Source organism: Bufo gargarizans, chromosome 2, assembly GCF_014858855.1.
Source record: "Bufo gargarizans isolate SCDJY-AF-19 chromosome 2, ASM1485885v1, whole genome shotgun sequence".
NCBI classification, from domain to species: domain Eukaryota; kingdom Metazoa; phylum Chordata; class Amphibia; order Anura; family Bufonidae; genus Bufo; species Bufo gargarizans.
Window position 1 is genome coordinate 485,343,393 of NC_058081.1, and position 60,948 is coordinate 485,404,340.

General features: G+C 45.0%; 1 protein-coding gene across 1 annotated transcript; it reads right to left on the reverse strand.

Moving 5' to 3' along the window:
• Window positions 1–31,000: 31,000 nt before the first annotated feature.
• Window positions 31,001–56,121, reverse strand: LOC122926490 (platelet-derived growth factor receptor-like protein). Its single transcript, XM_044277876.1, has 6 exons — window positions 56,008–56,121; window positions 51,110–51,440; window positions 49,288–49,439; window positions 36,502–36,795; window positions 33,431–33,570; window positions 31,001–31,394 (listed from the first exon to the last, which is right to left on the reverse strand). The coding sequence occupies exons 1-6, from the start codon at window positions 56,054–56,056 to the stop codon at window positions 31,173–31,175; spliced, it is 1,188 nt and encodes a 395-aa protein (XP_044133811.1). The 5' UTR covers window positions 56,057–56,121; the 3' UTR covers window positions 31,001–31,172.
• Window positions 56,122–60,948: the final 4,827 nt, after the last annotated feature.

Consider the following 60,948-nt stretch of genomic DNA (forward strand, 5'->3'; position numbering starts at 1 on the left):
ATGGTCACACCTGGGGATGGATTTCATTGTGGACCTCCCTGCATCCCGAGGCCATACGGTCATTCTCATGATTGTGGATCGGTTTTCCAAAATGTGCCACTGTGTTCCTCTCAAGAAGTTACCCTCTGCACAAGAGTTGGCCACGATTTTTGCCAGGGAGGTCTTCCGGTTGCACGGTTTGCCCAAGGAGATTGTGTCGGATCGGGGGAGTCAGTTTGTGTCCAGGTTCTGGCGCGCCTTTTGCTCCCAGTTGGGGATTCATCTCTCTTTCTCCTCGGCCTACCACCCTCAGTCCAATGGGGCCGCAGAACGATCCAATCAGGCCTTGGAGCAATTCCTTCGTTGCTATGTCTCCGATCACCAAGACAATTGAGTTGACCTCCTGCCTTGGGCTGAGTTTGCCAGGAACACGGCGGTGAACTCTTCCTCTGGGACGTCTCCCTTCATGGCCAATTATGGGTTCCAACCTGCCGTGTTACCGGAGGTATTCTCTCCCCAGGATATTCCGGCTGTGGAGGATCACCTTTCCGTCCTACGTGCTTCTTGGGTACAGATCCAGAGGTCCCTTGAGGTCTCTGCGCAGCGCCAGAGACTCCAGGCTGATCGCAGACGAGCGCCCGCTCCTTCCTACCAGGTCGGAGACCACGTATGGTTGTCCACCCGCAACCTCAACCTTCGAGTGCCCACTCCCAAGCTGGCGCCTCGCTTTGTTGGTCCCTTCCGAGTGCTTCGCAGGGTAAACCCGGTAGCCTATGCCCTTGCGCTTCCTCCTGGCATGCGGATCTCCAACGTGTTTCATGTCTCCCTGTTGAAGCCTCTGGTGTGTAATCGTTTCACTTCCTCGGTTCCTCGGCCTCGTCCGGTCCAAGTGGGCAATCGTGAGGAGTATGAGGTGAGCAATATCCTGGACTCACGCCTGGTCCGCGGTCGGGTGCAGTTTTTGGTCCATTGGCCAGAGGAGCGTTCCTGGGTTCCCTCCGCAGATGTCCATGCTCCTGCCTTGCTCCGAGCCTTCCACGCACGCTTCCCTCAGAAACCGTTCTTTACTCCGCGGAGGAGGGGCCCTTGAGGGGGAGGTACTGTCATGGTCTTACCTTCTTGCTGTCCTCCTTCGTTTGACATGTGCTGGCGGCCATCTTGGTTTCTGGGTTTCTTGTAGCCTCCCACCCTGCGGCTTCTCCTTCCCACTGGGAGGAGCTGGATGCCTAGCTCATATATATAGGAGGTCTGTGGCTTCAGTTCCTTGCTTGGTCCTCCTGTGTTCACATGCTTCTAAGACTGCTGCTGCTTCTGGTTCCTGATCCTGGCTTCGTCTGACTACCCCGCTGGTTCCTGATCCTGGCTTCGTCTGACTACCCTGCTGGTTCCTGATCCTGGCTTCGTCTGACTACCCTTCTGGTTCCTGACCTCTGGCTTCGCAAGACCCTGCTTTGGTTTAGACATCCGTTTGGACTTTTGCTTACAGCTTGATTTTCATTAAAGCCTTCTATTTCCACTCATCTCTGGTTGTACGTCTGGTTCATGGTTCCATGACACTTGCAAAGAACATTGTACCTGCCATTGTTGTGAAAGCCTGCTTATAATTGCTGCTGCCATGTGGAACTGAACCTAGACTGTACAAAGTTAACTGTTTCCAGTAAAGGAAGTTTTGGTTCACCACAACATGTTCCTTCATTTTTCCTATCTTCAAATCGGTGTGCCACCGTTACAGGCACTGGCGTCATGAATCTTAAAGGGACCTTGCCCCCGGCACATTAAACACCTGCAACATCCAGGGCACCTTATCCACCATCAGGCCTGGTCCCTATACACTGAGAGTGCCCCAGAGGTCTCTGAAAAAATATTATCCTTCTCTATGCACCTTGATTCCTTCCTTTGTCCCCGAAGACAGGCCCGGAGAACGTGTCGGTGACATATGCGGTATGATGTCGGAAACAGTTCTATTTATTGCTTGTCATACAGGGTCTTATATACTTTCAAGCATACATACAAGAATAGCTGCAGCTCTCATTACAATAATAGAAGTTCCTTATACAGACAGGCAGCTCTTGTTATAATACTGCTGACAAGAAACTTTTCCTTTATACAGTAAATGTATATATAGTCACCCTTCAATATGATGTCACCCAAACTCTTGTCCTTCATACAGATTATACAGCTAATTCTGTTTAACCCTTCAGTCTCCTGTGCCAGCCTCTCCATCACTGCTTTACGCCTGCCCAGGGTCTTCCAAGAAACTGTGAGTAACCCAGAGCAACCCTCGATTGCCTAAGTAACCGTGACCTCACAATCGCAATACCCTGCAGGGCTGCGTACTGCATTAACTTCCTACCTTCTCCTCTGTTCTCCCCTCAACAGCCAACAACCAACTAACCACCTTTATTAACAAACCCCATGCTATATTTATAAGTGGTGCCAGCACCACCTAGGGTCGAATAAATGAAATGACGCTGCCAGCCTGTTAAGGGTTAAGGGCATTATAAATACATTCAATACAGTTGCAAAAGTTTAAAGTGTCTCCTTTTCACGCAGTGGGACACTGCACATACACCTACAAATTGAGGGGCTGTGGCTTAAAATTGAAGATTATGCTAGCTTTAGTGTACTAATAATCTTAATTTTAATAAAGACAGGAGGCGAGTATTTTGCATTAACTCTCTTTACTAACTCCACAGCAGTAAAGAAAAATGTAAAGAGTAACAAGTAGATCACTGCGCAGCATAGTATATAAGGGTCATGCTGCCTGTACACTTCCTCTTTCTAAAAGCGACATCAAAGTCCAGGTTGAGCTCGAACATCCAGAAATTCAACGAAAACTGTAACAGCGGTTTCTGGCGAGCAGAACTTGAGGAGACTTCTGGTAAACGAGGTTGGAGGTAAGACCGAACAAAGCTCTCATCTCATCCTATGGGGTCGTAAGATTAACAAACCAGCGACCAGTGGAGGACCTGAAGAGGGTTACACTGAAAGGAGAGTATAAAATAGGTTAGGTATAGAATCGTAACTATTCACTCTTATGGGCTTTAACGGAATAGTGTAAAGTTAAATCATTACAAATAGCGTGCAAATTATCTAGTGGCTAAATGTATGGTAGGTGTAAGTATGTAATACAACTAAGAACTGTCCGTCAGGGAGGCAATACTTAGGGTGAGAAATTCCGAATATGTCCCAAAACAGAGAGATTATTAAAATCAAGCCCCATATCCGACACCTTGAGATTCACTCCCCCAAAGAGTCAGGGTAGGGAATAGAAGGGAGGGAAAATACTCGCCTCCTGTCTTTATTAAAATTAAGATTATTAGTACACTAAAGCTAGCATAATCTTCAATTTTAAAACATGACAGGAGGCTTCCTATTTTGCAATTTTAACGCTGAAGAAGAGATGTCCCAGCAGAAGGGGGAGTGCGAAAATAAAAGGTACGGAAAGTAGATTCCCTAGACCAGTCCGCCGTTCGGAGAATATCCGAAAGGGATGCCCCTGCCATTAGGGCTGATGAAGCCGCCGCTCCGCGAACGGAGTGGGCGCCGAAAGCGGGGTCTATACCTGTGAGGGAAAGGATCCAGCGGATCCAACGGGCCAGCGTGGTGACAGAGACTGGGGCGTAAGGGCGCACGTAGGAAACTAGGAGTTGACCTGACGTAGAGGAACGGAGTGAGGAGGTAACCGAAACATAACTGCGAAGGGTGGACACAACACAGAGCTGCGGGTCGTCTGGAAAAAAGGGATAAGAGACCGACGTCGAACCTGATTTAGTGCGACGAGAGATATGGAATGTGACTCCTTCAGGGGTCACCTCAAAGGCATCGACATCGAAGGCCCGAACGTCCGACACCCGTCGGAAAGACACAAGACAAAGGAGAAAAGCGCACTTAGCGGATAGTTGGCGAAGGGAGAGGCGGTCATTCGGAGGCCAATCCCTGAAAAAACGGAGAACCAGTCCCACGTCCCATAGGTGATGGTATTTGGGGGCTGGGGGGCGGCGGAGCCGCATGCCGCGGAGTAGGCGACAGACCAGAGGATCTTTGCCGACCGGGAGGTCCCCGACGGGAGTATGGGCTGCCGAAATCGCGGAGCGAACTACGTTGATAGAGCGATAAGAGCGGCCAGAAGAAAACAAGGAGGAAAGAAAATTGAGAATCATGGGAACAGGTGCCGTAAATGGATCGGAGTCCCGTTCCATGCACCAAGTAGACCAGGAGGCCCAAGCTGAAAGGTAGCAGCGTCTAGTTCCCGGGGCCCATGAGTCCCATAAGAGGTCCCTAGCAGTCTGCGATAGTCCGCTGACTCGCCAGGAACCCCGGAAAGAGACCAAGCCACCAGGGGTAGTCGATCTTCCAGGATGAGCGGGTGGAGACATCCTTTGGGATCCGTGAGCAGGTCCTGGAAGGATGGAAGGAGGAGAGGATCCATGTAGGAGGAGGCCAGGAGGTCCGGGAACCATGGTTGACTCTGCCACAAGGGTGTTATGAGAACCAGTTTGATTTGCTGTGTCCGCATCTGGTGTAATGTTCTCGCAATCATGGAGAATGGGGGAAAAGCGTAGGCTCCTGTCGCCGGCCATTGTTGGAGAAATGCGTCTGTCGCCTTGCTCTCCGGGTCCGGGAGCCAGCTGAAGAACTCCGGGGTCTGGTGATTGTTGCGAGAGGCGAACAGATCCAGGTGAAAGGGACCCCTCCGGGCTGCCAGGGCCCTGAAGATTCTCGTGTTCAGCTTCCAGTCGCTGACGTCTCTCCAGTGGCGAGAGAACCAGTCGGCTGCGAGGTTGATTTCTCCCGGCAAGTATTCCGCTTGTAACGTGATGTTGCGAGGGAGGCAGTAGTCGAAGATGTCCCTCGTGATATCCGACAGTAGGCGTGAGCGAGCGCCTCCTAGGCGGTTGATGTACTGGACTGCGGAGATGTTGTCCATGCGAAGGAGGATGCAACAATTCGAGCTCTCCCGAGCCAGGCTGCGAATCGCGAAGGATCCTGCTAGGAGTTCGAGGCAATTGATGTGCATGGAGAGCTCCTGCGTCGTCCATGCTCCTCCCGTGGAGATGGTTCCGTTGGTGGCACCCCATCCCCACAAGCTGGCGTCTGATTCTAAAACGAAATCTGGAGTGTCTCCGAATATGGCCTTGCCGTTCCAGGCTTGCATGCTGTCCAGCCACCATGACAGCTCTTCGCGAACTTCTGTCGTCACCGGGACGGGTTGATCGTAGGTAGGTCTGTGGCGAAGGTATTTTGCCTTGAGTCGTTGCATGGCCCTGTAGTGGAGAGGACCTGGAAATATGGCTTGAATGGAAGCTGAGAGGAGTCCCACAATCCTGGCCAGGTTGCGTAGAGGGATGGAATCGAGTCGGAGAACTCTGCGAATCTCCTTGCGAATGGTTGCAATCTTTGAGGTTGGTAGCCTCAGAGTGCACGTCGTCGAGTCGATCTCGAAGCCGAGGAATTGTATCGTCTGGGTAGGGGTCAGCTCCGATTTCTGTTGGTTCACCACGAAGCCCAGAGATTCCAGTAGGGATACTGCCAGGTGAGTGTGTTGGCGTAGTCTGCGTTCGTCGGAGCAGAACAGGAGGAGGTCGTCCAAGTAGATGATGCATCGAATGCCCCTGGACCTCAGGTGGGCCACCACCGGTTTTAGGAGTTTGGTGAAACACCATGGGGCTGAGCTGAGCCCGAAAGGGAGGCAAGTGAATTGCCAAGGGCGACCATGCCAGAGGAAACGTAGGAGTGCTCGACAGTCCGGGTGCACCAGGGACTGACAGGTATGCATCTTTTAGATCGAGCCTGGCGAACCAGTCGTTGCTCCGAAGAAGGTCCCGCAGAAGGTGGATGCCCTCCATCTTGAAGTGGCGGTAGACCACGTACGCGTTGAGGGCGCGAAGATTGATAACTGGGCGGTATTCTCCCGACTTCTTCCGCACGAGGAAGATGTTGCTGAAGTAACCTCCCTGTTCGTGGACTGGTTGAATAGCCCCTTTGTCCTGAAGCTCGCATAGCTCCGCGTTGACGAGGTTGTGGTCGAAAGACGACATGTGGATGGGGTGAGGGGGCTGAACCTGAAAGGGGGTTCCCACTAGGTCTATGATATAACCCTGCACTGTTTGTAGAATCCATGCGTCTGAGCAAAGGGCGGCCCAATTGTGGAAAGAAAGGGAAATACGGCCCGCAGTGTGGGTACATGGTAACAACGGAGGAATATGGGTCCTTACCTGCAGTAAAGCGGGAACGTCCGCGTCCGCGGATTCCACAGCCTCTATCCGAGCCTCTGGAAAAGGGTCGTTGCTGATAGTCCCTTGTCGGATAAAATGGTGTTGGTTGAGTACGGGGGCCTGAAGGCCAAAATCGGCTGGCGGCACGGCCCCGTTGCCGGCCAGCCCTTCCAAAAACCCCTCTGGTAGGGTTGCTCCTGAAGACACTGCGCATTGAGGATTGCGCCTTATTAAGGGAGGTGAACACGTTGACATGTTTGTTTAATTCCTTGAGGAATGGTTCACCGAAAAGTTTTCCTTGTGCCTGGGGCCCAATCTCTTTTGTGCCAAGGTCTGCCAATTTACCGTTAATACGGAATAACGCTGCTTTTCGTCTCTCCGAAGAGAGCGTAACATTGGCGTTTCCGATGAAACAAAAACAACGTTGTGCCCACTCACGAATGTCATGTGCCCATTCCCTGAAGTCCTCGGTGGAGAAGGAATCGGCTTTGGCGTAGGCATCATCCGCCAGATACATAATGCGAGCCAGGGGGCCTACGGAATCCAGTAGGTTATCTTGGGCGCCCCATAGGCCTTTCTCTACCCCCCGTCGAGGGTCTCTGCCACTGCGCATCATAAAGGTCGTCATAACTTTGTCAAATTCTGGGGTCTGAGCGATCTTATCCGGCAGGGAAGGGCGTGGGCATTCAGACCTGAGTCGGTTGCGGACCTCTTTCTCCAGAGGTTTGCGGAGCCACAGGTGCATGAACCTGGAAAGGTGTTCTGGAGGCGACCATTCACCCGATCTAGGGTGTCGTATGTTGCGAGGATCGAACATCGCCTGACCTGAGGGGTCCATAATGGTGTCTGAGTCAAGAGGAGGTTCTGCGTCAGCAGTGTCTTCTATACCTCTTGCCTGGGCTGCACCCAGGAGGGTCTCCTGCATGAAAGCGGAAACAGACTTCTCGTCCGAGCCCCATGCGTCGTAATCCGACTCTGAAGCGTCAGCTTGCCACTCATCTAGCACTGACATTGAGTGGGTAGGGTCCTGTTCTTCTTCTGAAGAGTACTCCTGACGCGGGGCCGGAGTGTGAAGTTTGGCAGGTTTACGCTTGGCAGGTGCCTTACCCTTGGGTGTTTTGGGTGTATAGTCCTCGCCTTTGTCATGGCGTTTCGTAGGGCGGGATTCATCCCCTGTCTGATAGTCAGACAGGTCGGAGTCCGACTCGTGCCGTGGACGTCTGCGAGTTTTAGGTACGTCAGGAGCCGAAGCTCGGGCCTTGGAGAGTGCCTTTTCCACAGAGGCAGCGACAGCTGCATTAATCATAGCCTGGAAGTCTACAGGGACATACTGGGAATTCTCCATGATAAGGGTCGGCTGGTATGTCACTGAAAGGTACAGTAATAAACGGGCACCCAGGTCTTGAGAACAGGCGTATGGTCAGTTTTAATAGTATGGGAACAAAGCCCAGTATAAACCCCAACAGGGTAAAGTAGTGACCTTATAAACTGGGGCTCACCCAGTTAGAGAGAACTGCAACAGCTAGTCTCCCAATAAGCAGCGTATTAATAGTGGGGGCTCACCCCGGTTGCACAGGGTTGAAACCCTTAAATGCAGGTCACAATAATAAACAGGCAGCAGCACTGACCTGACTGACCCAGCCACATGAGGCACAGAGAGAACTGAATTGTAGACCTCAGCCGTGTTAGCCCCCCCATATCAAAATTTTTGAACAAAATATGTGCAGTTGGTTAGATCTTTGTTAGATCAGGTTAGATCAATTGTTCTTTGCGTTAGATCTCATACAGAAGTAGAGATATTAACAGTTATTTGCAGGGGGGGCTAACCCGTCATCAGCCCCCCCTTATCAAAAAATTGACCAAACAATTAGCTATTTTGGAAGATATTTGTTAGATCAGGTATGATCAACTAGTTGTTTTGTTAGATCTCACATAATTGCAGACTTATTAAGTGATTAATGAGGGGGGGCTAGCCCCCCCACATGCAATTTTCAGGTAAAATTTGATGCAGACGAATAGGCCTTCATTAGATCCGGTAAGATCAAGTGGTTTCAACGTTAGATCTCATATAATTACAGAGATATCATGGATATTTGGTATTACGTCAGGGGGGGCTAGCCCCCCCACATGCAATTTTCAGGTAAAATTTGATGCAGACTAATAGGCCTTCGTTAGATCCGGTAAGATCAAGTGGTTTCAACGTTAGATCTCATTTAATTACAGAGATATTTCACATAAAAATACAGATATTAGGTAGTATTAAATAGGGGGGCTAGCCCCCCCACATGCAATTTTCTGGTAAAATTTGATGCAGACTAATAGGCCTTCGTTAGATCCGGTAAGATCAAGTGGTTTCAACGTTAGATCTCATATAATTACAGAGATATCATGGATATTTGGTATTACGTCAGGGGGGGCTAGCCCCCCCACATGCAATTTTCAGGTAAAATTTGATGCAGACTAATAGGCCTTCGTTAGATCCGGTAAGATCAAGTGGTTTCAACGTTAGATCTCATTTAATTACAGAGATATTTCACATAAAAATACAGATATTAGGTAGTATTAAATAGGGGGGCTAGCCCCCCCACATGCAATTTTCTGGTAAAATTTGATGCAGACTAATAGGCCTTCGTTAGATCCGGTAAGATCAAGTGGTTTCAACGTTAGATCTCATATAATTACAGAGATATTTCACATAAAAATACAGATATTAGGTAGTATTAAATAGGGGGGCTAGCCCCCCCCACATGCAATTTTCTGGTAAAATTTGATGCATACTAATAGGCCTTCATTAGATCCGGTAAGATCAAGTGGTTTCAACGTTAGATCTCATATAATTTCAGAGATATTATGGATATTTGGTATTACGTCAGGGGGGGCTAGCCCCCCCACATGCAATTTTCAGGTAAAATTTGATGCAGACTAATAGGCCTTCGTTAGATCCGGTAAGATCAAGTGGTTTCAACGTTAGATCTCATTTAATTACAGAGATATTTCACATAAAAATACAGATATTAGGTAGTATTAAATAGGGGGGGGCTAGCCCCCCCACATGTAATTTTCTGGTAAAATTTGATGCAGACTAATAGGCCTTCGTTAGATCCGGTAAGATCAAGTGGTTTCAACGTTAGATCTCATATAATTACAGAGATATCATGGATATTTGGTATTACGTCAGGGGGGGGCTAGCCCCCCCACATGCAATTTTCTGGTAAAATATGATGCAGACTAATAGGCCTTCGTTAGATCCGGTAAGATCAAGTGGTTTCAAAGTTAGATCTCATTTAATTACAGAGATATTTCACATAAAAATACAGATATTAGGTAGTATTAAATAGGGGGGCTAGCCCCCCCACATGCAATTTTCTGGTAAAATTTGATGCAGACTAATAGGCCTTCATTAGATCCGGTAAGATCAAGTGGTTTCAATGTTAGATCTCATATAATTACAGAGATATCATGGATATTTGGTATTACGTCAGGGGGGGGCTAGCCCCCCCACATGCAATTTTCTGGTAAAATATGATGCAGACTAATAGGCCTTCGTTAGATCCGGTAAGATCAAGTGGTTTCAACGTTAGATCTCATTTAATTACAGAGATATTTCACATAAAAATACAGATATTAGGTAGTATTAAATAGGGGGGCTAGCCCCCCCACATGCAATTTTCTGGTAAAATTTGATGCAGACTAATAGGCCTTCATTAGATCCAGTAAGATCAAGTGGTTTCAACGTTAGATCTCATTTAATTATAGAGATATAATGGATTTTGTTATTACATAAGGGGGGGCGTGCAATTTTCTGGTAAGATTTCATTCAGGCTAATAGGCCTTCGTTAGATCCAATAAGATCAAGTAGTTTCAATGTTAGATCTCATATAATTACAGAGATATTTTACATGAAAACACAAATATTAGGCAGTATTAAATAGGGGGCTAACCCCCCCCCCCCCCCCCCACATGCAATTTTCTGGTAAAATTTGATTCAGACTAATAGATCTGCATTAGATCCGCTAAGATCAAGTGGTTTCAACGTTAGATCTCATATAATTACAGAGATATAATGGATATTTGGTATTACGTTAGGGGGGCTAGCCCCCCATAATGCAATTTTCTGGTAAAATTTGATGCAGGCTAATAGGCCTTCGTTAGATCCGGTAAGATCAAGTGGTTTCAACGTTAGATCTCATTTAATTACAGAGATATTTCACATAAAAAAACAGATATGAGGTAGTATTAAATAGGGGGGCAAGCCCCCCCACATGCAATTTTCTGGTAAAATTTGATTCAAGCTAATAGGCCTTTGTTAGATCCGGTAAGATCAAGTAGTTTCAACGTTAGATCTCATATAATTACAGAGATATTATGGATATTTGGTATTACATAAGGGAGGGGGCTAGCCCCCCCCCCCACATGCAATTTTGTGGTAAAATTAGATTCAGACTAATAGATCTGCATTAGATCCGGTAAGATCAAGTGGTTTCAACGTTAGATGTCATATAATTACAGAGATATTATAAATATTTGGTATTACATAAGGGGGGCTGGCCCCCCACATACAATTTTCTGGTAAAATTTCATTCAGGCTAATAGGCCTTCGTTAGATCCGGTTAGATCAAGTGGTTTCAACGTTAGATCTTTACAGAGATAATTAATAATTACAGAGATTTTTCAAATGAAAACACAGATATTAGGAAGTATTAAATAGGTGGGCTAGCTCCCCCTTATGTAATTCCTAATATCCATAATATTTCTGTAATCATATGAGATCTAACATTAAAACCACTTGATCTTACCGGATCTAACAAAGGCCTATTAGCCTAAATCAAATTTTACCATTAAATTGCATGTGTGGGGGGGGGGGGGGGCTAGCCCCCCTATTTAATACTACCTAATATCTGTGTTTTTATGTGAAATATCTCTGTAATTAAATGAAATCTAACGTTGAAACCACTTGATCTTACCGGATATAACGAAGGCCTATTAGTCTGCCTCAAATTTTACCAGAAAATTGCATGTGGGGGGCTAGCCCCCCCTGACGTAATACCAAATATCCAAAATATCTCTGTAATTATATCAGATCTATCGTTGAAACCACTTGATCTTACCATATCTAATGAAGGCCTATTAGCCTGAATTAAATTTTACCCAAAAATTGCATGTGGGGGAGGGGGCTAGCCCCCCTATTTAATACTACCTTATATCTGTGTTTTTATGTGAAATATCTCTGTAATTAAATTAGATCTAACCTTGAAACCACTTGATCTTACCGGATCTAACGAAGGCCTATTAATCTGCATCAAATTTTACCTGAAAATCGCATGTGGGGGGGCTAGCCCCCCCTGACGTAATACTAAATATCCATAATATCTCTGTAATTAAATGAGATCTAACGTTGAAACCACTTGATCTTACCGGATCTAACGAAGGCCTATTAGTCTGCATCAAATTTTACCTGAAAATTGCATGTGTGTGTGGGGGGGGGGGGGGGGGCTAGCCCCCTCCCTTATGTAATAACAAATATCCATAATATCTCTGTAATTATATGAGATCTAACGTTGAAACCACTTGATCTTACCGGATCTAACGAAGGCCTATTAGTATGCATCAAATTTTACCAGAAAATTGCATGTGGGGGGGCTAGCCCCCCCTGACGTAATACCAAATATCCATGATATCTCTGTAATTATATGAGATCTAACGTTGAAACCACTTGATCTTACCGGATCTAACGAAGGCCTATTAGTATGCATCAAATTTTACCAGAAAATTACATGTGGGGGGGCTAGTCCCCCTATTTAATACTACCTAATATCTGTATTTTTATGTGAAATATCTCTGTAATTAAATGAGATCTAACGTTGAAACCACTTGATCTTACCGGATCTAACGAAGGCCTATTAGTCTGCATCAAATTTTACTTGAAAATTGCATGTGGGGGGGCTAGCCCCCCCTGACGTAATACCAAATATCCATAATATCTCTGAAATTATATGAGATCTAACGTTGAAACCACTTGATCTTACCGGATCTAACGAAGGCCTATTAGTATGCATCAAATTTTACCAGAAAATTGCATGTGGGGGGGCTAGCCCCCCCTGACGTAATACCAAATATCCATGATATCTCTGTAATTATATGAGATCTAACGTTGAAACCACTTGATCTTACCGGATCTAACGAAGGCCTATTAGTATGCATCAAATTTTACCAGAAAATTACATGTGGGGGGGCTAGCCCCCCTATTTAATACTACCTAATATCTGTATTTTTATGTGAAATATCTCTGTAATTAAATGAGATCTAACGTTGAAACCACTTGATCTTACCGGATCTAACGAAGGCCTATTAGTCTGCATCAAATTTTACTTGAAAATTGCATGTGGGGGGGCTAGCCCCCCCTGACGTAATACCAAATATCCATAATATCTCTGAAATTATATGAGATCTAACGTTGAAACCACTTGATCTTACCGGATCTAACGAAGGCCTATTAGTATGCATCAAATTTTACCAGAAAATTACATGTGGGGGGGCTAGTCCCCCTATTTAATACTACCTAATATCTGTATTTTTATGTGAAATATCTCTGTAATTAAATGAGATCTAACGTTGAAACCACTTGATCTTACCGGATCTAACGAAGGCCTATTAGTCTGCATCAAATTTTACTTGAAAATTGCATGTGGGGGGGCTAGCCCCCCCTGACGTAATACCAAATATCCATAATATCTCTGAAATTATATGAGATCTAACGTTGAAACCACTTGATCTTACCGGATCTAACGAAGGCCTATTAGTATGCATCAAATTTTACCAGAAAATTGCATGTGGGGGGCTAGCCCCCCCTGACGTAATACCAAATATCCATGATATCTCTGTAATTATATGAGATCTAACGTTGAAACCACTTGATCTTACCGGATCTAACGAAGGCCTATTAGTATGCATCAAATTTTACCAGAAAATTACATGTGGGGGGGCTAGCCCCCCTATTTAATACTACCTAATATCTGTATTTTTATGTGAAATATCTCTGTAATTAAATGAGATCTAACGTTGAAACCACTTGATCTTACCGGATCTAACGAAGGCCTATTAGTCTGCATCAAATTTTACTTGAAAATTGCATGTGGGGGGGCTAGCCCCCCCTGACGTAATACCAAATATCCATAATATCTCTGAAATTATATGAGATCTAACGTTGAAACCACTTGATCTTACCGGATCTAACGAAGGCCTATTAGTATGCATCAAATTTTACCAGAAAATTGCATGTGGGGGGGCTAGCCCCCCCTGACGTAATACCAAATATCCATGATATCTCTGTAATTATATGAGATCTAACGTTGAAACCACTTGATCTTACCGGATCTAACGAAGGCCTATTAGTATGCATCAAATTTTACCAGAAAATTACATGTGGGGGGGCTAGCCCCCCTATTTAATACTACCTAATATCTGTATTTTTATGTGAAATATCTCTGTAATTAAATGAGATCTAACGTTGAAACCACTTGATCTTAACGGATCTAACGAAGGCCTATTAGTCTGCATCAAATTTTACTTGAAAATTGCATGTGGGGGGGCTAGCCCCCCCTGACGTAATACCAAATATCCATAATATCTCTGAAATTATATGAGATCTAACGTTGAAACCACTTGATCTTACCGGATCTAACGAAGGCCTATTAGTATGCATCAAATTTTACCAGAAAATTACATGTGGGGGGGCTAGCCCCCCTATTTAATACTACCTAATATCTGTATTTTTATGTGAAATATCTCTGTAATTAAATGAGATCTAACGTTGAAACCACTTGATCTTACCGGATCTAACGAAGGCCTATTAGTATGCATCAAATTTTACCTGAAAATTGCATGTGGGGGGGCTAGCCCCCCCTCATTAATCACTTAATAAGTCTGCAATTATGTGAGATCTAACAAAACAACTAGTTGATCATACCTGATCTAACAAATATCTTCCAAAATAGCTAATTGTTTGGTCAATTTTTTGATAAGGGGGGGCTGATGACGGGTTAGCCCCCCGTGCAAATAACTGTTAATATCTCTACTTCTGTATGAGATCTAACGCAAAGAACAATTGATCTAACCTGATCTAACAAAGATCTAACCAACTGCACATATTTTGTTCAAAAATTTTGATATGGGGGGGCTAACACGGCTGAGGTGAATAGTAGTCTGAGATAGGCACAGGGGTGAAAACCAGTAATGAGGGAGTACAGCTAATTAGTACAGTCACACTGAATCCCCAATGAGATGTTATGAGGTAAAATTAAGATGGCCGTAAGCCGGGGACTAAATTTTTGAGGCCAGCCGTGATTTGGAAGTGGGCCGGCACGAAAAACGGCCGCGAAAACGGCGGGAAAACGGCCGCAAAAATGGCGCTAAAATGGCGCGAAAACAGGCCGCGAAAATGGCGCTAAAAGGAGGAAGCCAGGAGGCACTCCAGGCTAGAGGGGGACCTGAGGAACCCGAGGTAAATGATAATAATACGATATAGTAAGAATAAATGTACAAGAAGTAATATAGCTCCAGGGGAGCAAAAAGTCTGACCTGTCTGTGATGGAGCAGTAAAGAAAGAGGAAGTGTACAGGCAGCATGACCCTTATATACTATGCTGCGCAGTGATCTACTTGTTACTCTTTACATTTTTCTTTACTGCTGTGGAGTTAGTAAAGAGAGTTAATGCAAAATAGGAAGCCTCCTGTCATGTTTTAAAATTACAGAAGATAAGAGGTTCACCTAAAACAACTGTACCGGAATGAGTGGATGAGACTTCTAATACCTTCCAAAGCAACTTTTTACCGGTTTCTATTTGAAATTACAGTTACTTAACATTAAAACCCCAGCAAACTCCCGTCTTACTCATCAGATGCATTGCTTACTGTTAACATCAGTCCTAGCAGCTATCCCACCTTCACTAGCAGCATGTAAGTACACCCACTCACAAGAAAAAATTTATCTTTTTGCTATACATTACTGTTGACCCTGTTGTGGTGGTTACTCCACTTAGTTGAACCAGGGGCGGACTGGGCCGGGGGCAGGGGGGCAATTGCCCCCCGGGCCTCTGTTGCCTCACTGTCCCGGCCTGCCCAGTCACTAAGGGCACTGCCCCCGCCGCCGCTGTTACTGATACTACTTACCTACTGCTGCGGAGGGAGAAGGGGAGGTGTGCTGCCGGCAGCCTATCAGAGAGGCCGCCGGACCGGCGCAGGCGGCGCGATTACGTCATCGCGTCCGCCTGACTAAGCCGCTGCGCTGCCGTAAAGACATCAGCAGAACTGGAGGCGGGACGGGGGGTCGATTCAGTGAAGGTGCGGTAAGTATAAGTCTGACTGAGACTATTTATTATTTTTTTGTTGTCATTTCTGTCACTGATAGGGGCCCTATCTGGCTACTGGCACATTATAGGGGGGTTCCTATCTGGCTACTGACACATTATAGGGGGGTTCCTATCTGGCTACTGACACATTATAGGGGGGGTTCCTATCTGGCTACTGGCACATTATAGGGGGGGTTCCGATCTGGCTACTGGCACATTATAGGGGGGGTTCCTATCTGGCTACTGGCATATTATAGGGGGGGTTCCTATCTGGCTACTGGCACATTATAGGGGGGGTTCCTATCTGGCTACTGGCACATTATAGGGGGGGTTCCTATCTGGCTACTGGCACATTATAGGGGGGTTCCTATCTGGCTACTGGCACATTATAGGGGGGGTTCCTATCTGGCTACTGGCACATTATAGGGGGGGGGGTTCCTATCTAGCTACTGGCACATTATAGGGGGGGTTCCTATCTGGCTACTGGCACATTATAGGGGGGTTCCTATCTGGCTACTGGCACATTATAGGGGGGGCCCTATCTGGCTACTGGTACATTATAGGGTGGGCCTATGGCTACTGGCACATTATAGGGTGGGCCTATGGCTACTGGCACATTATAGGGTGGGCCTATGGCTACTGGCACATTATAGGGGGGCCTATGGCTACTGGCACATTATAGGGGGGCCCAAGGCTACTGGCACATTATAGGGGGGCCTATGGCTACTGGCACATTATAGGGGGGCTTATGGCTACTGGCACATTATAGCGGGGCTATTGGCTACTGGCACATTATAGGGTGGGCCTATGGCTACTGGCACATTATAGGGTGGGCCTATGGCTACTGGCACATTATAGGGGGGCTATTGGCTACTGGCACATTATAGGGGGCACTATGGGGACATTAGCTCAATTGGGGACATTACAAGGGGGTATTTTTTGCACTATTATAAGGAGAATTATTTCTACTGGGGGGGGGGGCATTACGGTGGATTTTATTACTCCCCCATGGTATGAGCCCCCTAGTGGCAGCATCAGTCTCTCCCTGCTCTGCTATCCCTCTGCCCCTTCTCCAAATCCTTATTATGAAGTTTTTCTCATTAGGATAAAACACATCAGCTCCGCCGAGCCCCCGGCCAAAGTGTGGAGGTGTCCGAGATTCCCAAGGGCCAAGCCAAGTAACTGTAAGTTTTCATATGAAATATGTTTGTTATACACATATAGCATATACCGTGCCACACAATGTACAGTTTCTTCTGCAAAAGTCATCAAGTGTCATGGGGGGGGACACAGAGCGGCGCCCAGCGGGGTGGAGAGAATACACGGATGCAACACTGTATCAGCCAGAAAATGACACTTTCGGCATTATACCAAAAATTCCATTTTCGGGCTGATGTGTTTCGGCGGACGATATATCGGAGCATACCTAGTTTATTTTGTTTTCCTGTGTTGTAATTTACATGGCTGACGAAAGTGGCAAGGGGGGGGGGGGTCAGGAGGAGGCAGGGGAAATGGGAAAGCAGGAGGGGGGCTCAGTGGGCCTCTGGGTGTTACTTGCCCCCTGGGCCAAAAGTTGCCAGTCAGCCCCTGAGTTGAACTGTTGAAATTTTACTTGACTGCTGCTACACCTTTAAAGGGGTTATTCGACTATTCGGAACTGATGATCAGCATGTAAACTGTGTGGGGGTTCAACACCCAGGACCCCTGCCAATTAGCTGTTTGTGAAGGACCGGTGATCCTCTGAGCACAACAGCCTTCTCGCTGCTTACCCTAGTGACTATCAGTCACTTGGCATGGGCGCAGCTCAGTCCTATTCCCGTGGATGGGGCTAAGCTGCACCCAGGGCTATAGGTATAGATGACCTATTTACATTCAAGTGAATAGGAGCGGAAGCTGCAATTGTGTATAGGGTACAGTCTAAAGGGTTATCCTGTGATAGATAATGATGACCTATCCTCAGTCAATCAGCTGGTTTCAGGGAGCCACCACACTTCCCAGAGCTCTGGGGAGCGCAGCTGGCTCCCAACAACTTTCCAAGCACAGAGCCATATATTGAATAGTGACTGGGCTTGGTATTGTAGCTCAGCCCCATTCACTTCAAGGGGACTGAATGGTAATTGGGCCATGTGACCGATGTATGGTGACATCACATGGCCTAGGAAGATGCCACCGTGTTCATAGAGCACCCACCCTCTTTAAAAAGCTGATCGGTGTGGGGCCCAGGTGTTGGACCTTTAGTGCAATACTTCCAAGTATAATGAGGCAGGTTGGTTTGTGTCGACTCAGCACTTAGGTGATACTGGCCTAGTGGTTGTTTGGTGATTGGTGTCTTAGATGTAATTCCTCATGCAGCATCCCACTAGTGTATGTGGGCACTGCAAAAGCTTATTGTATCACATGCTATATCATTCTGTATTTCATCCTTATGTGAAATTCCTGTTACCAGGCTGTCAGGTGCACTACACACATTCCACCACTAGATGGGGATAGCACCACAGTATATATAGCACAGTTCAGGCCTAGTTAGGGTGTTCAGAGTGTGGGAGTTGAAGAAGGAGATGGAGTGAGGAGCTAGGGGTAAAGAGAGGTACCCTCTCCTCTCAGCTTTCTCTTGGGTTCCACGGCCCAGAGGAGCCAACTTATCTCAGTGTCAAGCCAGGAAGATAGGCAGAGGTGAAGTCTGTATTCCACCATTCACTCTTCTGGAGTAGCAAGTGGATTTTGTCAAGTTTATTGTGGATGAAGACAAAGGATGGACAAAACCATTATATTAGGCTCTAGGTGCCTTTGTACCTAGGTGAAGGATTTATTAGCTTCCGGCAGCCTCACCATTATTCTAAGGACAGATAAGATTTCTGTTGCATCACTTGTGTGTAGAAGACTAAGACTTGAACTACCTCTACTGAGACTGAAGTGAGGCAAAGAGCTCAATATCAGCGAGTACACAATTACCTACTATAGCCTGAGGCATAACTACATGTACAGCCTGTTACTGGGATTCATCACATCTAACTTGCATGTGTATCAGAGACTGTTATATAACTGGATGCAAATTGTTATCAAGAACCTGGTTATAGTAAAGTTTTCAGTTGGATTCAAACCTGCCTCGTTCTTCTAACTCCATACTACTACCACTCTCAACATTTTGCACCATCAAGGTGCTGGTGTCACAACATTACTTAATTCAGGGGCCCAGCCACACAAGCACTCAGAAACCCAATCACCATCAAGGGCACCTCAATCACCACCTGGCCAGTGTCCCCTGTAACCGAGTGTGGCCCGGAGTATCCAGTGCTGTTCTCCCCTTCACTGCACTGCTGGCCCAGGGAGGCGTCTGCTAAACTGTGAGTAACCGATGAACTGTTTGTACACTTCGGCCCACCGTGAACCTCACGTGTTGTACCCCTGTGGACTGGCAGGTTGCACTCATTTCACAGAAAAGTCTATAGAAGCTGAATATGGCAATTCACTCTGCTGTCTTTATCTTCTCAAAGCTTTACTTCAGGCAATGTAGTAATTGTTCTCTCAGGAGAAATCTGTGTAGTAGAAGGAGCACTGCAGTCTCTGCCCTCTCCACTCTGTCTCTAGGCAGGAACTCCTCCTCCGGGCAGAAAGCAGGACAAGCCCAATGCTACCAAGAGGTTAGGAAAAGGGTGGTTAACCCTGCTCCTGACAACCTTTCAGATGTATAGATGAATGAGCCCTTAGAGCGAGATAATCTCTCTATGGGTAAAAGAGGGGAGAGAAGTAAAGAAGATGAAGGTGAAGTAAGGAAAGGATCCGACAGGGTGAACAGGCTGTCGGATCCGTCCTGTCGCAAGTGTGAAAGTACCCTTAGGCTGAGTTCACACCAGTTATTTGGTCAGTTTCCAGTTATTGTGAGCCACAACCAGGGGTGAGTCAAAAACACAGAACAGGTGTTCTTTCCAATACACCTGATCTCTGTGTAGGCTTCAGTACTGGTTTTGGATCACAATAACTGATGGAAATAACTGACCAAATAAATGAAGTGTGAACTCAGACTAAGGGCTTAACCCCTTCAGGACCTTGGGCGAGTATACCCGTCCTGGAGCAACGGTACTTAGCGCACCAGGACGAGTATACTCGTCCTGGCATTAAACTGTCACCATGTCTGCAGACATGGTGACAGAGCTGAGTGCCGGCTGTTACACACAGCCAGGCACCCAGGGTCAATGCCGAGGGGGGTCCTGTGACCCCCCCCCATATTGGCGATCGCTGCAAACCACAGGTCAATTCAGACCGCAGGAATCAGAAACTTGAAAATGGCCAAAGTATAATTTTGGGCGGTTTGTGGGCGGTGCGGCAGTTGCGGGAGGCGGGCGGTCGCGATCCCCCGCCCGCCTCCCTCTGAATATTCATTGGTGTCCAGTGGTACCAGAGTGTCAGCACATTGCTGACACTCTGGTATAAACGGCTGACATCGCTGCGATGTCAGCCGTTTAGCGTTAAGTCAGGGAGCTCCCTCCCTCTGCTATTGGGGGCTGCTGTGCCTTTGCAGATGGAGGGAGCTCCCCACCTTCCCCTTCCCTGTCTGCTCAGTTGTGGCAGACTGGGAAGGTTCCCATGGCAACAGGACGCCTTCTCAGGCATCCTGCTGTCCATGGTGCTGAACAGATCTATGCTAAAAGCATAGATCTGTTCAGTGTAAGTAAAATACAGTACAGTACCCTATAGGGTACTGTACTGTATTATACAGACATCAGAACCACTGGATCTTCAAGAACCAAGTGGGTCTGGGTCCAAAAAATGTAAAAAAAAAGTGTAAAAGAAAAGATAATAAAAACACATTTATCACTGAATAAAAAAATAATAAAAATAAATACACTACACATATTAGGTATCGCCGCGTCCATAACGACCTGATATATAAACCGGTCATGTCACTTTCCCCGCACGGAGAACGCCATAAAAATTAAAAAATTAAAACTATCAGGAAATTGAAATTTTGCCCACCTTACTTCCCAAAAAAGGTAATAAAAGTGATCAAAAGAGTCGCATGTACGCCGAAATAGTACTAATCAAACCGTCACCTAATCCCGCAAAAAATGAGCCCCTACATGAGACAATGGCCCAAAAAAAAAAAAAAACTATGGGGACACTATAACATGATTTTATTTTTTTGTTTCAAAAATGATATTATTGTGTAAAACTTACATAAATAAAAAAGTATACATATTAGGTATTGCCGCGTCCGTATCGACCATCTCTATAATCATATCACATGAGCTAACCCCTCAGATGAACACCGTAAAAAATAAAACATAAAAACTGTGCTAAATAAACAATTTTTTGGCACCTTACATCACAAAAAGTGTAATAGCAAGCGATCAAAAAGTCATATGCACCCCAAAATAGTGCCAATCAAACCGTCATCTCATCCCGCAAAAATCATACCCTACCCAAGATAATCGCCCAAAAACTGAAAAAACTATGGCTCTTAGACTATGGACATTAAAACATAATTTTTTTGTTTAAAAAATGAAATCATTGTGTAAAACTTACATAATTAAAAAAAAGTATACATATTAGGTATCGCCGCGTCCGTATCGACCGGCTGTATAAAAATATCACATGACCTAACCCCTCAAGTGAACACCGTAAAAAAATAAAAATGGTGTAAAAAAAGCCATTTTTTGTCATCTTATGTGACCAAAAATGTAATAGCAAGCGATGAAAAAAGTCATGCACCCCAAAATAGTGCCAATAAAACCGTCATCTCATCCCACAAAAAATGAGACCCTACTTTAGATAATCGCCCAAAAACTGAAAAAACTATGGCTCTCAGACTATGGAGACACTAAAACATATATTTTTTGTTTGAAAAATGAAATCATTGTGTAAAACTTACATAAAGAAAAAAAAGTATTCATATTAGGTATCGCCGCGTCCGTGACAACCTGCTCTATAAAAATACCACATGATCTAACCTGTCAGATGAATGTTGTAAATAACAAAAAAAACGGTGCCAAAAAAGCTATTTCTTGTTACCTTGCCTCACAAAAAGTGTAATATAGAGCAAGCAAAAATCATATGTACCCTAAACTAGTACCAACAAAACTTCCACCCTATCCCGTAGTTTCTAAAATGGGGTCACTTTTTTGGAGTTTCTGCTCTAGGGGTGCAAAAAAAAAATAGTAAAATGGAAAATTTGCCCAAAAATTGAAATTCTGAAATGTCATCTCTATTTGCCAATAACTCTTGTGGAACACCTAAAGGGTTAATGACGTTTGTAAAATCAGTTTTGAATACCTTGAGGGGTGTAGTTTCTTAGATGGAGTCACTTTTATGGAGTTTCTACTCTAGGGGTGCATCAGGGGGGCTTCAAATGGGACATGGTGTCCCAAAAAAACTGTCCAGCAAAATCTGCCTTTCCAAAATCGTATGGCATTCCTTTCCTTCTGTGTCCTAGCGTGTGCCCGTACAGTGGTTTACGACCACATATGGGGTGTTTCTGTAAACTACAGAATCAGAGCCATAAATATTGAGTCTTGTTTGGCTGTTAACCCTTGCTTTGTAATTGGAAAAAAATTATTAAAATTGAAAATATGCCAAAAGAGTGAAATTTTGAAATTGTATCTGTATTTTCCATTAATTCTTGTGGAACACCTAAAGGGTTAACAAAGTTTGTAAAATCAGTTTTGAATACCTTGAGGGGTGTAATTTCTAGAATGGTGTCATTTTTGGGTGGTTTCTATTATATAAGCCTCACAAAGTGACTTCAGACCTGAACTGGTCCCTAAAAATTGGGTTTTTGAAAAGTTCAGAACAATTTCAAGATTTGCTTCCAAACTTCTAAGCCTTGTAACATCCCCAAAATATAAAATATAATTCCCAAAATTATGCAAACATGAAGTAGACATATGGGGAATGTAAAGTAATAAATATGTTTGGAGGTATTACTATGTATTATAGAAGTAGCGAAATTGAAACTTTGAAATTTGCAATTTTTAAATTTTTTTGGGTAAATGTGGTATTTTTTTTATAAATAAAGATGTATTTATTTTACTTCATTTTACCAGTGTCATGAAGTACAATATGTGCCGAAAAAACAATCTCAGAATGGCCTGGATAAGTTAAAGCGTTTTAAAGTTATCACCACACAAAGTGACACTGGTCAGATTTGCAAAAAATGGCCTGGTCCTTAAGGTGAAAATTAGCCGGGTCCTTAAGGTGTTAATCACACGAACGTGTGCAGTCCGTGTCCGTGCTGCAGAAATCCCAATGCATGGGCACCAGCCGTGTAGCCACCATTTGCAGATGCATACACATTCACTTGAATGGGCCTGCGATCTGCAAGATTTAGTAAGCACAGCAAAAAAAATAGAACATGTTCTGCGCTCTGTAGTGATTTCGTGGGCCTCCGCGCCTCCGATCTGCACCGGTTCGTATCTTGCTGATTGCGGACCCGTTCAATTCTTAACTCTTCTACATCTGTTGCTCTCTGGATCTGTTGTGCTGACAAGCTTACTGTATAACTTTGCTTCTTTCTTTATGCTGCAACTTATTTCTGTAGTCTGTCTCTAGATTAATACCAGGGAATCTATGCATCCAGGCTTTGGCCTCTGTGTCCAGCACAGCTGAAGGTGCTCTAGCTGGCTTAGGCAGGACACGTCCATGTGGACCTGCTTCCTTCCTCAAGCAGAGAGTACTCTCCACTTACCTCTAACTAACTAAACTTCTCCTTAGAGGGAGAAAAGAGATAGAAGGTTCCATCCTCTGAAAATGTAGCTCTGCCATGCTTGCTGCCACCTTCTGGTAAACCAGGTACAGTACATGAGCATTAACAGTTGCATAGGAATAGCAATGAACATTGTATAGGACCTGCAATAAATGCATAAGATGTGTTAGCCCATAGGAGACAGTAGCGGGGTGCGGAGTGGTAATGGCACTCTGGGTCAATACACCAGGGATGGGAGAGTAGAGGTCAGGAACGCCTTTCCCAAAAGGTTTGATCTCGCAGGATGGATGCAGCTGTAAGGATACAACCACACAGCACAATCGTGATCTGTTCAGCCACGGCCAGCTGTGATCAAGAACCATGCGGCCAATTAGGCCTCAGCTGCCAGATATTTCACTAATGAGTACCGCACTGTATAGGCGGTATGAATACTTAATCGCTGCGCAGTAGTGAAGGTGCCATGTGGCCATTAACGATTCAGACCATTTATACAGTGTAGTCCTCATTAGTTAAATCTCAGACAGCTGCGGCCTGATCAGTCACAAGGTTTTTGGTCACTCCCCAGACTGCTCCGTCTGTTCGTACTGTGCTGTCCCAGCATTTATTTCTTCCATTTAAGATTAATGGCTGTATTTGTGTTATTGAAGTTCCTTTGCTAAAAAGGAGCCTGAAATCACAAAGAGAGCAGAAAAGGAGGCTGAGATCGCAAAGAAAGGAGCAGAACTGGAGGCTGAGATCGCAAAGAAGAGAGCAGAAATGGAGGCAGAAATGGCATAGAAGAAAGCACAAATGGCGCAGATGGAGGCAGAAGCCCAACAAAAAATTCTCCAAACAGAAAGGGAAGAAGCAGCTACCTTAGCTACACTGAAGGTCTTCGAGCAAGCATTAGGCCAAGGTACCGACCTGGACTGTTTCATCCCAGGAGAAGTGGAAGACCCAGTTGACCTCACTGCCAGATATGTGCTAAGGCAATAATCTCCTGCTCCTCCTGCTAAATTGCATGTACCAAAGCCACTTCTATATCACCAACAGGGTGAATCCACAGAGCACCAGATATCGTCACCCACCGATAACAAGGTAATTTATAGCATAGAGCCAGCTGATCCTCCAGAGACTAAACCACAGCTTAATACTTATGCCACATCATTTTGTCCTGATAAATCTCAGCCTTATGTGCCAGAGGCCCTACATGCCCCAGAGACACCACAATGCAATCCAGCAACAAGGAATGGGAGATAAGACATGTCGGACTTTGCCAGATACATGATGCGCAGGGAGCTGATTAACATTAGTCTCTCGAAGTATGATGACCGTGCTAAAAAACTACAGAGCCTGGAAATCGACCTTTGAAGCTGTAATCAGTGATCTTAACCTCACTGACAAGAAGAACTTAACTTGCTTGTCAACTGGTTAGGCCCAGAATCTGCAGAACGCATAAAGACATTAAGAGCAGTTCATGCAGGCCACTCAGAGGAAGGTCTCGCTACAGCATGGGAGAGACTTGAACAGACCTATGGCAGTTCTGAAGCTATAGAAAGCGCCTTATTCAAGAGACTTCAAGCCTTCCCAAAGATAACTAGCAAGGACAATCGCAAGTTCCAGGATCTGAGCAACCTACTAAAGGAATTAGAATTGGCTAAAATGGACCCACATCTGCCAGGACTGAGTTCCCTTGATACTGCCCATGGTGTCAATCCAATTGTTTTGAAACTATCACACGGCATGCAATAAAAATGGTCTGATCAGGGCTCCTGATACAAGAGAGAACACAATGTGTCTTTTCCCTCTTTCACTTATTTTTCCAGATTCATCAGTGACCAAGCTTGGAAGAAGAATGTTCCCAGCTTTGAGTTCACAGAATCCACTCTCATCCACTCTCAAGCATCCTCATGCTCAAGGTATGACAACACAACAAGTAAACGTAGAGACTTAAGAGGAACAGTATCAGTTAGGAAAACAAATGTCTCACTAATTGAGACCTCCACTACTAGGAAGGACACCCCTGTCCTTAAAGAAAAGGACCCTAATCGCATGTGTCCTATCCACAAAATACCTCATCCTTTAAAAGAATGTTGCGGGCTCAGGGCAAAGACTTTGCAAGAACGCGGAGAGACACTCAAAGAGCTTGGAGGGTGTTACAAGTGTTTTGCTTCGTCAAATTATATGGCAAAATACTGTAAAGCTATCATCAGGTGTGCAGAATGCAGCAGTGACAGGCATGTTACATCAATGCATCCTATTTTGCCTCCAGACAACGCAGTATCTCAAGCCGCAACCAACGCCATCGCACTTCATGGCGGGGAGCTAGCTACAAAGACTGTCTCCTCTTCCTGTATGGAAATATGTGGCAAGGAGACTGGTTCCAAGTGCTGTGCAAAAGTTTGTTTGGTCAACGTCTACCCAGAAGGGCAATCTGAAAAGGCCACCAGAATGTATGCCATTATAGATGAACAAAGCAATAGGTCTCTGGCAAAACCTAAATTCTTTGAGATCTTTGGCATAACGGGAGAAGCAACACCATAAATCCTAAACACTTGTTCTGGTCGTGTAGAGACTTATGGCAGAAGAGCAACTGGATACCTTATCTCTTCCCTTAAAGGGAACGTTCATATACCCTTGCCAACTTTAATTGAATGCAAGCAGATACCTGATGAAAGAGATAAAATTCCTACTCCAGAAGCTGCCTACTATCATTCCCACTTGAAACATCTAGCTAGTGAGATTCCTCCTATGGACATAAATGCTGATATCCTACTCTTGCTCGGGAGAGGCATTCTGAGAGTCCACAAGGTGCGGCAACAATGTTACAGTCCTGCCGACGCCCCATATGCACAGAGACTCTACTTAGGCTGGGTGATTGTGGTTGATGTATGTATAAGAGCCACAAACCATATCATGTGAACTCCTTCAAAACTTTTGTGCTCAAAAATGGTTGCACCACTCACATTGAGCCATGTGTTCATCATTACGAGGTAAAGGAAAAGCTTTCTAACCTCCTTGAGGCACCAGAAATCATTCCTACCATTTGGAAGATCAGTGTTTTGTACAACACCATAGGACAACAAATTAGCCTTGTCCATAGATGACAAAGAGTTTATTAAAATAATGGACAATGGATTCTTCAAAGATGCCTCTAACCACTGGTTTGCACCTTTACCTTTACGTGCTGTAAGAGCCAGACTTCCTGACAACCGGGAACAGGCACTATCCAGATTCATCTCCGTGCAACGTACGTTAAAAACAAGCCTGAAATGAAAAATCATTTCACAATGACCATGCAGAGCCGGCTCCACCTCTGCAAGAGCATAAAGAATGCTGGTACCTTCCTTCCTTTGGAGTATAGTCACCTACGTAAACCAAACCAGATAAGAGTGGTATACAACTCAAGTGCCAAACATAATCGCGTATTTACGAACAACGTCCTTATTATCGGTCCAAACCTGACAAATAATCTGGTAGGAGTACAAACCGGATTCCCAAAAAGTTGGGACACTAAACAAATTGTGAATAAAAACTGAATGCAATGATGTGGAGATGGCAAATGTCAATATTTTATTTGTAATAGAACGTAGATGACAGATCAAACGTTTAATCCGAGTAAATGTATCATTTTAAAGGAAAAATACGTTGATTCAAATTTTCACGGTGTCAACAAATCCCAAAAAAGTTGGGACAAGTAGCAATAAGAGGCTGGAAAAAGTAAATTTGAGCATAACGAAGAGCTGGAAGACCAATTAACACTAATTAGGTCAATTGGCAACATGATTGGGTTTAAAAAGAGCTTCTCAGAGTGGCAGTGTCTCTCAGAAGCCAAGATGGGTAGAGGATCACCAATTCCCACAATGTTGAGCAGAAAGATAGTGGAGCAATATCAGAAAGGTGTTACCCAGTGAAAAATTGCAAAGACTTTGCATTTATCATCAGCAACTGTGCATAACATCATCCGAAGATTCAGAGAATCTGGAACAATCTCTGTGCGTAAGGGTCAAGGCCGTAAAACCATACTGGATGCCCGTGATCTCCGGGCCCTTAAACGACACTGCACCACAAACAGGAATGCTACTGTAAAGGAAATCACAGAACGGGCTCAGGAATACTTCCAGAAACCATTGTCAGTGAACACAATCCACCGTGCCATCCGCCGTTGCCAGCTGAAACTCTACAGTGCAAAGAAGACATTTCTAAGCAAGATCCACAGGCGTTTTCACTGGGCCAGGGATCATTTAAAATGGAGTGTGGCAAAATGGAAGACTGTTCTGTGGTCAGACGAGTCACGATTCGAAGTTCTTTTTGGAAATCTGGGACGCCATGTCATCCGGACCAAAGAGGACAAGGACAACCCAAGTTGTTATCAACGCTCAGTTCAGAAGCCTGCATCTCTGATGGTATGGGGTTGCATGAGTGCGTGTGGCATGGGCAGCTTGCATGTCTGGAAAGGCACCATCAATGCAGAAAAATATATTCAGGTTCTAGAACAACATATGCTCTCATCCAGACGTCATCTCTTTCAGGGAAGACCCTGCATTTTTCAACAAGATAATGCCAGACCACATTCTGCATCAATCACAACATCATGGCTGCGTAGGAGAAGGATCCGGGTACTGAAATAGCCAGTCTGCAGTCCAGATCTTTCACCTATAGAGAACATTTGGCGCATCATAAAGAGGAAGGTGCAACAAAGAAGGCCCAAGACGATTGAACAGTTAGAGGCCTGTATTAGACAAGAATGGGAGAGCATTCCTATTTCTAAACTTGAGAAACTGGTCTCCTCGGTTCCCAGACATCTGTTGAGTGTTGTAAGAAGAAGGGGAGATGCCACACAGTGGTGAAAATGGCCTTGTCCCAACTTTTTGGGGATTTGTTGACACCATGAAATTCTGATTCAACATATTTTTCCCTTAAAATGGTACATTTTCTCAGTTTAAATTTTGTTCCGTGATTTATGTTCTATTCTGAATAAAATATTAGAAGTTGGCACCTCCACATCATTGCATTCAGTTTTTATTCACGATTTGTATAGTGTCCCAACTTTTTTGGAATCCGGTTTGTACTTATGAGATTCAGAAAGGAGCCAGTTGCCATTACTGCAAACATTGAACAAATGTTACATTGCGTTATGGTATGGCAAGACCACAGAAATTACCTCAAATTTATTTGGTACTGAGACAATGACACCAGCAAGGAAATGTTTGAATGCCGCATGAAGGTGAAAGTGTTCGATAACAGTCCTTCACCGGCTGTTGCTATATATGGCCTACGTAGGGCTGCCTCTGATGGTGAGTCAGAGTTTGGGAAAGATACCCGAAACTTCGTTGAAAGAGACTTCTACGTGGACGACGCACTCAATTCCTTGCCCACAGCGAAGGAAGCCATAGATCTGCTCAAAAGGACACAAGGTCCGGAGTTTTTGCTGAACCAGAGTAAAGAAACTCCTATCCAAGACGTCTTCAGTCTCCAAGACCCTCATGAAAATCCAAAGATTCGCTTTGATGTTAGTACTCTTGCCACCAAGTCTGAAAAGAGGGCTGGCATCGCTTTGAATGCTTAAGGCTCGTTCACACCATTGCAAGGTTAGTCCACATTGTACAGTGCTTTCGCACTGAGAAACATAAAGCTGAATGTTGCAGTTGGCACGTGTGCCATAAGCCTCTCTCTGCAGAAGATATTGCCCTAGGTGAGTTGCTTGTGATACAGAAGAGTGTCTTTCACATGGAACTGAAATTTATACATGACATTCCAAAAAGCAGCCCTATTGGCAACATGAAACCAGTAATTGACGATCACGGCATGCTGAGGGTTGGTGGTTGCCTAAGCAAGGCTAAGTTAGAGATTTCAGAAATAAATCCCCTCATTATTCCTGCCAATCACCATGTTACTACACTGCTGATACTGCATTATCATGAAAGAATCAAGCACCAAGGCAGACATTTCACTGAGGATGCTTTAAGAGCCGCAGGTCTTTGGATAGTGGGAGCAAAAAGACAAGTTGCTCATTAAATTCACCATTGCATTAAATGTCGCAAGGCAAGGGGAAAACTGCAACATCAACAAATGTCTGATTTGCCAATTGATAGGACAAGCATTGAACCACTGTTTACTTATGTTGGTCTTGATGTCTTCGGGCCATGCACAGTCACTGCATGAAGGACCAGAGGTGGTCATGCAGACAGCAAACGATGGGCAGTGTTGTTTACATGCTTAAGTGTACGTGCTATACACATTGAAGTAATAGAATCCATGAACGCTTCTAGTTTCATAAATGCTTTAAGACGATTTCTCGCCATCAGAGGACCAGTAAAGCAAATGAGATATCACTGTGGAACCAACTTCATAGGCGCATGCAGGGAATTGCAAATCAACTCTAAGACAGTTCAAGACTACTTGGCCAACAATGGTTGTACATGGATCTTTAACCCCCCTCATGCCTCTCATATGGGCGGTTTATGGGAAAGAATGATGGGCATCCCCCGCAAAATATTAGACTGTATGCTAATGGACTTAAACTTCTCAAAGGCTCACCCATTAGACTTTGACTACCTTCCTAGCTGAGGTATCTGCTATCGTCAACGCAAGACCTCTTGTACCTGTATCTATGGATCCAGATTCCCCTACCTTTCTCACTCCAGCAACTCTTCTCACTCAGAAGTTTGGATCTATTCCTAATTCACCTGAAGAATCTTCTTCTGGTAACCTATATCAGAAACAGTGGAAATACATTCAACATCTGGCCAACTGTTTCTGGAGCAGGTGGAAAAAGAAGTACTTAACCCTTCTTCAAGGACTTGGCAGCAGGCCAAGCCAAACTTACAAATAGCAGATCTAGTTCTCATGAAAGACCAGAAGGTGGAAAGAAATTCCTGGCCCATGGGTCTCAACTCAAAAATGTTCGCCAGTGAAGACGGTAAGGTGGGAGTGACCATCGCAAAACAAGGGGATCCCAAGTCCTTCATTCATTTCTTCTACATTGAGGGACTTGTAAGGACTTTTCTTGCATTTAGTCGTCCATCTCTGGACTATTCATAAAATTCCAGACTGGACTGTTCCTGTCCACCCATTCTAGTTTACTATGTTTTCTTTATTGCCTTTTGTCTTTCAGATTCCAGTATTTTCATTGAACATCATATGGACATTCATGTTTTGCATATAGTGTGAAATCCTAGGATTTCAGACGGGGAGTGTGCTGTCCCAGCATTTATTTCTTCCATTTAAGATTAATGGCTGTATTTGTGTTATCACATCATTACAATGTTATGTCATGCTGCCATCCTGTGGTAATTCTTGTTATAGGTTTCTGAATGTATTATGTAAATCCCATTGCATTTGCTCTCTACTCCTCCCTTTCGGTGACAACATATTTTGTTGTGTCTTTCTTTCTGCAGCAGACTCAGAGCTGGTGAGAGCATTTTGTTTTTACCTCTAATGTCCTCTATATGTCTTTGCTCAGGGTAAACTCAATAAATTACCAAAGCATCTCCATTGTATCCTCCTCACTGGATCTTAACATACAAATGGTACCACGACCTAAGGGATATTAGAGAGTTCAGCTGTCTACAATTGCTTGTACAGAGATTACCACTCACAAACATTTAGAGACTTCTCTAACGTACATCTGTGGCAGAATACGTACCCCAATACAACCATGTGCACAGGACTTGCAAAAATCCCAAGCCACTAGCCTGAGCTGGACTGGACACCTTAAAGGGTGATCTTTGTAAAGAGTAAAAAATTGAGAACCTGAATTTTGGCCTAAAGGAGCATTTTAATAGCAATAAGTACAATACAATTACATTTGGAATATGTAAATGATGAGACTGTAGAACCAGCCTTTGAAAAAATATTTAAGACAAGGACAATTTAGTATTTTTCTTTAATGTGGTTTGGTGATATCATCATTTAAACATTGAACCCCATACACACAAAAATCTAGATGTCATCCCTGGTTTCTTACTCTGGTAGTGGACGTTGGTGGGAGGACGGTAACCCTTGTGGTTACAGATGTGCTGCCCTGTAAGTTTTGAGCTGTACATGTATAAATGCCATCATCCAAAGCACGAGCTTCATCGATATACAAAATACTTTGGGACTGCTGCATTAGCTGTCCTCCACGTCTTGTCTGTGAAACGTTCTCTCGGACATAAGGAGGTCTACCAATCTGTGGAAACACAAAACTGTAAGTCTATGGCTGTATATAAGTTATAATGTTTTTATTTTCTGGCTCTGGCCTACAAGATGCATTATCCTATGTAATGATGACCTCCCACTTGTGGCTCTCCAGCTGCTGTAACCCTACAACTCTCAGCATGCCTATTTCATGCTGGTAATTGTAGTTCTGGAACAGCTGGAGAGCCACAGGTTGGAGACCATAGGGCACATTTATAACAGTCTAATTTCTAATTAATTTTCTTCACTCCAGGACTGGTATTGTTTTCTTTTTTTTGTTTTTAATGGTGAGTTGTACAAAATTTTGCCTAAAAAGTCGCACTTTCATGAAGATGTGAGCCCATTCTCTGCTCACTTGCACTATAATTTCATGTGCATACTAATTAGTCTTAGTAAATATGAACCTGTCATACTGATAAAGAACCACTAGAGGTCATACTAATAACAATATGCCTATTCTAATTCATGAAGTAATATAGTTTATAAGGCTAACATCTGTCCATCCAGTTCACCTTGTTATTCTGCAAGTTGATCCAGAGAAAGGCAAAAAAAAATTTGTGAGGTAGAAGCCAATTTGCAGCTTGCAGGAGCGCAGGGGAAAACACGTGAGGCTCACGGTCGGCCGATGCGTGAAATAGTTCATGTACTCACTGTTAGCAGATGCCTCCCTGGGTCGGCAGTGCAGTGGATGGGAAGACAGCACAAGATCTTCCGGGGCACTCTGTTGCAGAGAACACCACCAGATGTTGGTTGAGGTGCCCTTGATGGTGGTGATGTTTAGGGTGCTTGTTAATGTTGAGAGTAGTAGTTGTAAGAATGAGGAGTCAGTAATTGTAAACCAGTTGAACATTTACTGAAGATCAATAGTCTCTGGACAGTTGGTTCAGTTCATCAATGGACAGCTTTTGTATGCATAAAAAGTTCAATGGTATTCTGTTATCTGGTAGTGGCAAATGTATTCGAGGAGTTGTCCTTTTAGGAGTAGACTCTTGGCAGGAAAGGATCCTGATAGAAATCCTATGTTTACTTCACAGCACACTGGCACTAAAGATGCTAATAATTGTTCATCTAGGAGTTTTCCTTCAAGGGCGTCCCCTCACGACAGGCAAACACATTTGCTTCATTATTTGGCAGCAAACTCATCTAGAAAGGATTTTATGTTTTCTCATTACCACCCAGAAGGTTAAGTTAGTGATAAGGACAATTTGGCCTAAATTATCTGGTTGTGTTCAGGCACTCTGAAAGCTACTCCTGGTCACTTGTTATAATGAGGTCCATAAGGTCCATAAGCCTTAGTTAGCTGTTACCCTTACTAGTCTCGTTGCATCTCGTGTATAGACTCACTGTCTGGGGCTGGTCTTCTGTAGATATCTTCTCCAGGCTTGATCAGGGCCCAGAGGAAAGTACAGCCGTTACATGGTGACTTTAGTCTGTGTCTCTCCTCCATGAGCTTGCTTCTTGCTCCTCTTACCAACTACATTCTAAACTTCTCTTAGCTAGACACCCCCCCCCCCCCCCCCCACTATATATACTATGTTGTGCCAACACCACCTAGGGGCGAATGGATGTAATTACATTGCCAGCCAGAAAATAGGAAATACCATACATTGAGGTTCAATATACACATATTAAGATGTTTGAAGTGTCCCCTTTTCACACATATGTGGGACACTGCAAATTTTCCTCACTTTAGGGGAAAAAAAATTCCTTCCCGACTCCAATAAGACAATCAGAATAACTTCCTGGATCAACGACCCCTCTCTAGTAGCTATAGCCTGCAATATTATTACACTCCAGAAATACATCCAGGCCCCTCTTGAACTCTTTTAGTGAACTCACCATCACCACCTCCTCAGGCAGACTCCTCAGTGCTATGTGACTTTTTATAAATAATAGGCAATAGACTGACAGACGAATCAAATACGCCTGTCTAATTGTACACCTAAAAACAGGCGAGACGGATAAATGTGCCCCCATGATCATACAAAAATAACACATCTTATATGGCGAATATTCACTTCTCTTTACCTGTTGTCCTGGATATTCCCAGGTAAACTCCACACTGATCTCCAGTTCACCTAGAACGGTACACGTGACAACAAAATTTTCTCCTGCATGTACTGACTTCACTGATGCTTCAATGATGGGTTTAGGAGGGGCTGATGGGTCTGCAAAATATAAAAAAACTTTATAAAAATTTTCTTCCCTGAAACATTTCCTGCTTCAAAATCCATTTTATATGCAAATTACCGCAGACAGGGATATAAGGGAGCTGACACATATTCAGATTTTTACTGCTGTTTTGGAAGCCAAGACCAAGAGTAGATTAAAAAAAGAATAGAAGTATTTCTCCTTAATCCTTTCCCTCCATTAATGATCCACTCATTGGCAGCACCCTTATACATTTAGAAAAATTATCACTTGCCTGGAACAACCTGGGATTAAGGGCTCAAGCACACAAACTTAGTTTTTTTACGCATCCAATACGCATTTTATGCAGGTTGGATGCAGACCCATTCACTTCAAATTGGGTTGCAAACGATGTGGACAGCAAACTGTGTGCTGTCCGCATCCATATGTCTGTTCCATTGCACACCCAAAAAAATAAAACATATCCTATTCTTGTCCAGGATAGGACAGTTCTATAGAGGGCAGGATGTTCCGTTCTGCAAAATGTGGAATGCACACAGACGGTATCCGTGTTTTGCAGATCCGCAATTTGCGGACCTAAAAAAAAAACAGGCTACGGTCCATGTGCATGAGCCTAAAGGATTATTCTCATCTTGTAAGTGATGGCATGTATCAAAGACACCCACACTCATGGGAATGAAGGGGCCACAGTACAGGTGTAATGCTACTCCTCTTCACAGCGGCTCTCCCGGCCACCTGGCTTGCAGGGAACTGCGTATGAGTAGGCTGGCTGCATTTTTCTGCTCAATTTTGGGGGAATACATAGAAGGGGACACAGTACTGCAGCCCCTTTCTCCTTAGAATTGAGGGGGGTCCCAAAGATAGGAATGCCACTGATTATAAAGTGATGTCCTGTCCTAATGGCATGTGACTTTATGAGATAATAATACCCTTATAATCACCATATAACACTTTTGAAGATGATGTTTAGGGTCCATGCACCTGGCATTGCCATATGCCTGAAAACTATAGGTAGGCACTCCATGTAGGCATTCCAGGTCCCGCTGTATAGTACCTTTGTTATGCAATGTATTCTTCATGGACGCAGGTCTGAATCAGAGAGCCATACAACATGGATCCACGCTACACCTATGTGCATGGTGTCTAAAGTTGGGGATACAATACCCAAATTTGAACAGTCAATGAGGTCTCAGTACTAAGGCCTCTTTCACACGGGCATCATGTTTTTGGCCCGGATAAGAGGCGGGTGTGTTGCGGGAACACGCGCGATTTTTCCTCGCGAGTGCAAAACATTGTAATGCGTACCCAAACCCGAACTTCTTCACAGAAGTTCGGGCTTGGGATTGATGTTCTGAAGATTGTATTATTTTCCCTTATAACATGGTTATAAGGGAAAATAATAGCATTCTGAATACAGAATGCATAGTATAATAGTGCTGGAGGGGTTAAAACAAAATAAAAAAATTAACTCACCTTCTCCTCTTGATCGCGTAGTTCCCGGTCTGTTTACTTCTTGAATGATGAGCTGTGGGCTAAATGACCTGTGGTGACGTCAGATCACATGCTCCAATCACATGGTCCATCACCATGGTGATGGAGCATGTGATCTGTGGTCACCACAGGTCCTTTAGCCCACAGCTCATCATTAAAGAAGTAAAGAAGAGACCGGGAACTATGCGATCAAGAGGAGAAGGTGAGTTAATTTTTTAATTTTTTTTTAACCCCTCCAGCACTATTATACTCTGCATTCTGTATTCAGAATGCTATTATTTTCCCTTATAACCATGTTATAAGGGAAAATAATACAGTGAATAGACTGTCACCTAGAAACCATGCGTGAAAATCGCACCACATCCGCACTTGCTTGCGGATGCTTGCGATTTTCACGCAACACCATTCATTTCTATGGGGCCTGCGTTACGTGAAAAACGCAGAACATAGAACATGCTGCGATTTTCATGCAACGCATAAGTGATGCGTGAAAATCACCGCTCATGTGAACAGCCCCATAGAAATGAATGGGTCCGGATTCAGTGCGGGTGCAATGCGTTCAACTCGCGCGGAATACTCGCCCGTGTGAAAGGGGCCTAACAGTTAAAAGTTACTGGTACTGCAGCTCAACTCTAAGTAAATATGCAGTACCAAACACAGACTGTAGACACATGTATTGCTGTTTTTTAGAAGACAGCAACCATGTTTTTCTAATACTGTACAGTCCCTTTAAAAGTTGTTTGTGGTACAACAAAAGTCTCCATGAATCTGCAGCCTAAGCTAGAAACAGTAACTAAAAGTAGAACTAATGTCACTCATCTAGTAAAATACATTTATATGGTCGACTCTAAAGCATTGCTCCAGGTCTGTTGTGATGATAAAAATGGTGTGTGCTTTACAAATTAAGTTTTATTAACAGTAAGTATTTCCATCCCTCCATGAATATGTAAGATGGTCATTATAGATTGTACAGGGGAGATATGGGCATTTGGTTATTACTTGCCCCATAAACGTCTGAACTGCACCTAATGTGGATAAACCATGCAAAGAGACTCATGGCTAGGACAAATTCTCTTTCCCCCGGAAAAGGCTCCATCCCTCACATGCCTGAGGTATAATGGTTCTAGTGGTGTGGTCTATACTTGTCCCATCCCTGAAAACAGTTCAAACATACTTGACTTGACTTTAATTTTACACCACTGCTGGTCTCAAGCCTCACCCACTCCTTTCTGTTGTCATTGCATAGTGTTGACATGTTGTCTACTTCCCCCTGATCATAGCAGGCAATCAAAGATCACAACAAGGGTTCCACTATTAACACCAGATATCTACGTGATCAGCATTTTGGTGTTTTTTTTGCTATTACGTTTGGTGAACTATTTTAGAGGTCAGAAAACACGCTTTAAATCTTGTATGGTTATCTGTAGAGGTTGGTGATACATGGAAAAGGCACTCACAGTGCACATATATCAGCATATACTTAGTTGACATCTGTCGAAGATTTCCATGCTCTGCAATGCAGAACAACGATCCTGCAAGAGATGGATGTGGTTGGTATATGACGAATCCCTTCTTCTGGTCAAAAGCAATCTTCACGCCATCCACAGGGATCTGTTCTGGTGGGAACTCTCTATTCAGAGTGACCTTGGCTAGTGGGTTAGTGACCTGGCATGGAAGTAATGCTGGTTGTCGTGTTCGGAGCTGGACAACCACATAATAGTCCTCTGTCGGGACAAAGAGTTCCTGAGGATCTAAACAAAACGATTTAGAGAAAAATATGTAATTTTATAGACTCAACAATGACTAATCACTTAAAAGTCCAAGATAGTATGGCATCATGAAACCATATCTGGTGATATTTCCTTCTGATTGTAAGGGTATATTTAGATATTGTAGCAGTTTTACAGCAAAAACATCCATTTACTTTATGAAAGGAGAGGCCGGACCGGGGGGCAAGGCCTTAGGGAAGGCCGGCATGACGGGGGGTTTGGTTAGGGAGCCCCTGGCCTGGGTTGGCCAATTTGAGTCCATGGGGGGTGGGCTTAAAATAGGGGTTATATAAGGGGGAGCAGGAAGAAGACAGGGGCCATTTTGTGGATTGGGGAAGCTAATCAGCTAGCCAGCTAAGCTAACCAGTGTATTAGGTTACCCCTTTATCTTCTAAATGTCTCAGGTTGAAGCTCTATCGTTGTGCAGGATGTGTCCAGGAGCAGCTTCAAGGGCTCCTGCGGGGGGGGGGGGGGGTGGTGGCTGAGGCACCAGTCTCGCCTCAGCCTTGTTCTCACCAGCCGTCGGCGCACCTCAGTTCTGATCAGCCCCCCAGAGTCCAGAGCTGCATTAGGAGCCCCACAAGGGACCCTTCTCGTAGACAGGTGGCGGGCCAGACTCCTGCCCATGCGCCTTGGAGGAGAAGGAATCCGCAAGGTAGGCGGGACTCAGGGGGTGGCCGGGCGCGGTCACCCCTACTTCATGCAGTGGTGACATGCAACAAGGGAGCCAGACCACCTCTTCGTCCCTGTGGGGAGGGGGCCCCTCTGCAGGACCAGGATGGCGGTCGAAACTGAACTGCTGTGGATCATATGGCAGCAAGCTCTTCTCCTCCTGTGAGCAGCAAGGAGCTGGCTCCGCCTCCTCTCCCTTGCAGGCATCAGGGAGCAACGGCTGTAACGTCCAAAGGCATCGCTACAGGGGGGCAATTGCCCCCCCCCCCTAAGTTATTCCTTGCCCCCCCCCCCCCGGTGCCCCCCGCTGATTCCCCTTTAAAACCAGTGCCGTCTTTAACGCGCGGCAGCTGCCCCAGGCCCAGTTGCTACTAGGGGGCCCAAGGCAGCTGACTCTTGAGCCCTGCTGGCCGGTGAATACTAATGAAGCTCTTACATTTTGGAAGCGCTCATTAGTACCGGAGGACCAGGAAGTGGTGAACGCTCTGTAATTACCGCTTCCTGGTCGTCGGCGGTGCAGGGCTGCGCACAGCATGATGTGCTTTGTGACGTCACGCTGTGCGTGGCAGTTCAGAGCACAGCCGACAGCAGGAGGAAGAAAATTGCGGGCGGCGAGGAACGGCGGCATCCAGAAGCAGGAAAGGTGTTTTTTTTTTTTTCAATAATAAATTAGGCTGCTGGGGGCATAATGGGGGCTAATGAGAGGCATAATGGGGGCTAATGAAGCATAATGGGGGCTAGTGAGGCATATGAGGGCTAATGAGGCATATGGGGGCTAATGAGAGGCATAATGAGGCTAATGAGGCATAATGGGGGCTAATGAGGCATAATGGGGGCTAATAGGGCTAGTGAGGCATAATGGGGCTAGTGAGGCATATGGGGGCTAGTGAGGCATATGGGGGCTAATGAGGCATATGGGGGGATAATGAGAGGCATAATGGAGCTAATGAGGTATATGGGGGCTAATAAGGCATAAGGGCTGATATGGGGGCTAATGAGGCATATAGGCTGATATGGGGACTAATGAGAGGCATGGGGGCTGATATAGAGGTCATGAGAGGCATAATGGGGGCTAATGAGAGGCATGTAGGCTGATATGGGGGCGATGATAGGCATAATGGGGGCTAATGAGAGGCATAATGGGGTCTAATAAGAGGCATAACAACAGTCTCATCCATAGATCCCCATAACACTGTCATCCACAGATGCCTCATAACACTGTGTCATGCACAGATGCCCCCATAACAGTGTGTCATCCACAGAGCCCCTATAACAGTGCGCCTGCGCACTGAGGAGAGACGGAAAGGAGGGGATTGAATCCGCGGAAGCAAGCAGAGGACGACACAGCAGACGACTGAATAGCTTCTTTTGTAAGTAAATTGGTTTATTATAAATGTATAACAGCATACCGCAAAACTCATATTTTGTAATCTTATTTATATATACTTATTTAGTTTTTTTCAGTAGTATGATTAAGTGGTGAAAATGATTAGTGCCCCCCATTTTTGACTGTGGTATCTTATGTGCCCCCCCTATATATTGTTCCTAGAGTCGCCACTGGTAACGTCCCTGGCATGGGAGATGCTGGTGGATCTGGGAGTGAAAAGTCGTCGCCGGGATCTTCTGGAACAACACAGAGTAGGGATCAGCTGGACTCTGGATCTGCGGCTGATGGGATCACAGCACCCAGGCAGCCAAGTGAGATAAATTGGGGAACTGTATTGCCTTTTATGTCATATTCTGGGAGTGTGGGGGGATTGGAGACCCCCCGGCAGAGTTAGGTAGGGGTTTAGGTCAGTTACTGGGCGGTCTTACAGGGTTGTTGGCCGGGTGTGGGACAGCAGGGGGGTCGCCGTTGCCAGCGTGGGGGGTTGTGGTGGACCCTCGGGTGCTGGGGGGCTGTGTCGGGGGCACGTGGTGGCTCGGTGTCGGTTGAGACGCAGGCAGGGGAACCGTTGGATGATGAGACAGTTAAGTTAGATCAGTGATGCCCAACCTACGGCCTGCGGGCCAAATGCGTCCCGCAAAGCCGCGTCATGCGGCCCGCGCAGTGACAGGACTTTATCAACGCAGGGCGCGCTGCGAACGACACAGGCAGCAAAGCGATGCTGCCTGTGCCTGCAATCTCCCCGCCCAGCACCGCCTCCTAGCTAATTTATTCACTGCACTTGCCTCTGTGAAATTGAAGAGAAGCGCCGTAATCTCGCACAGGCGCACTGGCAGATGTATCGAAGTGTGCATGCACCGTCTTCCTGGCCTCTGCCAGTGCGCCTGTGCGAGATTACGGCGCTTCTCTTCAAGTTCACAGAGGCAAGTGCAGTGAATAAATTAGCTAGGAAGCAGCTCTGGGTGGGGGGGGATATCTGTGGAGGACACTGAGGGGGATATCTGTGGAGGACACTGAGTGGGATATCTGTGGAGGACACTGAGGGGGGATATCTGTGGAGGACACTGAGGGGGGATATCTGTGGAGGACACTGAGGGGGGATATCTGTGGAGGACACTGAGGGGGGATATCTGTGGAGGACACTGAGGGGGGATATCTGTGGAGGACACTGAGGGGGGATATCTGTGGAGGACACTGAGGGGGGATATCTGTGGAGGACACTGAGGGGGGAAATCTGTGGAGGACACTGAGGGGGGATATCTGTGGAGGACACTGAGGGGGGAAATCTGTGGAGGACACTGAGGGGGGAAATCTGTGGAGGACACTGAGGGGGGAAATCTGTGGAGGACACTGAGGGGGGAAATCTGTGGAGGACACTGAGGGGGGAAATCTGTGGAGGACACTGAGGGGGGATATCTGTGGAGGACACTGAGGGGGGATATCTGTGGAGGACACTGAGGGGGATATCTGTGGAGGACACTGAGGGGGGATATCTGTGGAGGACACTGAGGGGGGATATCTGTGGAGGACACTGAGGGGTGATATCTGTGGAGGACACTGAGGGGGGATATCTGTGGAGGACACTGAGGGGGGATATCTGTGGAGGACACTGAGGGGGGATATCTGTGGAGGACACTGAGGGGGATCTAGGAAGGAGTGTGGGGATGTTGGGGTGGGAGGTCCTGGAGGGGTGTTTGGGTGGGAGCTCTGGAAGGGGTGGAAGGTCCGATAGGTATGTGGGGGTGGGAGATCCGGGAGGGGGGGCCCATACATTTTTTTGCTATGGGGCCCAGTCATTTCTAGCTACGCTCCTGATTGTTAAGATTGGGCGGGCACTGGAGCGATAGAGCGCCCTGCTGTAGGAGAAGCCGGCAGGAGATGAAAGGAGGAGGGGCCAGCTCCTGGTGGTGTCGGGCACACGGTGCAAGCATGGCGGAGGAGGATCTGACTGAAGCCTAAAGACCAGACATCAAGGTAGACCTGCAGAAGAAGGTGACAGCGCAGTATGTGATGTACAGTATACATGTGTGTAATGTATGTAGTGCAGTGTGTGATCATCACATACTGCACTACATACATTACACACATGTATACATCACATGCCCCCTCATAGTAATAATGCCAAGATATGTGCCCTCTTCACAGACGTAATGCTCACACATGCCCCCTCACAGTAGTTATGCCCAGATATGTGCCCCTCACAGTAATAATGCCAAGATATGTGCCTTCTTCACAGACGTAATGCTCACACATGCCCCCTCACAGTAGTTATGCCCAGATGTATGCCCCCTCACAGTAATAATGCCAAGATATGTGCCCTCTTCACAGACGTAATGCTCACACATGCCCCCTCACAGTAGTTATGCCCAGATATGTGCCCCCTCACTGTAGTTATGCCCAGATATGTGCCCCCTCACAGTAGTTATGCCCAGATATGTGCCCTCTTCACAGTAGTTATGCCCTGATATGTGCCCTCCTCACAGTAGTTATACCCTGATATGTGCCCACTCACAGTAGTTATGCCCAGATATGTGCCCCCTCACAGTAATAATGCCAAGATATGTGCCTTCTTCACAGACGTAATGCTCACACATGCCCCCTCACAGTAGTTATGCCCAGATATGTGCCCCCTCACAGTAATAATGCCAAGATATGTGCTCTCTTCACAGACATAATGCTCACACATGCCCCCTCACTGTAGTTATGCCCAGATATGTGCCCCCTCACTGTAGTTATGCCCAGATATGTGCCCCCTCACTGTAGTTATGCCCAGATATGTGCCCTCCTTACAGTAGTTATACCCTGATATGTGCCCACTCACAGTAGTTATGCCCAGATATGTGCCCCCTCACAGTAGTTACGCCAGATATGTGCCCACCTCACAGTAGTTATGCCCAGATATGTGCCCTCTTCACAGTAGTAATTCTCACACGTGCCCCCTCACAGCGTTTGCATTTCTTTCTGGCAAAGCTACCTGGTTCCGGCCCGCAAAATTTATACCAAGTCTAGTGCGGTCCTCAGACGAAAAATGGCTGGGCACCTCTGGGTTAGATGATAGAGCAAAAGGGGAGGTATACGTTTGTTTTGAGGGCCCATTGGGAACACATTTGAAACAGGAGGTGTGCGAGCGAATATGGAAAGTGGAGTATATGGAAATATTTTCCTTGCTCCCCTTGGAAAAATGTAATTTGGATAGGGCTAAGAGGGATGACAGTAAACAGGAAGACAAGGAAAAGTGGCGGTATCGGTTGATCCCACACACTTTTCCGAATTGGTTGTAGGCGTTTGCGATATTGGCAAGAGTGATAGGGGAAAAAATGCCGGAGTGGCATTGTTCTGTTGCCTAGATGCCATTGGGGAGGCGTATCGTGTGTATGGGGGACAGGCCTGGCTTCAATACGACGAGCAATTTCAGCAGCGGAAAGCAGTTCGGCCTAACATTAGGTGGGATCACCAAGATATTGCCTTGTGGTTAAAAGTTACGGCCCCTCTCAGGTCAGTCCTTTCAGGGGGGAATCTGGAAATGGAGGCCAATCCAGTTTTGCGGCAGCGCACGCAAAAGGATTGTGCTTCTTGTTTAATAAAGGGAGCTGTAAATTTGGAGCAAAATGCAAGTTTAAGCATGAGTGCTCCACGTGTAGGGGGGCTCATGGAGCCACACGTTGTTTTAAGGGGAACAAACAGAAAGGGGGAAACCCCATAGCAAAGGGGGAGACGCCGGTTCGGTTGGAAAGGATGGAGCTGTTTCTAAATAGATATCCAGATAGGGCGGCGGCAGATTTGTTAAAGGGGGGGGGGTTTGGTTGGGTTTCAGATTCCGTTCCGTCCATCTGGGCCAGTGTTGGTTAAAAAGAATTTGAAATCAGCCTTAGGGCTTGTTCAGACGACCGTGCCGTGATTTGCGGTCCGCAAATTGAAGATTCGCAAAACACAGATGCCGCCCACATGCCTTCAACAATTTGCGGAACGGAACGGACGACCCTTTATATAAATGCCTATTCTTGTCCGCAAAACAGACAAAAATAGGACATGACAGGACATAATTTTTGCCGGGCCACAGAGCGAAGCAACAGATGCAGACAGCACACAGAGTGTTATCCGCATCTTTTGCGGCCCCATTGAAGTGAATGAGTCCACATGCGAGCCGCAAAAAATGCAGCTTGGATGCGGAACAAAACCACAGTCGTGTGAATGAGCCCTTAGATCGTCCTTAGGTGGTTCCTGAGAAATTGGACAAGGAAGTCAGGTTGGGTAGGATGGCGGGACCGATTTTGGAACCTCCTTTGGTTGATTTATGTTTGTCCCCGTTGGGGGTGGTTCCAAAGAAGGAGGTGAATAAGTTTTGTCTTATTCACCACCTGTCATTTCCGAAGGGTTCGTCGGTCAATGATGGTATTGACCTGGATATATGTTCCATGTTTTATACCTCATTCGACACGGCAGTGGCATGGGTTCGTAAGTTTAGTACAGGGGCGTTGTTAACTAAGACGAATATTAAATCTGCGTTTCAGTTGTTGCATCTTTTGGGGTGTTTCTGGGAAGAGTTTTTTTTCGTTGACCGGTGTTTGTCGATGGGTCATGTGCGTATTTTGAGACGTTTAGCTCCTTTTTGAAATGGGTGGTGGCGGATGCAGCGGGGTATAAGTCTATCATCCCTTACTTGGATGACTTCTTATGCATTGGTCCCCCGGATTCGTGGGTTTGTTCGACGTTGTTGTGCACGTTGTTCGCTAGTTTTGGGGTACCTTTGGTGACAGAAAAAAAAAACGTGGGTCCAGCTACAGAGTTGAGTTTTCTATGGATAGTGATTGATACCGTGAGGATGAAATGTCGATTGCCCCTAAATAAACTCATGGATTTGAAGAAGGAGATGTTAAGGGCGGGGCATTTACATAAGATTCAGTTACGCGAGTTTCAATCCTTACTCGGCAAGCTTAATTTTGAGTGTAGGATCATGCCTATGGGCAGGGTTTTTAGTCAGTGATTTGCGGGCGCGGCGGCCGGGGTGTCTATGCTGCATCATTATGTGCGGTTAGACAGGGAGTTGAGGGCAGATTTACATGTTTGGAGTTCTTTTTTAGATACATACAATGGCAGGTCACTGTTTATGGGGGGTGTAATAGATTCTTTTGATTTTGAGCTATTTACAGATGCGGCTGGGTGTTGTGGTTTTGGGGTATATTGTGTGGCCAGATAGCTGGGTGATGAAGGGTTGGGCTAATAATTTGTCCTTATTGGAGCTCTTTCCAATAGTGGTGGCAGTGATGCTTTGGGGAGAGCTTTTCCGTAACAAAAAGATCAGTTTCCATTGTGATAACTGTTGTTCAGGCGATTAACAAGTTGTCAGCGTCGTCACCTTTGGTAGCGAGGCTGTTACAGCATTTGATGCTGGAATACTTATTACTGAATGCTTGGGTGGTGGTGGTGCATATACCTGGGGTTGACAATTGTATTGCTGATGCCCTCTCTCGTTCACAGTGGGAACATTTTTGGCAGTTGGCCCCCGGAGACGGAGGAAGTTGGGCTGTCGTGCCCGGGTTGCCTGTGGGATCTATTGGCAGCACAGTAGTGGGGCTCATCCAGTCGTCTTTGGCGCCCGGTACGTGGGATACTTATATTAAGGTGTGGTGTTGCTGGGAGGAGTGGTGTGTTAGGCTAGGGGCTAGTGAGGGTGATTTAGAGGTGCCTTTATTGTTTTTTCTGGTACATTGCAGGGAGGAAGGGTGGTCGGTGTCCAAAGTGAATAGGTATGTTGCGGGAGTAGCCTTCGGTTTTAAGTTGCACAAGATGACGGACTTCACCAAGTCGTTTCTGGTTGGCCGCACACTTAAGGGGTGGCGGTGGTTGTAAGTAGGGAAAGATGGGCGTCAATCCGGTTTCTTTTGCCTTGCTTTCGGATTTAGCGTAGCAGGTATCAGCAGTCTGCAGTTCTTCTTGGGAGAAGCAGCTATTTTGGTTAGCTTTTTCTTTGGCGTTTTTTTGGGCCATGGGGTTAGGATTTCTTGTTTCTCCTACGATTTGGCGGGTTGGGGGGTTGCTTGCAGAGGATGTTAATCTATTTATGGATAGGGTAGAGTTCTGCATCCGCCTGTCAAAGATGGATGTGGAAGGGATTCAAGGTAGTTCTGTATGCGATTCCCGGGTGTTCAATGTGCCCGGTATGGTGTTTGAGGAAGTATGGGTTGGGGAGAAAGAGGGAGGTTTTGCCTTTGTTAGTGCATGCAGCCGGGTCATTTCTGTCACGTTTTCAGTTTACGGCAATCTTTCGGAGATGCTTGGATTGTTTGGGTGTATGGAGTTTTGGCTATGCCAGTCACTCGTTTCGGATAGGGGTGGCGACGGAGGCTGCACAATGGGGATTGGGTGACGATGTTATAAAGAGGATCGGACGTTGGGAGTCAATCAGGTTCAGGTCCTATGTTAGACTTGACAGATTGTAGGGTGGTGTGGTAGCCTTGTTTTTTTTATAAGGGGAGAATAGTTGCATTTTTGCTCCTTGGTTTTCTCTCCTTTTTCTTTTGCAGACACAGAACCAGCACTCGTGTGGATCCTGGGACATTCGCATGTTTTTGGGGAGCTTTATGAGCATCTGTACGGCCGGATGGTCAACAGCTGGGCCTTTTCCGATCGGAGGAAGTGGTAAGGTGGCTGTGGCGCAGGGGGATGGTTTGGGGTGGTCTTTTACCAGAGGTTCACCGGTTTGTCAGGTTTGATAGGGCTCCGCATATTTTAGTGTTACATGTGGGGGGTAATGATTTGGGGGGCACGGCCTTTTAGGGAATTGGTAAGGGACATTAAGTGTGACATGTTCAGATTTTGGGCTTTGTTCCCAAAGTTGGTGACCGTATGGTCCAACATTGTTTCGTGTAGGGTATGGTGTGGAGCTCGATCAGTCGAGGCTGTGAATAGGGCCCATATTAAAGTTAATCGGTAAATCAAGTGGGCATTTTATGGCACGGAACGGGGCGGTGGCGGTTAGGCATATGGAGTTAGAAAAAGGCCTTAGGGGGCTTTGGCAGGAAGATGGAGTACATCTCAATGCAGTTGGCATTGACATGTGGTGTCTGGCCCAACTGCGCTGGGTGTAAGGAGGGACGCGCAGTCTTAAAGGGACACTGACAGGCCCAAAAAGCATATTTAGGTATATATATGACAGTACAGGTCATATAAAGTGTATTAGAATCATCTAAGTATCCCCCCTGTCCACCTTATAAATACAGTAAAAAGAAGTTTTATAACCTGCTATCATCGTGTTCAATCTGGCAAAGGGGCGGTGTTTCATCTCAACTTGCACCCACCCAGCCTTGCCACAACTGCCGTTTGAAGCGCCGCCCAGCTAATCAATATTCACTTCGCTGGGCGGCTAAAGCGCATTAAGCAGAGGCTGCATCGGCCTCTGGGAATCAGACTGTGCGCAGGCGCAATGCGATCCCGGCCAGTGAGGGTGCCGGGCGCATGCGCTGAAGATGGCCGGGGACACTAGTAGCCGCCCAGCGAAGTGAATATTGATTAGCTGGGCGGCGCTTCAAACGGCAGTTGTGGCGAGGCTGGCTGGGCGCAAGTTGAGATGAAACACCGCCCCTTGGGCAGATTGAACACGATGAAAGCAGGTTATAAAACTTCTTTTTACTGTATTTATAAGGTGGACGGGGGGATACTTAGATGATTCTAATAACCTTTATATGACCTGTACTGTCATATATATACCTAAATATGCTTTTTGGGCCTGTCAGTGTCCCTTTAAGGGTGGTCAAGTCTGCGCGTTGGTGGCGGTGGGAGGTCCTTGGAGTTGGAGAAAAGGTCGGTAGGAATGAAGGGAGGGCTCTATGGTTGGGGCTGGACTCCCATGGTTGGTGGTTGGTTCTGGTTGTGTTAAGGGGCCATCAGTGGTGCCTCCGTGCTGGCGCTCATCGGCTGGGGACAAGATGGCCTACCCCGGAGGGGGTGATATCATTGTTTGGGGCTTCAAGGACCTCCTCCTGTATGTTTATGTTATATGTTATACATATGGGGGAATGGGTATTGTTCATATGCCGTTGCATATGGGTTACTGGGAATATTATGTTATTCATTTAAAAAAAGATTTTTGTATATGTTAAATTAAGCTGCTGCTGTCGCCGATATTAATCCAACCCGGTGTCTGTGTCTTTTTGGGTTGGTGGCAGAAGAGATTAGGTCTATTTGGGTTTGGGTTAGTTAAGTAGGGTTGCATCTGGGTTCAGGTAAGTACTGTAGGTGCAAGTGAAAAATAACCAATACCAACGTCATGTCAAAAGAGTTTGCCCACATGTTTGGCGGGTATGCACATAGTAGACTATGCCTTCAGAGCACAACCCTGTTACAAATTTTTCATTTGCACAAAAAGAAAAAAAACGAGCATGATTAAGGACTAAGTTCCGTCTGAAACGCGTTGATGGTTTTCCGCCGAGGATTCCTGCATTGCACTGTATTTGGATAATTTAATGGATTTTTTGTAAAAAAGACTTCATATTACAACACGTTCCACTTTCTGGATTTTCTCTCTTTTTGTGCTATAGTAGACTTGCTTCGCCTGGATTCGTACATGGAGGTTCGTTTGACAGTAGTGAGCTATTTGCTTGTGTTTTGTTTTTTATTTGGGTCCAGAAACTTCAAATAACACCTATCATCATGGAGTTTGTATATTCTTGTCTGATTTCTGCCTTTTGACTACGTTTCTGGTGCCGTAAACTACTTTTCATCAGTTACTGTAGGTCCCATTCATCCTTGGATTGTTTTTATCTTCAAATTTATCCCATTTGCAGTTTTTTCTTATCCCCCATGCTTGAATCTTACTTCCTGGTTTGTCAAGTGTCTGTGAGATGTGTCCTGCCATCAGCAGATTATGTGACATTAACCATGCCTCTGGTTCTTACCAATGATACGTCCTACATCTTACTAGTGGCGACTCTAGGAACAATATATAGGGGGGGGGGGGGGCACATAAGATACCACAGTCAAAAATGGGGGGGCACTAATAATTTTCACCACTTAATCATACTACTGAAAAAAACTAAATAAGTATATATAAATAAGATTACAAAATATGAGAGTATTGCGGTATGCAGGAATCCATTTATAATAAAACAATTTACTTACAAAAGAAGCTATTCAGTCACCTGCTGTGCCGTCCTCTGCTTGCTTCCGCAGATTCTATCCCCTCCTTTCTGTCTCTCATCAGTTATAGGGGATCTGTGGATGACACACTGTTATGGGGGCATCTGTGCATGACACAGTGTTATGGGGGATCTATGGATGACACTGTTATTAAGCCTCTCATTAGCCCCCATTATGCCTCTCATCACCCCCATATCAGCCCCCATGCCTCTCATTGGCCCCCATTATGCCTCTCATGACCCCCATATCAGCCCCCATGCCTCTCATTAGTCCACATATCAGCCCTCATGCCTCATTAGCCCCCATATCAGCCCTTATGCCTTATTAGCCCCCATATCAGCCCTTATGCCTCATTAGCCCCCATTATGCCTCTAATTAGCCCCCATATCAGCCCTTATGCCTCATTATCCCCCATTATCAGCCCTTATGCCTCATTAGCCTCCACATGCCTCATTAGCTCCCATAATCCTTTTTAGCACCCATTATGCCCTCATTAGCCCCATTATGCCTCTCATTAGCCCCCATATGCCTTATTAGCCCCCATATGCCTTATTAGCCCCCATATGCCTCATTAGCCCCCATTATGCCTCATTAGCCCCCATTATGCCTCTCATTAGCCCCCATTATGCCCCCAGCAGCCTAATTTTTTATAAAATAAAAAAACACGTACCTTTCCTGCTTCTGGACGCCCCCTTTCCTGGCCGCCCGCGATTTTCTTCCTGCTGTCGGCTGTGCTCTGAACTGGCATGCACAGCGTGACATCACAAAGTGTCTCACGCTGTGTGCAGCCCTGCACAGCCGACGACCAGGAAGGGTAAGTACAGAGCGTTCACCGCTTCCTTGTCCTCCGGTACTAATGAGCGCTTCCAAAATGGAAGCGCTTCATTAGTATTCGCAGGCCAGCAGGGCTCAAGAGGGAGCTGCCTTGGGCCCCCCAGTAGCAACTGGGCCGGGGGCAGCTGCCGTGCGTTAAAGACAGCACTGGTTTTAAAGGGGAATCAGCGGGGGGGGGCAAGGAATAACATAGGGGGGGCAATTGCCCCCCCCCCCCTTGCCCCCCTGTAGTGAGGCCTCTGCATCTTACATTACAAGACTCCAATGCAGGACATAACCTACAGGAACTGAATATTGAAACAGATTTGCCACAAGGTGCACAGATAGGCTAAAAACTTTAGAATAAGGCAGTTTTGATAAATGTTGGTAGTTGGGGAAAGTGATATAACAGCGATATCTGTTGGGTGCGATACATTTAAATTAGTAGTACAACCCATTTAGCTCACCTGTGACAAACACATAGGTCTTGCCGGTTTTCTCTTCTCCGTCATGGCAGTCATGTCCACTGCACTGGTAACCTCCACAACTGAATTCCCCTGTGTCGGCTGCTGAGGAGTTAACCAGGATGAGCTGACTGTAACGTCCAAAGTGTTTTATCCTATATATAATAATAAAATGGCAGATTATTAATTTGATTACGATATAACTGTATCTGTATGAGGGTCCAAGTGGCCTACACATTCGTTGACTGAATGTTTCATCTTACTATAACTTTACAGCCCATAGAATGAATTACTGAGTAGAATTAATTTGTGATAATAACAAAATGCAACTAAGAGCCAATGAAGGTTGCTTAGCTATGCCATGCGTAGGCATACTTTTCCTGTTCTGGGCCAACAGATGTCTCAACACACCCAGAATTTGAAGGGTTTCCTGCAGTGGTTGTGGTCCAAAGCCTTGGTTTGGACCCAATACCACAACGTGTGATCCTTCTAAATGGCTTTCCTTTGATATAACTTACATGAGCCGAATATTTATATTATTAAGGGACTTTGTTCTTTAGTGACCAGGCAGAGTAATCATAGGGTAAATCATGGCTGTATGGACCTCACTACTTTCTACTGTAACCTGACTTTTACACTTCTACAAAGTGTAGAGCTAGTAAAGAAGGTGAACATTATGAGCATCATGAGACAGACTGACTGCATTTAGCATCTTCTCACAGCAGGATGGGGCTGGAGAGGGAAATATCCCTATGGACACAAGATATGAAAAAGCGAATCCATCCATTACTGAAGATGACTAGAGATGGTTTCATTAACATCTTCACTACCCTAGATATGCAAAGCTGTTAACCATGAGCCCATTTATTACCCTGTGTGACATATTAAATATTAATTATACATTTTAAGATTACAAATTTTAAGATTTTATGGAATAAAGTACCACTAACTCCAGATATAGAGAGTGCCCAGCCTTTTCTTGATATATTTATTTAGTTTTATAGATTGGGTGAATCTGTTGGCTGAGAGCACCCATCCAGGGAACCTTACGTAGTAGTGCGGCCTAACTCTGATTATTTAAAATCCTATTTAGGGATGTACATATTGCCTCTTTATTGCTCCAAACGACCAGTACCATCAATAATGCTGTTGCTTGAGAGGGATGGGTGTAAGTTCCACCATCAAGCACAAATTAACCTTGACCAAAGGGCAGATGAGATTGACCATTGCTACTTGTTAACACTCCTTTGTTTCTTTCAAACAATTAAAAAGGATGCAAAAAAGACTAATAAAAAGGGTGTACTAGACACCCCGATCAGGCAGATGATTGTTGGGAGGGAAGTGTTCCTACCCGGCAATCACCTGCTCAGTAGCGGAGAAGACCGCTACTATTAAATGCAGCAATCTCCTACACAACATGGGAAGGAGTGATCACTAGGCCATCGCTTGTCCCCATACTATCTAGTTGTTTGCTGGTGGCAGATCATAATTAGACAGCACGATCTGCTGCCGGCAAACGAGGCAAGCATTCATTGTGCAATTGGCATCAGTATTACACTGCAAGATGATTGTTAACGAGCTTTCATACGAACGCTCGTTAGTGATCATCGGGCAGAAAATCTGCTCATGTAATACACCCTTAACATGGTCATATTATTTACTTTGCAGTGCTAGCAATTATAGGAAGAAGAGGGGGGCCCACTGGCATGAGGGAGGACATGTTACTACAAATCAAGGCTTTATACCATAAGGGGAATTAAACTGTGGGATTCCACCTATGAATTATACAATACAGTGAATACCATACACTAATAATTATACTTACTTTAACCTTCCCTCATCATCCTCATGCAAGTAATGAGGATAGTTCCAGCGTACAGAGGTGCCTTTGCAGCGGAGATCCAGATTTTGACCAGCTTTAACTGTCAATGTGTCACCAACTGGTTGAAACCTTCCTGTCTGGACAACTTGAGACAGAATGGACCCTACATTTTGGCCCTGAGAGGAAGGAGTGGCAGGTTTGGTCTTGGGCTGACGTTTGATGGGGTCTTGCTTAGGCTTCTTTGTTGTAGATTTAGTTGACACCCCAAGGGCTGCTTGTTTTGTCAACTTTTTGTCTGCAGTCTTTTCTGGTCTTTGTTTGACATCACATTCAGCTGGTAATGCATTCATGAGAGAATATGTTAAGTCTATATAGTGCAAAACTCCATTACTTTATTAAGGGTAAGTATTTTACTTATCTACATTGTGTTGCCTGTCAGTTTTTGGGGTGTTGTTAGCCAGAGACGGGGCAGGGTTTAAAGTATGCACAAATTGCAATTCAAATGTTGGAAGTTATACTTAATATCCTGTCCTTAAATATTTTGTCCCTTAGGCCGCATGCACACGACCGTGGTGTGTTTTGCGGTCCGCAAATCGCGGATCCGCAAAACATAGATGGCGTCCGTGCGCATTCCACTATTTGTGGAACGGCACAGACAGCCTTTACACACAACTGCCTATTCTTGTCCGCAAAGCGCGGACAAGAATAAGACATGTTATATTCTTTTTGAGCGGCCACGGAACGGAACAACGCATCCGAGCCGCCAAAACGGACCAAAACAACGGCCATGTGCATGAGGCCTTAATATGCTGTCCCCTCGATTATATTATATGCTGTATATGCAATGGATGACCATCATCCAAGTCCCACCCCTTAGCCAACTCAGACCCATTCAACAATCTGTCAACAGAAAATAAATAAAAGCAAGATTACAACACAACGTTTTTGTTTTAGGAACATGAACAATACTGGCTAGGTTTAATTTTTCTGTTCGCCATTAGGGAATCCCACCTAAATATTCCTATATTTAATATAATAATGCTGCGATGCTAAGGCTGGTCCTAGACAAGGGATCTCACCAATGTTATCTTCTTTTTTTTCTATATGCCATGTAAGAGTAAGGATACTTTCACACTCGCGTTTGGTGCAGATCCGTCATGGATCTGCACAGACGGATCAGTTCAGATAATACAACCATCTGCATCCGTTCAGAACTAAACCGTTTGTATTATCTTTAACATAGCCAAGACGGATCCGTCTTGAACACCATTGAAGGTCAATGGAGGATGGATCAGTTTTCTATTGTGCCAGATTGTGTCATAGAAAACGGATCCATCCCCATTGACTTACATTGTGTGTCAGAACGGATCAGTTTAGTTCAGTTTCAACAGATGGACGCCAAAACGCTGCAAGCAGCATTTTGGTGTCCGTCTCCAAAGCGGAATGGAGACTGAACTGATGCAAACTGAAGCATTTTGAGTGGATCCTTTTCCATTCAGAATGCATTAGATTGCAAACTGATCGTTTTGGACCGCTTGTGAGAGCCCTGAATGGATTTCACAAACGGAAAGCCAAACGCCAGTGTGTAAGTAGACTAAGGTGGAATTCCTTTTTGAAGGGATTAAAGGGCAGTGATCAGCTGTAATCTACAATGTTCAGTTTCCCTGAACCATCACCACAGGGAAACCAAGCTTTTCACAGCTCCCAGTGGGATACCACTGTGAGGGATGAGAATCCATTTTGTATAAACATGTCCTCCATCTTGTCCATATGTGGAAAAAGTAATTAGCCAGCTGGCAGGAGGTAGGGAGTCTCTGCGTATATAGTTAAAAATGTGTTCTAGCTACAAGGCCAAGGTAATCAGCTCCTTTGTTCCCCTTATCAGAGTCTGACATAGAAGAGAGAGTTATGTTCCTTCTTATTTTAGGAGGTACTGCTGAAGAATGTCAACTTTGAGATAAGATGCTGCTGAAACCTTTTTAATTAGTAGAGTTTTGTTAGTATGGTGCGGAAGTATTGTCTTTTTTTGAGATCATGAATCAAATCATTACTTTCGATTTCCACCCCCTTGGTGGTGTGCTAGATTTGTCTGTTGTTATCTATAGTGTTATAAAATGTATGCTTTTATGGAATAAAGGAGCGAGAATTTGATTCAGCCAGTGTGTCTGTGTCAGATCTCTGAGCGCTCATAAACAAAACTTCAATTGGAATCCCAACAATCATAGAGGTGGGGGTTTTGCCCCAACACCACTAATGGAGGCAGATCAGCAGCTGCTATGGGGCCTGTGTGAGAAGGGTGCTTGGCCATGGACAAAAGTGGGGGCAAAGCTCCTGTGCTGTGTGTGGAGAGGCTAGCGGTTTCTCTTCCTCTATAAGCTGTAATGTGATAGCACATAATAACATCCTAGAAATGCTTATAGTTGTAGTTCTTTTCTATTATACCCTTCTCCCTGTAATATTCATTGGTGCCATAATAACTGTCTGGACTTTCTGGGAATGTAGGGGGTAATTTACTAATTTAAAATATGCCTAAATTACGCGTATTTCAGGCGCAGATGGTAGCACAACGGTCTAAAATTGTGGGCGTGGCGTGGACGGGTAAGAGGCCCATCTCATTCACCATTTTCCCCGTCTGTTTTAGGCGTAGAAAATGGTCTAAATGTAAGACAGCTCGGAAGCTGTCTTACATTTAGAACTGGTGCTGCATGCGGCGAAGTTATGTAGAGGCCTGCACCTCTTCATAATTCCGGCGGAACCTCCTCCAGCTATGGGGCTGTATTAAAAACAGCATCTAAAACGCCAGTCTTAATAAATGTGCCTCAAAGTTGTCACTGCACAGTGTAGTAAATACACTCCACACTAAACACAGAAGGGAAGGGAAAAGTTATTAGGCCTGGAACCTGGGGAAAGGGAAATGGTCACACCTAGTGAGTCCCTACGCCGAGCGCTGACTGCTATCAGTATGAACAGACCTTGATGGTAGGTATGTTCATACGCAGGAATCTAAGCCCTATCTCACCCTAACAGGGCCCTGCAGATAGTGTCAGGACATGGATGGCCTATTCCTTCCCAGATAAAGGAATAGGAGACCCCCTAAGGCCTAATAGCAGCGGGTAGGGGAAAACAACAAAGAAGAAGTATGCGGACGAGCAGGAACAGCAGGACTTCTACATCAGAACACCAGGACTTCCACAAACACTGAGCTATCAACCGCATAGCATGACGGGTGAGGCCAGACTAAATAGAGAAGGAATGACCACTTAAGCTACACCTGAGACAAAAGGTGTGGTCATTCCCAGCAACAACATAGAAAAGTGAAACCAAAGGGGCTGTCAATCACATGCAGCCAGTCTCCTCGATCTTCTAGTCCCTGTCACAGGCAGGACCATGACAATAGTTCTCTTCTCATACCCCATCCCTCTAATGTCCACTGGTGCCCCATAATAATAGTATGGACATACTGGGAGTTGTAGTTTTCTCCTTTTACCGCCTCCATGTATTCCCCTCTAATTTCCAATAATAACAACCTGGTCATGGTCAGACTTGTAGTTTTCTTGTCACTATTATGATGTTCTGCCACATCTGAGATTTTATTAGGCTTTGTTCACAAATGCGCTAGTGAATTTTTCTGTTCTGCTCTGTGATAAGAGGACAACAACAAAAAGTATGGTAGTGCCAGATCTGTCACGGATGACAAAACCTTATGGATCCCTCTGACTATTATGAGATCCTATGGGTTTCCATCATGGAGCCTGGAAGGGGCAAAATTTTGTCCAGTATTTATGACATAAAGCTTCATAAAGGCCTTAACACAGGTGTGATCAAAGCCATATGTGTTCTGTATCATCAGATAATCATGTTCTGCAGCAGCTGAGGTGTGTATTATGAGGTTTTGCAACAGCTGAGATGTACATTGTGATATTCTGCAGCATCTGAGGTTAATGTCTGCAGCTGAGGTGTGTATTATGAGGTTCTGCAGCAGCTAAGGTGTGTATTATGTTCTGCTGCAGTTCATGATAGTGGGTGGGGGAGGTTTGCCGATAAGAATTCAGACTTGCAGTGCATGAATGGCTGGGTGGTGGTTGATAAGATTAAATTGTACATCTTTGTCCTTTATTTGTAGGTAAAAAGGGACGGGGTAGGGATGAGCCAGGGGAGGGTAGGGGGAGAGGCCAGGGGAGGGTACTGGAAGGGGGAGAGCATGAGGGCCTTGTTCATATTCTTGCATAGGGCCCAGTGATTTCTATGTACGGCCCTGAGGTTAGCTCCACTCCCAAGGTGACATAGGTCCATGAAATAGTTCAGTAACTGCAGTCTAACCCTATTGAGCACTAAGGCTATGTTCTTTCTTGTGGCCAGATATACTAATGTAAATGCACCTAGACCCTGTCTTAAATGCATCAACATTAAGCACATTTCTGGCACATAAAATGTTGTATCAGGTTTTAGACGTATTTATGAAGTCAAAAACAACAATCCACTATGTCTATCTAGCCTGCTAGGGTTTTCCTACTCAATGAAGAACAGATGCATGGTAGAGCTTAACTGCTCAGAAGCAATATGGAAGGGAAAGTCCAGCGTGATCTTGTGGACTTTATATACATTGAGCTCCATGGAGTACGATTTGGTGGGAAATGTTATGTGGTTTCATGTAGTTAGGTAATTCCGTTAGGTTGTAATAGGTACCCTAGTACAACTGAAGTAGTAGGTCTAAGAAGCACAAAGAACATACTATGGCTTTCATACCTTCACAAGAAAATCTAGTTCATCTACAGTAGTTGTAAATCTGTGCTCCCCTCATATAATAATCTCTCTGTCCATTAAGCTATATTAGATGTGTGCACAAGGTATATTGATGAGCTATAATATCATGAATGAGGGAACAGACAGATGGTACTTACCTAGAAGTAAGAGGCTGGGTAGAAGGATCAGCAGCAGTTTATAATTCATGACTAGTCCTGCAAATTCCTCTCCAGAGTGAGAAATTGTGAGTACAGGACAGCTATGGAGGGTCACAGGAATCCACTGCTTTCCTGCCAGGAGGAGGGGAGGTGCACAGAGGGGACATTGCCGGGAGGTGGTGAGAACGAATGAAGAGGTGGGATTGTATGGAAGGATGAATTTAGTTTAGTTCAGGTTACGTTAGGAACTTGTTGGAAGGAACCAGGAGCTGGTGAACAGACCTCATTTAGCCAAAGTAAGATTCATTCAAAACAGTTTTAACTGAATACTGTATAATTTTAGAAACCTTAGGGCTCATGTATGCACAGACCCAATTATGGTTTGGGCATTAAAGGGTGAATGTATCAACTTTATGCACCAGAAAACTGGCATACAAAAGTTGCAAATGTGGCAAAGTAAATTTTTGTGGCAAATTTTGCAACATTGCAGGTATTACACCATCCTCACCTCTTTTGAAAAGAGAAGGGGCCCAGGCATTCTGGGGGTCATTATAGGGATTGCTAACCTGTTTAAGGCCTTATTCACACATCAGTATTTGGTCAGTGATTTCTATCTGCGAGCCAAAACCAGGAGTGGGGGGCTAGAAAGAGAAAAGGTATAAGGAAAAGACCTGCACCTGGTTTTGGCTCAAAATCACTGATGCAAATCACTGATCGAATACTGGGGCACATTTATTAAGGGACTAGCTATTTTTTTTATTTTTTTTTATAATATTTTTTTTTTTTATTATTTTCAACATATAAAAATACAAACGAACATGAACAAGATAATTGATCATGGAGCAGAAAAATATGCTCGCACAGTTAATACACAGTTCTCATTTCATATACAAAGCATCTGTGACCCCGCCCTATCCCTCCCCCCCTCCCCCCCACCCGTGGTTGTCTTGGTGGTTTCTATAGAGAGTTTGATTTCGTGATCCCATATCGGGGATTTGGGTTTTCCAGGTTTAAACTCTTCCTACCGTTCATACTATTAAGTTTCCTATTTCGTTTTCTTGCAGGCGTATTCGTATCTCTGCACCCTCTCACATAACTTCTTCCACTCTTCAATATTTGGTGGTCTATCCGCCCCCCACTCTCTGGCCACCACAACCCGCGCCAGCATTAGACCCTTTTCCCATTTACTTTCACTTTTTCTATCCAAACCAATTTCCTTAATGTAGCCCAGCACCGCCGTCGAGATCTCCAGTGGCACACTACACCCGGTTACTCCAGTAAGCTCCTGGAATACCTGGGTCCAATAAACCTGCATTCGAGGACAGTGCCAAATCACATGAATGAAATCTGCATTGTACATTCTACACTTCCAACATCTGGAATCGTTGGTTTTGTACATCCTGCTCACCACCCAGGGCGTTATATAGGTTCGATGGAGAATGAAAAACTGTATCAGCCGAAAATTACTCGATATAGTGCACCTCTTTATACTTTTATAAATAACACCCCAATCTAAAGTATTAGACTCCACTTCCTGTGCCCATTTACTCTCACTTTTAAATTTGATCACCCCACCTAACCCCTTCTTGATTTTTTTATATATCTGTGAAATTGATATTTTAGTCCCATTACGATAATAACAGAATTCTACAAATTCTGAATATTTTGTGTTTAAATATTCTTTATTTTTAGTTGACTCAAATGCATGTTTTAATCGATAATATCTAAATCGTGTAAGGGTGTCTACCTCTATACTAAGCCCAATTTCTTCTAGTGTCTTCATCTTTCCTTCCACCTCAATCTGTGAAATAAACTTGATACCATTTCTTTCCCAAAATAAATAATCATCTAACCTCTGAAACTCATCTAAATATATATTTCCCCATATAGGGGTAATCCTTGATGAGTAGTTTATACCCAGTAATTTCTTAACTTTAACCCATATTAAATATATCATATTGCTAATTGGGCACCTCCTGCCCTTTATTTTTAACATCCCTGTCTCTAAAACACTAACCATGTTATAATGTGTACCTTCACTCTTATCCAGCAGAAAACGTCGCAGTCTGTCATCTTCCGTCATTAACCATTGCAGCTGGGATGCGTAGTAATAGCCACGAAAACAGGGAACGGACAAACCACCATCTCCTTCATCTAACCATAAATATTTTTGTTTCAGCCTTACCCTTTTTCTCCCCCATATGAGATCATTTATCAATCCCTCCAATACATTAAAAAAATGATCGTCTATCCATACCGGACAAGAGGAGAGAACATATAGAATCTGCGGTAACACAACCATCTTGACAATTGCAATTCGATCTGCCTGACGAATCAATAACCTTTGCCATGTGCTTATTTTTAACCTTTTTAATCAGTGGGGTGATATTAAATTCTATATATTCCTGGATCCTGGAACTGATTTTTATTCCGAGATAATCAAATGTTTCTGTGGGTTTCAAAGTTTTGATATTTATATCCTTCTGCGTTATTTCATATCCGATTGGGAGCAGAACAGACTTTGTCCAGTTGACCCTAAAGCCAGAAATCTGTCCAAACTGTTCTACTATCCCAATCAGATATGGGACTATCGACACGTCTCCTTCCAGAAAAAACAGAATGTCGTCCGCATATAAACATATTTTATCTGATGCACCCCTTCCCCCAAACCCCCTGATTTTATCATCTGCTCTTATCTTACACGCCAATGGTTCAACAAATAAGGCAAACAGCAGTGGGGAAAGTGGGCACCCCTGTCTAGTTCCCCTCTGTAGCATTACCGAATCGGATATCTGACCGTTAATTTTCACCCTCACTTTCGAGTGACGATAAAGCACCTGTACCCAGCTAATAAATTTTTCCCCTAAGTTCAGTTTGTGCATTATCTTCCAGAGATAGGCCCACTCCACCCTGTCAAACGCTTTTTCCGCGTCCAAGGACAGGATGGAATGGGCACCCTCCCCGCTCATCTGGATGTTCAACAGGGTCCGACGAATATTAGTTTGGGCCTGACGTTTTGGAACAAACCCTGATTGATCTGGGTGTATTATTTTTTCTATAACTCTTTTCAAGCGATTTGCCAATAATTTGGCACATATTTTAAAATCAGTGTTGAGAAGAGAGATGGGGCGATACGACTCCACCTTGCTCTCATCCTTCCCCTTCTTCCCTATCAGGGTTATTACAGCCTCCGATAAAGAGGCCGGGAGTTCACCCCTATCCATTGATTCATTGAGAACCTGCAAGAAGACTGGGAGGATAGCCTTTCCATATCTTCTATATATCTCAAAGGGGAGGCCATCCAACCCGGGACTAGAATTCCCCTGTATAGATTTCAAAGTTTCCCATAATTCCTCCAATTTAATAGGGCCATTCAACAATTCCCTCTCCTCCCCGGAGAGTCTAGGGAGCGACACCCCCTCCAGAAACAGTTCAATATCTCCGGACCCCCCCACTCCCTCCGAGGAGTAGAGGTCCCTGTAGTAATTAACAAATTCCTTCTCCATTTCTCCCAGATTGGATGTCATCCCCCCATCTCTCCTCTCAACACTCTTGATTCTACAGCCCCCCTTTTGATTCTGTATAAGTGAGGACAACAGTCTCCCAGATTTCCCCGACTCCCTGAAATATCGTGCCCCCTCAAAAAACACTTTTTGTTGTGCCTTATCCATCAGATAGTCTTTTAATAAAGTCTTAGCCTCTTCTAACTGACACACCGTTTCGGGGAGGTTTTTTAACTGCAGAGTCTCCTCTATTTCCTTTATATTCTCTTCCAACTCTTTCTCCTTTTTAGCATATTCCCTTTTTAACCCCTTTATTCTGCCGACAAGGATGCCCCGTAGGTATGCTTTAAATGCATCCCATACATACCCTATTTGTGTAGATCCCAAATTAATTTTCCAATACTCCGAAATGTCTTCCATAATACTTTCATCCTTGTCTAGTAGGTTCAACCAGTGCGGATTTAACCGAAACTCTCGACTTTTTAACCCTGCATTCGTTTTCAATGCCAGGCTAATTGGCGAGTGATCGGAGATACTATTAGCCTCATACCTCATTCTTTCTATCTGCTCTACCAGTTCCGGACTGGCTAATGCCATGTCTATTCTTGACATTATTTTACTCCCGCGGCTGAAACATGAATACACTCGCTTATCTTCGTATAGATACCTCCACACATCTATTAATAACAATTCCTGGGATATTCTTTTAAGGAGTGTTGGTTGACTTGTGTCATATTTATCATTTGAGAGCACTGAATATCTATCCAACCTACTGTTCATGACATTGTTAAAATCTCCCATAATTAATATGGGGCATTTACCTCGAGAGTCAGCAAATTCCACCAAACGGTGAATTACGCATGGGGAAAATGGCGGTGGTATATACACAAAGGCCAAAATACAGACTATCCCATTCCACTGACAATGTAAAAAGACATATTTACCCCTATCGTCTATCTTCTGATCAAGTGGGAGGAAGTCTACTTTATGATGGATATATACACTAACACCACATGAGTAGGTAGAGAAACATGAATGATACTGGTACTTCGCCCATTTCTTCATAAATAGATTTGTCTTATCCTTTGTATTGTGTGTCTCCAATAATCCCACGATTGCCGGGAGATGTCTAGTAACCAAATCAAAAACCATGACCCTCTTAACCCTGTCTCCCAGACCTCGTACATTCCATGTCACAATCCTACTCATGTGTACCTCCCACCTGTGATATCATATTTTCCCCCTCTCTCCCCACTAGACCCGCCAAGACAACCAGCCCACACTTCTCCCTCCCACCTCCCCCTCCCATACTCCCCCCCCTCTACCCCCAACTGATCGGCGAGATCGAAGATCCCCCCCACCTCTTACACTATACCCCTTCCCTCCCCCCACACCTCCCCCCCCCTCGTGTGTTTCACCTTAATTCATAATCCTATTC

Coding starts and splice junctions, on each gene's coding strand:
- LOC122926490 (XM_044277876.1), bottom strand. CDS start 56,056: ATGAATTATAAACTGCTGCTGATCCTTCTACCCAGCCTCTTACTTCTA. Junction 49,440..51,109: donor GATGATGAGGGAAGGTTAAA/GTAAGTATAATT, acceptor TATTATATATAG/GATAAAACACTTTGGACGTT. Junction 33,571..36,501: donor TATGCTGATATATGTGCACT/GTGAGTGCCTTT, acceptor TATATTTTGCAG/ACCCATCAGCCCCTCCTAAA.